This window comes from Neovison vison, chromosome 1 (genome assembly GCF_020171115.1).
Source record: "Neovison vison isolate M4711 chromosome 1, ASM_NN_V1, whole genome shotgun sequence".
NCBI lineage: Eukaryota > Metazoa > Chordata > Mammalia > Carnivora > Mustelidae > Neogale > Neogale vison.
In genome coordinates, this window is record NC_058091.1 from 101,759,946 (window position 1) to 101,832,034 (window position 72,089).

Sequence of the window (72,089 nt, forward strand, 5' to 3'; positions counted from 1 at the left end):
AAATTCTAGCTTCTGCTTTAGGTCATCATGAGTATGATAGACAGCCTCAGAAATAACTTCCTGGTATCCATGCCCTTGAATAAGCACCACCTTCAGTGTGGGTTGGACTTACGGACTTGCTTCTAAGGAATAAAATACAGAAGTAATGGGATCTTTCTTCCAATATTAGGTTTAAAAAGGATTGTAGCTTCCATCTGGGTTACTCTCTCTTTCTCACTGTCTAGCTCTCCTATGAAACACCAACCATCCATTGTGAGGACATTCACACAGCCTGCATGAGTGAACTTGGGCGTAGATCTTCTGAGGCCTATCCACATCACATCAATGATCTTGGAGTAAATCTCTCCCCTCCATTCATCTCTGTCAAACCATTGGATGATACCTCAGGTTCCACCAACAGGTACCACCAACAGCTGCAGCCCCATGATAAACCTTGAGCCATGGGAATCTCCTTATGCTGGGATCACATTCTTGATCCACAGAAAGTATAAAATAATAAATGTTTGTTGTCTTAAGCTTCTAAATTTGGGGGTTATTATGTAGCAATGGATAGTTTCTTCTTTTTTTAATTTTTTATTCCAGTATAATTAATGCATTAGTTTTATATTGTAGTTAATACATTAGTTTAAATACATTAAATTATACATTAGTTACATACAATGAAATCAGTTTCAGGTGTACAACATAGTGATTCAACTTCTTTATATGTTATGCTATGCTTACCGTAAGTGTAGCTATCATCTATCACCATATTACAATACCATTGACTTATGCTGTGTCTTTTATTCTTGTGACATATTCATTCCATACACAAATCTTACACCTCTCATTCCCCTTCCCCCATTTTGCTTATCCTTCGTCTCTCTGGAAATTCTGTTCTATTGATCTATGCATCAGTTTTTTCTCTGCATTTATAGATTTGATTCTGCTTGCTTGTTATTTCATTTGTTTTTGTTGTTTTAGATTCTATGTATGAATGAAAACATAGGCTATTTGTCTTTCTTAGTTTGACTTATTTCACCTAGTATAATACCTGTAAGTCTATCCATGTTGTCATAATGGTATGATCTTATCCTTTTAATGGCTATAGTATACTCCAGTATAGATATGTGTGCATTTATGCGTGCATGTGTGTTTATACACATACATCCATATACACACACAAGCATCACATCTTCCTTATCCATTCATCTATCAAACACTATTATAAGTAATGCTACAGTAACATAGCATCCATATATCTTTTTGAATTAATGTTTTCAAACTCTTTGAGTAAATACCCAATAGTAGAATTACTGGATCACATGATATTTCTATTTTTGATTCTTTGAGGAACCTCCATACCGTTTTCCACAATGGCTATACCAATTTATATTCCCAATAGTGCACAAGGGTTCCTTTTTTTCACATATTCACCAACACTTGCTATTTTTTGTGGTTTTGATTTTATCATTTTGATAGGTGTGAGGTGGTATCTTACTGCGGTTTTCATTTTCATTTCTCTGATGTTAAGTGATGTTGAACACTTTTTATGTGTCTGTTGGCGAATTCTGTATCTTCTTTGGAAAAATGCCTATTTAAGTCCTCTGCCCATTTTTTAATCAGATTATTTATTTGGTGTTGAGTTGTATAAGTGCCTTATATATTCTAAGTATTAACCACTTACTGGATTCATCACTTGCAAATATCTTTTCCCATTCAATTGGTTGCCTTTTTGTTTTGTTGATTGCTTCTTTTGCAGTGTAAAAGCTTTTTATTTTGATATATCCCCAATAGTTTATTTTTGCTTTCGTTTTCCTTATTTTGGCAGACATAGCCAGAAAAATGTTGTGATGACCAATGTCAGAGGAATTCCTGCCTGTGCTCTCTTCTAGGATTTTTATTGTTTCAGGTCTCATATTTAGATCTTTAATTTTGAGTGGTTTTTTTGTGTGTGGTATAAGAAGGTGATCCAATTTCACTCTTTTTCATGTAACCAGCCAGTTTTCTCAAAACCATGTATTGAAGAGATTGTCTTTGCCCCTTTGTGTATTCTTGCCTCCTTTGTCATAAACTGACCATACAAGCATAGGTTTATTGCTGGGCTCTTTATTTTGTTCTATTGATCTATGCACCTATTTTTGTGCCAGTTATCATAATGTTTTGATTACTATGGCTTTGTGGTCTTGAAATCTGAAAGTGTGATACCTCCAGCTTTGGTTTTTTGCTATTGTTTTGTTGTTATTGTTTTTGTTGTTTTCTCAAGGTTACTTTGGCCACCCAGGGTCTTTTGTGGTTCCGTACACATTTTTGTTTTGTTTGTTCTAGTTCTCTGAAAAATGTTCTTGGTATTTTGATACAGATTGCATTTAAATTGATTCTTACATGAGTAATACTTCCTTTAACTTAGGAAAATTATTGGTATCAGTATCTCAACATTTATATTAGAATGTTAAATAACAATACTTGATAATCCAGTTTCTCAAGAATATGGGTCTGCCATCGATCAGCTCTAGAGATATTAACAATTTTTTCAACTGAAGCATCTTATTTGCATGTATTACATTACTAGAAAAAGAATCCCGAGATTTTCCCTCCTGTGTGTTTTTGTTTTGTTTCTTCATGATCCATGATGCCAGTGAGGTTGTCAGGAATGAAAACCAAACTGGCAGGACAGGAGCAGATTATTCTGCCATTTTTCTAAATCTTTGAGTTGTGCATCAAATGAGGGGCTGAACAATTCACACTTGCTTAACCTGTCCATGAGGTTCACAACAATTTTCCCAGCTAGTGATCATTGGCAATCAAATTCACCCATGTAACCAAGATTCAACATCACAGTTAGAAACTGGACTATGGCCTAATAAGAATCTGGCATCTGCCTCTCTTTATGGCATTGTTAATGCTCGGGAGAGCATCCGCCAGCACATTTATGCACACTAGTATGGTGGCGCAGAAAGATGGTGGAAAGAGCTACAGATATCAACATTTTTTACTCATCAAAGAAATTAGTACCAAAATCTGTTTTCTCTATTAAAAAATGGCTAAGAAACAAACTATTTAAAAAAGATAATCTAAGGGACATGCCATCCATATATTCCTTTAGAAAATTTAATCTAGAGTGCTGTGAAATGTGTAAGCCTGACGATTCACAGGCCTCTACCCCTGGGGCAAATAATACATTATATGTTAATAAAAATTTAAAAAGTTAATCTAAAGATATGGTATGAAGTAAGCTTAGAATGTTAGCTTAGAACTTCTATAAAGCTAATGTTGAAAACACTGTTCCATCTAAATATGTCCCTATTTAAAACATCACATAACATTTTTATTATAAAATTTAGTACCAGGGAGGCACCTGGGTGGCTCAGTCAGTTAAGCATCTGACTCTTGTTTTCACTCAGATCATGATCTCATGGGTCATGAGACGGAGCCCCAGGACAGGCTCCACACTCAGCAGGGAGTCTACCTAAGGATTCTCTCCTTTTACCCCTGTCCCTATTCACACACACTCTCTTTCTCTCTCTCTAAAATAAATAAATATTTTTTAAAAAATAAAAACAAAATAAAATAAAATTTAGTACCAGGGAAATATGTTTATTCCATAATTGCATTCATTCATTCATACCATAAATAATTTATTTATTGTCCTACCATAAGGTAAGCTTTTAGGTTGGTACTGAGAATACACTTGTTAGAAAAAAAGTGTCTGCTCTCACAGAAGTAGCTGTCTAAGGAACAAGCAAACATTAAAAACGGATCAAAAGGAAAAAAAAAATACTAAGGTGGAAGTTTTAACCAACACCTTAAGATGGCAGATATCAACAAGAAGTTGATGATCAGACATCAATGAGAAGTGCTAAATATAAAAATTCTCAAAGGAGGTTTATAAAAACAAGTTAAACATCCCATAAGTCCCTTACCTTAGGAATCAACAAGGATCAAAAGTTGAAAAAAAAAAAACAAAAACTGCTGGTGTGTTGTGAATTTCTCCTCCTTTTTTGGGGAGAAAACTGGGGAGGGTGTCTGCCTCTATCATCAAACTTAATTACAAGAATTTCAGGGAGTCCCCTCAGAGAACATAGTCCTGTATGCCTTAAAGCTGAGAGTTACAGTTGCTGGTCTTCTACTGTTGGGTCCCCAGTGTTGGGTCCCCCAATAATGGGTCCATGGTCAAAGGAGCGAGACTGATACAAAGCGAAGTTCAAGCAAAGCTTGAAAATTTTGCGCCAAGCATCAAGAATCAAACCGACTGTCAAACAGACTGGTCAGGGCTGCCTCTTACAGAGAGCGCAACCCCTCCCTGCCTCACAGACTAACTTTTATAGAGCAAAGGCCATGTGGTTGAGCCTGGCCACACACAGGTGGCCAATGAAATTGCAATACACAGAGAAAGCTACAGTCATGCTAGGTCATACACGGGTGGCCAATTGAACTACAATTCACCCCACAGTAGACACTTGAACTAGCCTATCACCTTGGTGAGAATTGGCCCCCAAAAGACGGGGCCCATACTCCTTGGTAGCTAGGGAGACAGTATGTGCACTTTACTGATTGGATGTCTCCACCTGACCCGACTCATCCCTGCATTTGGGCTCTTATCTCTACCTGACCTGACCCACCCTGGTATTTGGGCGTTGTAACCTGGGACTGGTTTTCTGACTTGCTTTTAAATAAGTTCCCCTTGGGGGTGGGGTTCAGGGTCAATTTAAGTTTTACTGCATAAACAACAAAATGGCTGTTCAACCGAGGTGGGGCTGCTCTGGCTAAATAGGCCCTTACACTACTATGATCTAGAAAACATAAAAGCAAGAAACTGCAGGCTAACCCCTCTGAGGATGGGCAAAGAGAGGTGGCTGAGTTGAGATGGGCCTGTATTCCCAGAAGTTGATATAAAGCAAAAGATATTTTGTGGGTTTTCTGTAGACCAGATCTGGGCCACAGAGCAGGGAGAGTCAGGGTGCTGAGCTGTGTTAGAGCCCAGACCACAAAGGCTACCTAAGGAATGACCTGGCTAATGTCAGTAAAACTTAAAAGCCACCCCAGGCTTCTTAGAGCCTACAAAAGAAAGAAACCACAAATGAAAGCACCACCTATATCAAGATAGTAAGTGAGAGGTCCCTGGTGATGGACAGTAGCAGCAGGCCTAAATAATCCACAAATGTGCTTTTCAAAAATAAAGGGTCCATATTGAACATCTATAGGCCCAGAGAATAGGAAGCAAGCACATGGAAACTTGCAACCTATTGCTCTTAGCTTCCTACATTAGTTACCTAAGGCTGCCATAACAGATTACCTCCAACCGGGTGGTTTATAACAATGCACACAACACAGTCCTGCAGGCTAGAGGTCTAAAATCAAGGCTATTATTCTCTTTAAAGTCTGTAGGGGGAGGACCCTTCTTTGCCTCTTCCAGCTTCTCCTGGTTGTCAGTAATCCTCAGCATTCCTTGGTGTGTACATGTATCCCTCCAATATCTCCCGCCCTCCTCATTCAGTTTTCTCCCTTGTGTATCTGTCTCTCTTCTTCCAATAAGGATACTAGTCATATTAGATTTAGCCAGTATGACCTCATTATGATGAAATACTCCTACAAAAACCTTATTTCCAACTAAAGAGGCATTCCGAGGTCCTGAGTGAACATGAATTTTGGAGGACACTACTGAACCCCCTACACTTCCTTCCTTCCCACCATTTAAATTCCCAGAGTGGTCAGAGAAGGTAGCTAGTGGTGCAGGAGGTAAGCAGTCAATGAGAAGAAAACATTCTGGTCACTTCCCCTTCAACCTCTCCCCCGACTCATGGCTCTCCTTTCTGGCTCGGTTCTACATTTTCATCTTAAGCCAGCCTTGGCCTTTCAGTCATGTCCCATGCTTTCAGCTCCTCAAACTGGCCATACTCTCTCTTGCCACAGGACGTTTACTCTGCTGATCCTTCTACTTGGATTCCTTTTCTGGACTATACCTCAGCATTGAAATCATGCCCACTCCTAAGGAATTTGTATGAAATACCACTTTCAAGAAACCCAGGGTTTCTTGGTTATCAGTCTAGAACCAGTCCATAGCAAGGTTTTTATGACAAAATAAAACATTAGCTAAGGAGCTATGGTAATGATGAAACAAAAATATAGATCAATAAATTGATAGATGAAGCACATTATAGTGTTAGCAGATGGCAGGGACTTTTTTATTGTCCTTAATTGTCAAAAATACATAAAAATTTTGAAAGCTGGCAAATTTATATCAGTACAATTAGAAATTTTATTGGCTTATGAAACCAAAAAGGCCAAGGCTGGCTTAAGAATCATGCTCAGCGAAATAAGTCAAGCGGAGAAAGACAACTATCATATGATCTCCCTGATATGAGGAAGTGGTGATGCAACATGGGGGCTTAAGTGGGTAGGAGAAGAATAAATGAAACAAGATGGGATTGGGAGGGAGACAAACCATAAGTAACTCTTAATCTCACAAAACAAACTGAGGGTTGCTGAGGGGAGGGGGGTTGGGAGAAGGGGGGTGGGGTTATGGACATTGGGGAGGGTATGTGCTTTGGTGAGTGCTGTGAAGTGTGTAAACCTGGCGATTCACAGACTTGTACCCCTGGGGATAAAAATGTATGTTTAAAAAATAAAAAAATTTAAACATTTTTCCATTTCTTTGTGTCTTCCTCAATTTCTTTCATGAGTACTTTATAGTTTTCTGAGTATAGATTCTTAGCCTCTTTGGTTAGGTTTATTCCTAGGTATTTTATGGTTTGGGGTGCAATCGTAAATGGGATTGACTCCTTAATTTCTCTTTCTTCTGTCTTGTTGTTGGTGTAGAGAAATGCAACTGATTTCTGTGCATTGATTTTATATCCTGACACTTTACTGAATTCCTGTACAAGTTCTAGCAGTTTTGGAGTGGAGTCTTTTGGGTTTTCCACATATAGTATCATATCATCTGCGAAGAGTGATAGTTTGACTTCTTTGCCGATTTGGATGCCTTTAATTTCCTTTTGTTGTCTGATTGCTGAGGCTAGGACTTCTAGTACTATGTTGAATAGCAGTGGTGATAATGGATATCTCTGCCGTGTTCCTGACAACATCCATGTTGTCGCAAATGGCAAGATTTCATTTCTTTTGATGGCTGCATAGTATTCCATTGTGTATATATACCACATCTTCTTTATCCATTCATCTGTTGATGGGCATCTAGGTTCTTTCCATAGTTTGGCTATTGTGGACATTGCTGCTATAAACATTCGGGTGCACGTGCCCCTTTGGATCACTATGTTTGTATCATTTTTTTTTTTTTTTAAGATTTTATTTATTTATTTGACAGAGAGAGAGAGATCACAAGTAGGCAGAGAGGGGGATGCAGGCTTCCTGCCGAGCAGAGAGCCCGATGCGGGGCTCGATCCCAGGACCCTGGGATCATGACCTGAGCTGAAGGAAGAGGCTTTAATCCACTGAGCCACCCAGGCGCCCCTACGTTTGTATCTTTAGGGTAAATACCCAGTAGTGCAATTGCTGGGTCATAGGGCAGTTCTATTTTCAACATTTTGAGAAACCCCCATGCTGTTTTCCAGAGTGGTTGCACCAGCTTGCATTCCTACCAACAGTGTAGGAGGGTTCCCCTTTCTCCTCATCCTCGCCAGCATCTGTCATTTCCTGACTTGTTGATTTTAGCCATTCTGACTGGTGTGAGGTGATATCTCATTGTGGTTTTGATTTGTATTTCCCTGATGCCGAGTGATATGAAGCCTTTTTCATGTGTCTGTTGGCCATCTGGATGTCTTCTTTGCAGAAATGTCTGTTCATGTACTCTGCCCATTTCTTGATTGGACTATTTGTCCTTTAGGTGTTGAGTTTGCTAAGTTCTTTATAGATTTTGGACACTAGTCCTTTATCTGATATGTCGTTTGCAAATATCTTCTCCCATTCTGTCAATTGTCTTTTGATTTTGTTAACTGTTTCCTTTGCTGTGCAAAAGCTTTTGATCTTGATGAAATCCCAATAGTTCATTTTTGCCCTTGCTTCCCTTGCCTTTGTCAATGTTCCTAGGAAGATGTTGCTGTGGCTGAGGTGGAAGAGGTTGCTGCCTGTGTTCTCCTCAAAGATTTTGATGGATTCCTTTCTCACATTGAGGTCCTTCATCCATTTTGAGTCTATTTTCGTGTGTGGTGTAAGGAAATGGTCCAATTTCATTTTTCTGCATGAGGCCAACATCACCTTGATCCCAAAACCAGACAAGGATCCCATCAAAAAAGAGAGCTATAGACCAATATCCTTGATGAACACAGAAGCGAAAATTCTCACCAAAATACTAGCCAATAGGATTCAACAGTACATTAAAAGGATTATTCACCACGACCAAGTGGGATTTATTCCAGGGCTGCAAGTTTGGTTCAACATCCGCAAATCAGTCAATGTGATACATACAACACATCAATGAAAGAACAAGAACCATATGATACTCTCAATAGATGCTGAAAAAGCATTTGACAAAGTACAGCATCCCTTCCTGATCAAAACTCTTCAAAGTGTAGGGATAGAGGGCACATACCTCAATACCATCAAAGCCATCTATGAAAAACCCACCGCAAATATTCTCAATGGAGAAAAACTGAAAGCTTTTCCGCTAAGGTCAGGAACATGGCAGGGATGTCCATTATCACCACTGCTATTCAACATAGTACTAGAAGTCCTAGCCTCAGCAATCAGACAACAAAAGGAAATTAAAGGCATCCAAATCGGCAAAGAAGAAGTCAAACTATCACTCTTCGCAGATGATATGATACTATATGTGGAAAACCCAAAAGACTCCACTCCAAAACTGCTAGAACTTGTACAGGAATTCAGTAAAGTGTCAGGATATAAAATCAATGCACAGAAATCAGTTGCATTTCTCTACACCAACAACAAGACAGAAGAAAGAGAAATTAAGGAGTCAATCCCATTTACGATTGCACCCCAAACCATAAAATACCTAGGAATAAACCTAACCAAAGAGGCTAAGAATCTATACTCAGAAAACTATAAAGTACTCATGAAAGAAATTGAGGAAGACACAAAGAAATGGAAAAATGTTCCATGCTCCTGGATTGGAAGAATAAATATTGTGAAAATGTCTATGCTACCTAAAGCAATCTACACATTTAATGCAATTCCTATCAAAGTACCATCCATCTTTTTCAAAGAAATGGAACAAATAATCCTAAAATTTATATGGAACCAGAAAAGACCTCGAATAGCCAAAGGAATATTGAAAAAGAAAGCCAATGTTGGTGGCATCACCATTCCGGACTTCAAGCTCTATTACAAAGCTGTCATCATCAAGACAGCATGGTATTGTCACAAAAATAGACACATAGATCAATGGAACAGAATAGAGAGCCCAGAAATAGACCCTCAACTCTATGGTCAACTAATCTTTGACAAAGCAGGAAAGAATGTCCAATGGAAAAAAGACAGCCTCTTCAATAAATGGTGTTGGGAAAATTAATTCCCTTTCTATCTTAAAATGATTCTGTAACCTCATCCATTTTGTCTTTACTCTGTCATGCAAAAAGTTGCCTTGAACCTCTCCCATCTCCTACACTTGGAATGATTCCATACCATATCCTACTTTGCCTAAGATCATCTTCTACCACCAATTCCCTTTTTAATATTTTCCACCATCTGCCTTTGTCAACTGTTGGACAAATAGACATTCCTTCCAAATATACGTTGGTCTGAACATAATACAAACTCTTGTGTTCACCTATAAATCCCTCAAATTATCATTCACTCTCTTTCCTATATAAACTTCCACTTAGTTATCATTATGCATTTTGCCAAGTGCCATATTAAAATTTTGTTCCCACCACCTAGAGCTGAAACTCTTTCTTTACATGTCAACTCTGATATCCTATTTATACTACAAGAGTGGATTTCCTCCACTCTTGGCTTTTCTGATATATCCCAACAGCATTTGACACTGTAATTGCAGCATTTAACATCAACTCATTATTTCACCATGATACTTTTTCATCTGTTCGATTATATGCCACTGATTCTGCTTCCCTTTGTATATTTCTGAAAGCTTCTGATGTGTTTTTTTTTCATCTTCTACTGTACCCCTAAATATATATGTATACATATATGTAATACTTATAATTTCTATAATATATGCATAAGTAATATATAGGTATATATGTCTATATATATTCCTCCAGACTCTTGTGATTTGTCCTCTTTTAGACTCACTTTTCTCAAACAGATAATGTCTATTTTTCGGTTTCAACTAATATCATCCTGAAGATTATTACCCAACTAACAGTTTTAGTTCTGACTTATTTCTCACTTCAAGACCCACATTTCTAATTGATTGTTGAGTATTTAAAACTCAATAAACTCATGGCACCTTGGTCTCAATATATGCAAAATGAAATTTATTTGTTCTCCTTCAAGATCCGAGTTCCCTTTATACCATAAACAGTCACAATCTGTTAAGTGTTCTACATTATAGTCATTATCTGTTAAGTGTTCTCTACTCTGATACTATAGAAAGCCTGGTAATACCAAGATATAAGATACAGCTTCTACCCCTAGCAAATAACATAGTTTCTACCTTTAGGTCTAGTGGAGAAGATAGAAGGACACAATTTTGTGTATTTTGATAGAGCTTAGCTCAGATTGTTGTAGGTGCCTATTTCAGAATTAAGATAATCCTAGAAGAATTTCTGAAAGGATGGCTGTGTTCTAAACAAAATGCAAATGACTAAAAGAGATCCTGTTCATTTTTCTTTGAGATTATTTAACAATAGTACTTGACCTTGTATGTATATCACTATGACCTCTAGAACTGTTTTTTGAAATAAAGTGCCTGGACTCCAACTGAAGATCGTGATTCAGCAGGGCCACAGTGGAGCTCAAACCATTTTATCTTTCTGAATTTCTCTACTTTAAACCTCCATACTCATTTAGAATATTATTGGTAGCTCCTTCATTGGAAAGAACCAGGGTCAACTACAGAAGGGAAAATTTTTTCTAAACATAGGAAAGCAATTCCTGACCATTAAAAATTAGGAGACTCCCGTGGGCTGTTCTCATATGCTCACTTCTTAGGAAAAGCCTTCCCAAACTTTTCCCTCAATTCCAGGGATACCACCTGTGATATATTTCTGTCAGTATCCTTACCATCAATACCCTTACCTCTTGTGCCTGCCTCCTCCAATAGATAAGGAGCTCCTTGAAAGTAGGGATTTTTTGCTTTTTCATTTTGAGGACTTCAGTGCTAGATAATGCTATGTAAACGGTTAGCTGTTTGGTGAATATTAATTAATTAACTAATTAATTAATGAGAATCAAATGGACCTTGGCTGAAAAATGTTCTAGGAAAATGTAAGAGCAAATATAGGGTCCTAGAGGTAAACAAAACAAAACAAACAAACAAAAAAACATGTATATTGAAGGGTAGGATGCAAAGACAATTGTAGCCAAGGATAAAGCTGGAGAGGTAAGTATGACCCAGATCTGAAAAGGTCTTGGATTTCATGCTATAATTTTGAGCCTTTATCCTAAAGGTTACAAGGAACCTCTTGAAAAATATGAAGAAGTATATTGTAATTGAACAAATTTAACTCATAATGTTAAGCCATAAACTCAGGTGGGCAAAACTTTAACATTCATTTTCTACAATTCACTTCAGTCTTGATTTTTGATCGCTAGTATGCCATTTCCAATACCATGGAAACACGGTTATTTCTCATTTAAATGCTTTCTAGTCAAAGTTTTCCTTCTTTGTACTCCCATTTCTGCAGGGGGTACTTAATTCTATGTCATGAAAGGAAGACATCTGGTCTCTGGCCTTTGGTTTCTCTCCATACTATCATTTACTGAAATGCAGAGTCAGGCACAGTTCCCAGGATTCTAATTGGGTTAACTGGGTGGATGATATCACCATTCACAAGAAAAAAGATAGAGGAGTAAGAGCAGGTCTGTGGAAGGATCAGAGTGGAGAACACTATCTTTGAAGAGCCTGGGAGACAATCAAGAGATTAACTCAAGCAGGCAGACAGGCATCTGGGATCTGGAGCTCAGGAGAAAGGGCTGAGCTACAGATGGAGATGTGGATTTGGGATTCATCAACAGAATGCCTGTGAAAGATAGGTGCTCAATAAATTCTCATCTAAAAAGCACTGGAAGTGAGTGAAACCAGGAACATGCAAGTATAGAGTAATAAGACATAAGGTCTGAAAATAGAAGGTTAGAAGCACAAAAGTTTATGAAACAGGTTGAGGAAGCACTGCTCTTTAAATAGCCACATATGTGGGAAAAGAAACAAAGAGATAGTGGTGTCACAGAACCTAAGATACCAGAAGGTTCAAAAGCATGGATTAATTACCATTCTCAAATAGCTCAGTGAGGTCAAGTAAGATAAGGAATAGAAATTGCCTGTTGTATTAAGCCACGGATTGATCTTCAAAGACGTTTACCTACAAAATTTTGGTGGGGTGGCCTTGATGGAAAACAGATTTCAGAGTGTATAGAAAATGAAATAGTGCATGAAGGCAACTATTTTACAAAAAATCTGAAGTGTAAAAGAAGGGGAGAGAGGTTTGCTACTGAAGGAAACGTTAAGATAAAAAAAAGTTGGAGCATTCTGGTTGCATTTAGAATTGCAAAATGTCATTTTTTCCACTAGTCAGCATATTAGTTTCAGATCTCTGGTTATCATCCCTTCATTCTCTGCATTACCTATGTCATTATCATTTGCTAAATTCTGTCAATTTTGTCTGGGAAGCAGTTTTCGCATTGCTTATTTCATTGTCCTATTAACACTCTTCTGAAGTGGAATACCTTCTTAACCTTCCTTAAATCACCCTCCACAACAAGTTTACATTATCTTACTAACGGACCACTTTGATCACCTCACGCAACTTCACTTTTTTTTTTTTCCAGTACTTTCCTATTGCCTATCACATAAAACAAACACAACACTTACTTATGGAGGAAAAAAAAAAAAAAAACCTCCAAATTATTGCTCAGCTCATACAGTGAAACCTCATTTTTTACAAGATTCTGCCATTTGTCATGCCGTTCCCTCTGCCTAGAGATAATATCCTCCCCACTTTTCCAAATCCCACTCACCATCTAAGACCCAGTCCAGACATCATCTCAACAATGATATTTGCTTTTGATCTCCTCAAGTGGAAGAGATCCCTCTTTCCCAATCTGACAGTCTTGAATTCTGACAGTTCCTTTCACGCTTTTCACACACCGTGTGTGCTAAAGTTATTGGTGTGTTTAACTCCCTTGTGAGAGAGTAAACAGTTTAAAGATAGAGAACATAGCTAGGGTATCTCGCAGCCCTAACTGAGCTTTCCTTATACAGTACACGTTCAAAAACACCAGTAAATACGTGAGTCCATTTGTTAGCAGTATGAGTGCAAGAAGAGTCAAGAAAAAAGCAGGTGCAAAAAACAAAAAAAAAAAAGTTTACTATCTATTCAGTCACTGAGACATTCAAATGCCATGATGACGATGACGATGAAATTTCATAGATTTCATAAATGGAATTTCATAGATCATTTACACAAAGCCTTCTTAATTAGAACCATAAAAATCAGTTTAAAAACATGAATTCAACATACACGAATAATAATGATATTAACAGGAGGCTCTGTGACATACATTAAGAACACCATGGACCTGCGCACTGTGAAGGGATTCTGTGTCCTCTGGGATATGCAGACCTAAAGAAAGCGTCCTTCCTTATCATCCTGAGACGCATAGTAGCGAATGAAAAGACTAAGAATAGCGGCCCTATGGAAAGTTTTGAACTAAGAAATAATTTGACTTTGATTCAGAAAATAAGTTTGGAGTGTATTTTATGTCTGAAACGTTTTGTGTTTACACAGTGTGCAACAGACAGATGGTAAGGCAGAAGACCTCTTCAAGAATCGTAGAGTTTAATGAGAGAGACAGGAAGTTATTAATAGCAGGACACTTATCATTCCAGCCTCAAAGGCCTGGCACCAAACGTAAGAGGTTCATGGCAGTCACCAAAGGTGACAGTCGTGGCCACACTACAGTCTCCAGCTGGCTGCAATCTGAGGCAGCCAAGGTGGCACCAAATCAGCAACCCAGGTGGGAACCAGAAATCTCCCATTGGACAACTCCTGCGTCCCCAGCTCTGTCTTCTCTTTGTAGAGCTGGGGGCCTCCCAGGTGTGATGGGTGCTGCCATCACAGGGAGAGCAGGGCTGTTCCTCCATCCTGCCAGCATTTCTCCAATCTCCACCCCTGCATCATTCAGTTTGGATTTATTCTAGGCCAGAGCTGTCCACTAGCAATATAATGCAACTCTGTGACCTGCACACATTAATTTCAGATTTCCTAGTAGCTACAATTTTAAAAGGCACAATGAAAGGAGTAAAATTAATTTTAATGATATATCCAATATGTTAGCATTTCATGTCATTAAAAAATTCCTAGTAAGACATTTTGCATTTTTTACACTCTTTGAAATATAGTGTTTTATTTTATACTTACAGTACATGTCTGTGCATACTAACCACATTTTAAGTGCTGAACAGCCACACGTGCATGAAAGCTGCCACAGTGCACAGCACAGTGCTAGACATCGGATACCCATGGGGAAACTGAGGTAGGAAAAGATACTCAATACAGCGCAGTCGGGCTTGTCTGGTTTTGCACCCTAGAACACCTCAGTTACCAGATCCTGGCAGGGACATGTGGTCCTATAAGTGGGAATTATCATGTATAATTAGATTTACAACCTAGAGATTTTAAACAATGTTGAATATAAACAGTGACACTGGGCATTCCTTAGTCCTGATTCAAAAACAAATGTGTCTAACATTTTTCCAATAAATACAGTATTTGCTCTAGACTGTCAGGTATATACTATCTTCTACTCCCAATTTGCTAAGGTCTTTTTTTTTAGTCATCAATTGGATTTTGATTCTTATCAAATAATTTATGTACTTCTATTGATAAATGCATCTAGATTTTTCCCTTCCTTAATCTGGTAAGCACCAAGTTCATTAATAGACTTTCTAATATCAAGGCAAATTGAATTTCTGGAATAAAGTATTTCAGTTTATACTTTTTTGCATATCATCTGAATTCAGTTTGCCAACATTTTGCTAAGGACTTTTTTGTATATATGTTCAGGAGTAGATTTGTCCATAATTAACTCTTCTTTGTTGCCTACATCTAATCTTGATATCAAGGTTATTTATACAATGAGTAGAGGAGTATTCCCTGGTTTTCCTTTGTCTGAAAATGTTATACAACTGAAACGATCCATTCCTTTGAAAGTTTAGAGAATTCATTCATAAAATTGCCTGTATCTGATATTTTGTTTGTGGAGAGAATAACTAATAATTTAATTTCTTTCAAGGTGATAAGCTACTCAGATTTTCTATTTTTAAAATATCATAAGGGGGCTCAGTCAGTTAAGCGTCTGCCTCCGGCTCAGGTCATGATCCCAAGCCAGGGTCCTGGGACCAAGTCCGACATCAGGCTCTTTGTTCAGCAGAGAGACATCTTCCCCCTCTGCCCTTTCACTTACTTGTGCTCTCTTCTATGTCTCTCTGACAAATAAATAAAGAAAATCTTTAAAAAAAAATAAAAAATCGTAAGAAAAGAGAGACTCAAGTAAATGCTATGCTAGAGATGCTGACAAAACTACTGTGGAAACATGAAGATCAGGGTTGCTGAGGAGAAATGAAAAAGCAGAGGTTGCAACCCTGACTTAAGATTTGAAGGGTGAGTGGACTGTTGATAAAGGACAACTGGGGTGGGGAGGAGGATAGTAAGAGAGAAGGTGACAATCTTAACCCAATGCCTCACATAAGCAAAGTTTCAAAAGCATCAACTTTTATAGTATGTTCCTGGAGGAGCGAGAGGCCCCACACCTGGGTGTGCTGTGTGGAAAAACAAAAAACAAAAAACAAAAAACAAAAACACAAAAAGAAAGCAGGCTGGAAATTTGAACTCAGTGCTAAGAATTTAGATCTAATCTTAATAATTACGTGTATGTCTAAAATAATAGAACTGCTTCCTTATCGTTGTTCCTTGACAGATTGGGGCTTCCTAATATCAATATAAATCAGAATATATTGTACTCTCTTAGGCTACTTTTCTCAAAATTTTCTAAGCTTATAATGCCCTTCTTCTGTTGTGTTCTAAAAATATCAGCACTCTGAGGGACTAGCCAGGAGCTCTGCTACATCTTGAATGCCTCTGCCTTTTAAATTTTACTGGAAAGGAGAGAATCAGATCCATGATTAACCACTTACTTCATCAGATAAAATAATGATTTTATCTGAAAAATAAAAAATGAAATGGAAAAGTATAAACATTTGGACATTGCTTTAAGACTGATTGAATATATATATAAAAATTATTTTTTTTTTATCATTTTATTATAACTTTCCTTTTTTTTTCTATCCCAGGCAGTTTAATGCTAGACATTTTGATAAAATACTGTGATGTACAAAGAATGAGAGTCTGGCAGTTTCCTGACCTCAGGAATTTAGCAGTTTGAGAACTGCCGGGGTAGGGGGAGGTAACTATAGTTTATGGACTACTGCTGTGTGCCAAGCACTAAGCTACATGTTTTGCATGTATAATCTTACTCACTCTCCATAATATCTCTATGAATTAGGTATTATCATTTCTTTGGATTAATGATATAGCTTAAGTTCTGAAACTTATACATTCAACAAGCAACTTTAAATTTTAAGTTAAGTTATAGAACATCTGGGTGGCTCAGTCGGTTAAGCATCTGCCTTCGACTCAGGTCATGATTCCAGGGGACAGTCCAGTTCCTTACACCTTGCTCAGTGGGGAGCCTGCTTCTCCCCTCCCTCCCTCTGCCTGCCACTCTCCCTACTTGTGCTTTCTCACTCTCTGACATTAAATCTTTTTTAAAAAAATGTTTAAGGTAATTTAAAAATAAATAATGGCATGTATATTTTCAAAAATATTTGTTGGATCAAACTGTTAAATAGTTTATGCAAGGTCACACACCTACTCCTTGGCAGACAAAGAACTGAGCCCAGGTCTCTGATCTGAGGACCCCTATCCTAAACATGTTTTATTGACTGTCTGCAGCAGGATTCATAACACACAGTATTGTCTAAATGAAGAAGGGATTATTATTTGGTAAATCTAGATTTCTTATAAAACACTCTGTAAACCACTTAGCTCAGCACAGGCACATTAAAAAAAAAAAGGGATCAGTTGATAGTGATCATTGTTACTAACGTAATTAACAGTATTGATCCATAAGATAAGCCCAGCCGACTTTTGAAGCAGTCAAATTTCTATGTAACAATTGAATTACTATGTTGGAATTCATCAGATGACTATAAATTCTTCACTTCACTTTGGAATAAAAGAGCTCCGGGGAGAAGAATCTGGGTGAAATGGATATGGAGGCTCTGTGTCAGCTGCAGAGACACAGAAAGGCTAAGAGACCAGGCATTCTTAGGAAAAGGGCAGCGTATTTGTTTTTCTTCTCCCCAGGCTCAGATTTCCAGAGGCCCCAAACATAAGCAGAAAAAGAAGAAAGGGAGGGGGGCACGGAAAAAGAGTTGAAAGGTAAGGTTTAGATAAATGTGACTCATTTGTTCAGAGAAAGAGGTTGAATTCCAAAGAGATAACGGAAAGGAGCCCCCTAAGGAAGAGGCCAGTCAAAGCCCAGGTCTCGGGCTGGGTCAGGGTTTTTAAGAGCCACAGAGACTAGCTAGTGTCTCTTAGATTAGAAAAGCCAAATAGAGATTTTGATGGCAGAGGGAGCTTACAAACCAAGGAATAATTCAGAACTGGTCAGGAAGCCCGTGACAGCAGAGACTGATACAGTCTCATTTCCTAACCAGATATCAGCCAAACTTGAGCATTCAATGTTCTGGCAAAAAAGATCATGACAGGTTTTAAAAGTGCACAAATTGAAATAAACAGTATATAAGATAAAAAATCCTGTCATCTCATGAGGTGATTTTTTTTTTTTTTTCCTCCCAAGAGAAACACCAAAGGACACAAGCAAATCTCTGTCTGGGCCCTATTCTCTAAGTGTCTGTCTGCAGAAATGAGAGGTACAAAAAAATCGTGTAAGTAATGAGTAAGGGATGATCCCAACATCTTTGATGTCAGGAAAAACTTACTTTAATGCCTAATTCAAAAAGAACTGTGGTAAATACAAACAGTGAAAACATGTTATCCAGAAGAACATTATTACAGTTAAAAGCACTGAGGAGTAAGAAACTATTATGTTACAAAGTATCTGAAAAGAATTAAGTTTTAGAAGCAATTTATGAAGGTACCCAAGGAAAAGCATCTCTTTTTTAATTCATCTTGCTCCAAATGAAATTTGAAACAGAACATTTCCCACAGATTTAGAAATAGTCTATTTAAAATTAAGCATCTTACAAATGTAAAGTATTTATTTTTTTCCCCCACTTAGAAAACTCCCAGGCAGTGGGTTCAATTAGCATTAGTCTCCACAGACTAATGAAGGGCAATGACCCTAAGTGCAACCCAAGACTTCAAGGTCATGGCCAATATGAGGAAGGGATACATTTAAACTTTTCTCAAGACACTCAAATTTTTCCATTTTTTTTTTTTTTTGAGAAGGGCGTGGGGGTTGAACTTGGAAAGAAACACTTTCTGAGTAGCATTTTATGCATGTGTTAACTTACTAAAGCCAATACCACAGTAATAACTGTTGGAGTATAAATGTATCATTAATAATTTTTCCTAGTCTCAGAATGCCAGAGAATAAAAAGAGAGGTAGGTGTTATTTCCTGGGTCCTTACTTAAAAATCTTTGTCTCTGCCTCCTCCCAGAACTCAAAAGTCTTTTTTTTTTTCACTAGTTACACTTTAAAAATGATTTCATTCATTTGAATTGTTACTAAAACGCACAGAAGGATTCTTCTCCAGATCGATGAGTAGGAATGGAATTTGTGACCAGTACAATCGAATAATGTTACCTGTCCACCACAGGTGTCCACATGACTGGGAGGAAAATACATGGCTAAGAACATAAATATGCATGCAGCCACGGGATGAAAAAGAGAACTTGTGACAATTTCAGTGATGTTTGATCTGAGTCCTCAAGAAAGACTATTCTTTATTACAAAACAGTCTTCCTTTAGCTGAAAAGGCCAGTCATTTCAACCTTGTGCTTCAGCACGAGATTCAGGAGGAGAATCAGGAAACCTACTTACCTGTTAGAGAAAAGAATTACCATTAGATAAATGAAAAAGTACAACAGACTTTAGAGATTAGTTTTCCTACCTATCAATAAGAATTTGAGAAGGCTAAGAGGGTATGAGGAAGAAATTTCCAGCACTTGCACAGTATGCAGAAGGCAAGAGAATTCACTTGTAGGGCATGTTTTGAAACATATAAAGAAATGAAATCAGGAAGATGGGATGGGGTCGAAATGTAGATGATCTTGCTTTCCAGGCAAGACTTTAGTCTTTCAGGAATTGGGGCGGTGAAGATTTTTTTAACCAAGACTTTACATAACCAGCTGCTTAAAGTGGCAATGTGAAAGTCTGAAATAAGAAGATACTGAGAGGAGGAAGACCAGGTGAGGCAATAATTCAGGGGAAAAAAGTTAGTGCTTGAATTAGTGTTTCAGGATTTCTTTTCCTTTAGTGCCCATGTTTCTTGGTCATGCCACTCGGCAGAATGAAGAGGTAGACCAGAGGAAGAATGACAGGCAGCAAACCAAAGTTTATTGGATGATAGTACAAAGCTTCAGAAGAGGGAGGGGACCCCAGAGGGTTGCGCTCAGAGTTTCTAAGTCTAGGGATTTTTTGAGATTGTTGGTTGGCTGTTTTAATTTGATGAAACCTCCATGCACCTGTCACCCAATCAGGTTTTGGTCCATGTGCTTACCTACCTATCAGGGAGCTGTTCATGTGGGGGAAAGGTGGTGGGCTCCTTTCAGGGTGGTGTAGAATAACAGGAGGGGGTCTTTTTCCTTTTAATAGCAGTTTCTTCTTAGGTCAGGACCCCTTCCTCACCTGCTTTTCTTCCATTACTAGTAGGAGAATGGAGAAGATTGGGTGCATTTTAACTACATTGCAGAGATAAACTCTTAACAGTTTCAGAAATATTTATTTATTTATTTAAATGGTAGAGAGGGAGAGAGAGAACCATAAGCATGGTCCATCCTCAGCAAGGATCCCAAACAGGGCTTCATCTCAGGACCCTGAGATCATGAGCTGTGCCAAAATCAAGAGTTGGACACTTAATTGATTGAGCCACCCAAGCACTCCTAGAAATACACATTTATTTTTTTATTTCACTTTTGATTGGTTTAGATTTGTGAACAATATCCTACCTATGAAATTGAAACACCACAGTTAATAGGATTTGTTAAATTCTTATAGGATCCATAAATACATTAGATAAATTCCCATATTATTATGATAAATAAGACCTTTGTCTTAAAAAAAAATTGGTGTCGGGAGTTTTAAAAAAATCTAAACTTCAAATTGGCAAAGTAAAGATCAAAGAATTTGTTATTCAAAGTTTGCCTTGAAAAGTGATATATTAGGGAAACGTTAGTGACAGGATTTTTATTGAACTGTAGAATTAAAACACCCCCTGAAGTGCCTTATTTATAGATAGTGACCAATAGAATCATTACTTAATTACACAATATATATTTTCAAAATGCATAGCCCACCCAATCTATATGGGATTTCTAATATCTGATAAATATAATAATACCAGTAGTATGAGGGCTTGGGGAAGAGTATGTTTAACGCCACAAAGGAAAGAGGCTGATAATTACTGCCAAAATAGATGCTTATACCATTCTTTTAACTAAGCATTTAAAATTTAGTACAGGGACGCCTGGGTGGCTCAATTGGTAAAACCTTTTTGACTCAGGTCACAATCTGAGTCCTGAGATAGAGTCCCCCATGGCGCTCCCTGCTCAGTGGGGAGCCTGCTTCTCCCTCTGCCTGCCATTCCCCCTGCCTGTGCTCGCATGTGCACTTTCTCTCTCTCTCTGGCAAATAAATAAATAAAATCTTTAAGCAAAAATAAACAAATAAATAATAAAATTTAGTACAAAAGTTCCTGGAAACACATTGGAAAAAGTTCTGACATCAGCCACTTCATCTTAAATGCTTTACCGTCAGACTCTTTCTAACTGAGATTCAGATATATCCAATTGTATTTTCAAACAAGTCCCGCACAGCATCTAAGTTCATCAGATTCCCCACTAAACCAGTAGCCGATACTGGCTTCTTTGAAGTACCTATTAACTGCTTTATCACTTTTCAAAACATGATGATCCATATGCATTCTCAAAATACAAGGCAATAGAAAAAAATATGCTGATATAAGCATTGTTATATTACCTATTTTTTCAAATATATTCTATATATGCATATTATTATTTTTAATGGTATAATATTTTCCAATATTATTCTGCAACCTACTTTATTACTTAGACTATAATTTACATCTTCATTTTTGGTGCTTCCCTTTGATTTTACAGAATAAATACATAGATTTTTTTCTAATTTGCTACCTCAGAAACAAAGATACAGTGAAAACTTTTGTTCATACACTTTCACAGGCTTGTGTCCATAGTTCCTTAGTTATTACTAAAGGTGGAATTGTTGGAGAAAGGCATACTGTTGCACTTTTGTTTTCATAGTTTCTGGTATATATTATCATATTCTCTACCTAGAGAATTGGCTGATTTATATTGCCATCAATAATGAATGAAAGTTCCTCTTTACAAAGATGCGGGTTTTGACCCAGTGGTATTTTTTATTATTTTAATTTCTACTTAAACTGATGTTTTCTGTAACTGCGTATTGTCTGTGAGTCATTGTATCCTTTCTTACCACCACTATTATTTTACCTGTCTATTCTACCCCTCATCTGTATGATTGCAATAACATCCTAACATCCCCAGCTTCCAACTATTCATCCCCAACCTCAAACTATCTACCCAAATTGTTCTGTCTCTGTCTCTTTTTAATATCAAAAATCTAACTATGTTATTCTCACATTTAAACTCCTCAGTGTCTCCTATTGTTTAGCAAGTTGAGTACAAATTCCAGTCTATCACACCAGTTATAAGAAATGAATTTAATGTAGCCTAAATTGTTAAACTGAGGATTCACAGACCTATACCCTTGAAGCAAATAATACATTATATGTTAATAAAATTTAAAAAAAAAAAACCATAGGCACACGGCAGGGGAAAAATTCAGTTCTCAGTAGCAAAGGACAACCTCAACCAGGATTTCATCCCCCTCTTGCCTCTACCCAACTCCTCCCAAACACAAGTATGTGAAGAAACCACAGGAGAGAATTTGCAAAAGGGAAAAAAATAAAATAAAATTAGATTTGATTTCAGGAAATTTCAAATATTGATGTCCTGAATACAAAACTTTAACATTTTCCAATGCTTGAATAAATTTAAAAATATAAAGAAATTAAGTCTACCAAAAATAGGTTAAGTATATTTGGAAAGAACTGATCATTTTGTCTAGAAATACAAAAACACATAGTTATTGAAATTACAAATTCAGTACATGAGAGAAAATATTTGCAACTGGGTTCCTGAGTGGCTCAGTTTTAAGCGTCTGCCTTCATCTTGGGTCAGGATCCCAGGGTTCTGGGATTGAGCCCCATGTCAGGTTCCCTGGTCAGCAGGGCATCTTCTTCTTCCTCTCCCGCTGCTCCCCTGCTCATGTTCTCTGTCTCTGTCTCTCTGTTTCTCTCTCTCAAATAAATAAATAAAATATATAAAGAAATATTTGCAACTTATATTACTTACAAAGATCATCTATATGAAAACTATGAATATCTCCACAAATCAATAGGAGACAGGCCAACAACCAAATAGAAAGATGATCGAGAGAGCTCAACAAACACTTGGCCAAAGGTGACATTCAAATGGCTAGTAAATACATGAAAGTCATGTGGAATGAAAATCATATCTTGAAGGCTATTTCGCTACCCACCTAACTATAATGACTATTGCTGATGATGGAAACTCTCATTCCACCAATTGTGGAAGTAGAGTTGATATAATACTTTGGAAAAGAGTTTGGCATTATCTACTACAATTGAAGAGGCTTATAATCTGTGGATTCTACAACTAGGTGTGAGTTAAAAAGAAATGCCTACACACACACTGAGAGACACAATAGAAATGGTGATAGTGGCATTATTTGTAAGATTTTTAAACTAAAAATAACTCAAATTTACATCAATGGAAGAATGTGGTTTGTTCACATGATGTCATGCTATAGAGAAAATTAACAAATAATAGCCATATGCAATAATATAGGTGAATCTCACCAAAATATAGTCCAGTGAGAGAAGCCAAAAACAAAAACAAAAAATATTTGCTGTACAATTCCATTTAAATAAAGTCAAGACAAATTCAGAATAATGGTTAGCTTTAGGGAGGATATAACTTTGAAGAGGGTAGAGATTGGACAGAGGTGGATTTACAGTAAAGCTGCAGAAGAGTACATTTTGGGCTCCTTGCTTGCATAAGCCCATTTCAAGGTCCCAAGGAAATCTGAGCCATGAGGTCCCATGATCATGTGTTGTGGTAAAATGTTTAAAAGAAAAACAATGAACTGCAATTGTTTAAGACTGATGGCTTGTTCTTGTCCAAATTCCCTTTTGTCACACTTCCCCTTTTATTGGCTGCCTTAAGAGAGGTAATAGGCATTCAAGGGATCAATCTAAAATGAAATTGAGTTAGTTATTCATTTAGTTTGACTCCAGTGGGATATATTTATTTGGTTAACAATCACTCTTGTGTATAGTTAAGCTCTTGCTACCATTCCAGAGTAGGACTGGCTTCTAGGAATAATTCTACCACTTGCTGTGTTGATTCTTTAGCTTCCTAACATAAAGGAATAGAGCCAGAGGACACATGGCAATGTAAGTGTATCCTATAGTGGTAGGCACTGGAAATATTTGGTCATGGAAAAGAAACAAGGTAAAACGAACAGAAACAGAACCTACCCATGGAAATTCTTCCAATCATGATGTATAAAACTTTAAGTAGAGAATTTATTTCTCAGTGATATATAGTCAATATAGGAGACATCTTACGACAGGACTACACTAGATAATGTAACATTAACTATAAATGCACCAAAAATATGCTTTGGTTTCTCTTTTGGGAATTAAGAAATACAATTTATCAAAATTCTCAGAGTTGGGAGACTGAATAAATCTCAAACAAAATTAAAAAAAAATTCACCATGGGGAACATTGTGGAAAAAATAAGAAGAAATTCATAACAGTTAGAAAGAAATGAAAGATTACTTACAAAAGAACACTAAATAAGCTCAGCCGAAATGCTCAAGAGCAGCACAGGAAATAAGATAGTGAAAGTCTTCAAATTCAAAGAGAAATGTCTCTCAGTATCTTAGTGAAAACAATGTTTCTCAACAAAACTATCTTTTTCAAGAACAACAACAAAAAAATAAAGCCTTGATTATAGAAACAGTTTCATGAAAAAAATTCTTAAGCATGATTTAAAAGGCAAATTTTAAATTCCAAGAGGAAGGCTTGAGATACAGAAAGGAATGAGCAGAGAAACTGGTATCTGAATGAGCTTTGCCTATAACGATTAAAAAAAATAGTAAGATCGCACTAGCACTAGATAAGAAATGCCTGTGAGCCAAAAATATGCTCAAGGCAGTTAAAGCAGTCTCAGAAAAGATGTTGATTCACTTTAGAATTCTTCAAGTTTATGTTGCATGTTATAATTTCTAGGATATTAATTAAAAGAATACAGAGCAAATAAATAAATCCTTCAACGGAAAGAGAAAAGGGTAAAGTGAGGGGAAATTTTTTAATCTAGAAAAACAGAAAAAAGAAAGACAGAAAAGATATCAGAAAGTAAAAATAAATTCAAGTATATCAGTAATTACAATACTTTTAAATGGATTGATTTCATTAAAAAAACTAAAAATACCATATTGGTTTAGATTAAAAATCATACAAAATAGTATTTATAGGAGATACTCTGAAATATAATGAACTGAAAGGAGTGAAGGTAAAAGAATAAAATAAGCATGCAAATACTTGATGGATGAAAGCTGCTGATGTTCTATTATTCACAAAGTTTAGAGCTAAAACTGTGATAAGTAGATTTCCTATATAATAAATGTTTTAATTAACAAGGGAGTTAAAATAGTTCTAAAATTCTATGCACTTAATAAAGTCACAAAGTAGATTAAAAAAAAAAAAAGGAGAGCATGAGAAAGAGAACTGGAAAAGTAACCAAAGTAGGGGGAGCTTTTAACATATACGTCTGAGTAACAGATAGATCAAGCAAACCAAAAAAAAAAAAAAAAAAAAATCTGAACAGCACAATTAACAAGATTGAACTAATGAGATTTTTTTTGGAACTTTAAAACAGAAATTAAGGAATATACAGTCTACTAAATTAAACACAGAAAATGGATCATGTAGGAAATCAATTACATGATCAATTTTCAGTAAATCTCGAAGAATTGGGTTAATGCAGAATCCATCCTCTGATCAGAATGTAATTAAGTTAGAAATCATTGTTGATAAAATAAAATGTTTTATGCTTTTAAGAATTTTTTAAAACACATCCTAACCCATGAGCCATGAAGAAATTATAATGAAAATAATTATATAACTTAAAACTGACATATAATGCAAATATAACATATAAAACTTGTTAAACACAAATGAAGAGAATTCAGAGAAAAATGTAGAGCCAAATGTTTATGTTATAAAAGAAGAAAGGCTAGGGGCGCCTGGGTGGTTCAGTGGGTTAAAGCCTCTGCCTTCGGCTCAGGTCATGATCCCAGGATCCTGGGATAGAGCCCAACATCAGGCTCTCTGCTCAGCAGGGAGCCTGCCCCTACCCCTACCTCCACCCCCGCCTGCCTCTCTGCCTACTTATGATCTCTGTCTGTAAAATAAGTAAATAAAAATCTTTATAAAAAAAGAAAAAGAAGAAAGGCTGATAACTAATGCATTAATTATACAACTTAAGGAATTAGATAAAAGAACAACTAAAGAAAACAACAACAAAAAGGAAATGACAATAGGATAAGAAATAACCAAAGTCTAAACCTAAGATAAGAGAGCTGTTACCAAGCCATTACGAAAGTTAAAATAGATATGCCCCTTGATGGAGACAGAGGGTGGAAAGAAAAGGGGAGGGGAGGGGAGTTGAGTTGTTCAAGGACAGGGGAAGGATATAAGTCACATAGGAAATCTGCTGGTTTTCAGAAATCCCTTCAGATTGGAAGTTAGAGACAAAAATATTTCAGCTGGCAGATAACAAGCATTAACTTCACAATAAGGCAAAAGCTACCTGAGAGAAGGATGTCACAATAAAATCGGTCAGGCAAAAAAAAAAAATGCTGTTTATAAAAATTCTTTTTTCTCTACTTTTCTCATGATTTTTATTGTTTCTCTTATCGTAAAAATATTTATAAAAAAAGTTTTTTGAGTCTTCTCTGCTGCCAGTTGACATACTAGTCTCCTGATTACTGACAGTGCTCTCCAGGACTGACCTTGGAGTCATCCTAGGGTCACGGTTTTTGGAACATTCTTGGAAGATTCTCGTAGTCCCCTCATGGTCACCCACCGATGATACTTGCTCTCCAACAAAATCTCAGATCTTACATTAAACCTATCCAGCACCACAGTAACTCTAGAGACCTCAGTTTCCACTGATCCAAATCTTTGCATCACACGGGATTTGATGTCAAAATAGAAAGATTATTTTGAAAAATGGGAGGCAATTTCTTGAAATAGTTTAAGGGAAAAACATACCTTTATAAAGATCCAAATTAGAGAAGTAAACAAAGCTGGAAAGTGTTATTTTCTTATCTTCATTTCTCATCTTCTGTATTAAAAGAGAAACAGACAAAAAGTTGATATATTTTATTTGAGATTTGAGGTCAAATTTCTGAGCTTTTGAGAGAATACATTGGCAAAATACATCAGAGACAAATAATCAAATATCATACTAAGGGATATATATATATATTCATATATATATATGAATATACATGCACACCTCGAAGAAAAATATATAAATGATAAAAGAAATTTACAATAGAAACCCATATGGGCACTAAACATGAAAAATCCTATTTTTAATAGTAACTGAAGAAGTGCAATCTAAAATGGAATATCATTCTTGAGGATCACATTTGATTAATAGAAACATCCAATATTATCCAGATCCTATTTCTGATAGTTGCAGTTTTGCCATATAGAGTATTTTTTTTTACACTCAATTTAATTAACATATACTGTATTATTAGTTGCAGAGGTAGAATTCAAAATTCCATCGGTGGCATACATAGAGTATTTTTTAAAGTTTCTGTGATAAAAATAAATAGTACAATTGAATAGTACAATTGATTTAACTCTTAAACACTTTGAAACGAGGCTCATATCCAACTGCTTACTCAACACCTGAAATTCAACATATCCAAAACTAAATTCATCTTTCCACCAAAACTCCTCTACCCACCACTTTGCCTATCTCAGTGATAGATACACTATCCTCCCAGTTGCTCAGGTCAAAAACCTTGGCATCACTTTTTATTTCACTCCCATATCTAGTAAGAAAATACATTTTGCTGGCTCTACTTTCAAATCTATCTGGAGGCTGACAATCATCGCCACTGCAGGTGGAGGGTTCCAAGCCATCGCTGTTTTTTTGTTAGAGTTATTGCTTCAGCCTCTTACCTCATCTCTCTGTTTCTACTCTGGCACCTTTACAGGATACTACCAACAGAGCAGCCAGAGAGAAACTCTTAAAATGTAAGGTCAAATCACTCCTCTACTCAAAACACTGTCTCCCCATTTCACTCAAATGAAAAGGCAAAGTTCTTGTAATTGCTCCAGCATCAGTCAGTATAAGTAACAATAGTTTCCTACTTAAGCAAAATAACAAGAACAAAAAAGAAACCTTGATGGCTCAACAGAATGTCACAGTATGAAGAAGGATGAGTGGCATCTCCCCTCCCAAGGGAGAGTCAGGAGTTGAAACTCCCTAGATTCCTTTCAGCTATGGCTCTGCTGTTCCCTAAGGCCATGTTGGAGTGCTCTGCCCACATCTCCTCCATCAAAAGGACCAACAATGAGAGAGAAAGATATAGAGCAAAAACAGAGAGAAGATAGCCAGAGAAAGAGGAGACAAAGGGAAAAACAAAATAAGAGTGAGCTAGCCAGATACTGGAATGCAGGTTTTAGGGGCCGCTTCTACAAGAGGCATCAATCACTTCTGCCCACATTCTACTGGCAAGAGTTCAGTTCACATCCTCTCCCAGACTGTAGGGAAAAATAACCTAACTGTGTATCCAGGAGGAAATTACGTGGCACTAGCTCCTTCTCCTGCCAGGATCTCCCTTCCTTGAAATATCAATGATGGCATTTTTCATCTTCTTTTTCTTTTTTTTTAAGATTTTATTTATTTAACAGACAGAGATCACAAGTAGGCAGATAGGCAGGCAGAGAGAGAGGAGGAAGCAGGCTCCCTGCTGAGCAGAGAGCCCAATGTGGGGCTCGATCCCTGGACCCTGGGATCATGACCCGAGCTGAAGGCAGAGGCTTTAACCCACTGAGCCACCCAGGCGCCCCGGCATTTTTCATCTTCTTTAAGTGTTTGTCCAAATACCACTTTGCTACTGAGAGCTTTCAGACCAAACTACCCAACTGATAGTTGCATTCCATAACTCCAATCACCTTTTCACATACTTTTAATATTTTTCTGAATATATTATCATTTCCTAATATAATTTGTTTATTACGGTTATAGCTTCTTATCTCTTCCCCCTATTGCCAGATGTAGAACATTGATCTATCTTTTATTTCTAAAACAGTGCTTGGCACAAAATATGTACTCATTAACTAGTTTGCAATAAAAATTATAAAATTGTCGTGATCCTATGGCTATTATCTTTTATTTTAATTTTAAGCTCCAGATGTCAGTTCTTAGAGGTATAATCTTTTCAACTTGATTAAGATTTTATATATTTTTATATGGTAAATAATTTTCTTTACCTATAATTTTCTCACTTTTATGATTTCTGGTTATTCATAACTGATTTTGTGCTTATTAAAATTGACATATTTTCTCATTTTTAATTTTTTTCTAAATTTTGAACTCAATATTTAGTCATTTATTTTCATGACTGTAAAATTCCTTCATATATTATTTCTTCCAAATCCATGTTATGCTATCAGTAATATCATCTGACAGTTTTGATGCAGTTAATTGTTATTTTTCAGTGTATTTCATATTTTTTAGTACCCTCATGACATTGACATTTTGTACATTTTTATAAGCATTTATACTTCATTTTACTTTTTTGTTTCAATTTTCACTAACATTTTTATAAAAAGATATATTTATTCATGCAAATGAATACCAATTTAGCTGATAAGGAAATTCTAGACCACAAATTTTCCTTTAAAAATACAAATGTTTCCCTGTTATCTCCATGTATTTAATGCATTGTTTGGAGATTCTGCTGGTTTCACTTTCTTTAAAGCTGACAGTTTATCCTCTGAGCAAATCTTATAGGATTATTTCTCTGATTTCCAAATTCAAATTTTTAGCTAGATTTTGTCTTGATGTTAGTCTATTTTTATTAATGTTTCCCTTGTTCCAGGGGAGACCTAGCAATGTGTAGTTTCAAGTTTATCTTTAGCCAAGAAAGTGTTTTTCCTTTATTTCTTTAACTATTGTTTATTGTCTTTTTTTAAATTTTTTAATGAGAGCAACGATCTGTTTTCAAGTTCTGCTCTTAGTTCTTCAACTTTTTTAATCCCCAGCTACAAGACCATCCATGGAAATTCAAATTGCCTTCATTAGATTGACTTCAGACTATAATCTTTGTAGTTTATAATGCAAATTTTAATTATGTTCTTGCATACTTAACTTTCTTAGCTCACCCAGCTAATTTAATTTCCTTTTTGTTTCTAGGCTGGTTCTCTTTTCTTCTCCATTTGTTTTATTAGCGTATTGCTATGCATTACTTTTCAAATTATCTTATTAGCATAAAGCTGTCAAATAAATCTCCCATCTGACTTCTGGGTCTGTAGTTAGCTCCGTCTCACGGGTCCTTGGATGCAGGTCCTTTTAAGTGCCTTACATTTCAGAGGTACAAGTGAGTCCAAGTGGAATGTTTCTTCCTCCCCCGAGTGCTCTCAAAATTGTCCAGAAGTTCTCAGTGCTAACCCGCTTCACCAAAAGGGAAAGTTTCAAATTTGGCTTTTAGAGATCCCATCAATCTACACCATATCGAGCACAAATTCCTGAAATTTTATGACAAATTTAAAGTATTTTTTTCCTAGATGCCAGCATTAATTCTGGGTTTCTTGATTATTGTGTCATTGCCACTGGAATGTAAGAGGCAAAGCAAGAAGTTAGTGTTCAGGTAATCATTTTATCTGAAACGCCTTCGAATAGATTTTGAATTAAATGTTTTAAGAAGAAAGGAAGAGTAAAGTTAACTTTACAGGGAAATTCGTGTCACTGACATATTTTTTTAGTATTGTAACTCTAGTTTCCAAAAAGGCCAATGTCACCAAGGATTTGTTATTTTTAGGAGTATCAGATCTCTCTTGGCAAAAGTTCTCACTCAGAAAATTTGGGAAATCAGCCCATCTAAACAAGCTCAATGTCTCCTGTTTGTCATGATGATAACAATAAATATTTGCTTGGCTCATTCTTAGTTGACAAGCAAGTCTCCCTGCTTTTACTGGTAACAAGCAACCACCTCCAAGTCAAGCACAGTTGTTGCCTGCGGAATCTTCTCTCATAGCCTCACTTACTTCTGTTACACGCTTTTCAGAGGTGCTTACCCTGCTGTTTTGGAGGCTGATCCTACAAAAGACATCCATAGCTCTCTCCTGGAGACTTAAGATCATCTTAAGCCTTTATTTGATTAATTAGCTGTTTTTCCTTCTATCCAAACATTTCCCGACATAATCCATAGAAGCCGCTCCTGCCTGAGGGAAGCTCAAATTCCAGTTGTGTCAATCATCTTCAGAGCCAAAGGATACAAAAGGGCAACTGTAAACTCCTCACACTTAGGTGGCTTTTTCTTCTATGTCGCTCCAGAATCTAGTATAATGAATGTCAGACTCCTTCCAAGCACTCAGTAAATGTCCAGTGTCCACACAATCACACTGGCTTTCTTGTCACTAATTCTATGTAAGGCATCGTTAATTCCATTCTTCTTTAAAGTTCTAGCCTCTTAGGGGCCTTAAATACTGTTAAAGAGAGGTCAGAAAGTCTTCCCCTATGAGAACTAACAATTCTATGAAAACCAAGCCTTTTTTATTTTTCTTCAGTTTATACCCATATGGCATATTGAAATATAATAGGAAAAATAAAGGTTAACTTTGGCTTGAATCAGAACAAATCTAAGTATCATTAACTATAAAAAGAAAGGTCAAGAGCTTATTAAAATCCTTTCTACCAACGTACATACAATTGTTTAAAAAGGCTAATATTAGAATAATTTTCATTGTGATATAAACTGAAAATATTTATATTCATGCAAATAAACTGCCTCAGTTGCTAAAGATTTTTTTTTGCCTCTAAAGATATTTTTAATTCCAATAGAACATGGTAATATTTAAGACGTGTGGATGGTAGAAAAAAGTCTGTATCATATTATAACTACACAGTATCCTTATTATTAGAGAGCTTTTTTTTTAAAAGATTTTATTTATTTATTTGACAGACAGAAATCACAAGTAGGCAGAGAAGCAGGCAGAGAGAGAGGGGGAAGCAGGCTCCTTGCCAAGCAGAGAGCCTGATGCAGGGCTTAATCCCAGGACTCTAGAATCATGATCTGAAGTGAAGGCAGAGGCTTTAACCCACTGAGCCACCCAGGCTTTAAATGTAAAATTGGGTCAGAACAGAGACAATAGATTATTAATAAATGTGGCATTCTTGAATAGGAACATACAAATAGGTTTACTGATATAAGTAGACTCATAGTACCAGCTGTTACTTTAATTTTTCACATTTTTTCCTTAATATATCATGCAAGGATGAGGTTACTGTGTTTTCATTTTTTAGGAATCTTTACCAAAAAATAACAAAAGGAATACCTTTGTATCTGTCAGCATCAAATCTCTCATGAACATTTTAATCTTCTAATCTTCAAAAATTCATATCTTATTTTATACTTTTATTTATACATTACCTATCCTGTGCCAGATAGGAAGGATACTGTAGATTAAGTCAATGTTTCAGTGATGCGCTAGTAAACGTTTTAAAAACCCGAGTTCTGGAGAAGGTGGGAAGGGAAGCTCTCCTGTGTACTGTTTGCCAATGTTTGTGATGGAACGCTGTTGTGATCTTTCAGCTAGGGTTCTGGATGCAGATTAGATGTCACCAAATAGAAATACTTGCACAAATTTTAGAATGAGAAAAGTGAGCCAGAGGCAATTTCCTCTGCCAGAAAGCCAAGCTGTAAGAACATGAGATGTTCCTGCAAATCAGTGTGCTTATCCCCTGTCCAGGTTGCTCAGTGCCCAGAGTCGACTAGGGCAGCAGCAAAGGCAGCTCTCTCTTCCCTGGATACCAGCTCCTTGGGGATGCCATTAATTATAATAGTGCCCAGAGTGATCTTAGAGGAAGATGGGAAGATTCTGATGAGTCAATCTTGTGATGTTCTGGGAGTTCTTCCTGCACTTAGGGACAGTTTAAGGCCCACTCCATCAGTCCTGCCGTACATTGCATGAGTCTTTAATTCCCTAAGCTAAGTCCTTGATGCTTAAAATTTATCTCACCAACTGCATTTTTTTTTTCTTCATTCTCATTTACAACTTGCAGTTTCATAACTCTGCGTATCTGGCCATACCCTCTCCTCAACTCTTCAGATATCAGCTAAAATATTAATTTACGAAATGTTTTTAGACAAAGCCTTTCTTTCTTTTCCCAGGAGTCCTATAACTCCTTGTCCCTTCATTCTTTTGGCACAGGATCCTGGCTAGAATTGTGCCAGTTTTAGGATTTAGGCAAGTTCAAGACAGATGAGGTGGGCACAAATCATCTATCTGCATGGAGACAATTAACATAGGAAAGACTTAAAGGGAATTAAGGGTAGACACATGAGACTGAGCTGGTAATGCCCTTCTTCTTAGGGGAGGACTTCTTTCTCAATCCCAGGGACAGTGGGGGCTATCAGCAAGCAAAAGAAAAAAAAAACAAAGAAACAAACAACTAAAACTCTGAATATTATTGGTATACACACCATAAAGGTAGAAAGAAAGACTATTCCATAGTTTATGTCACACACCATGATTACAGAGCCGAAAGACTACCAGCTCTCCTAGGACATGAAGGGTGCCCATACAGTTCACAGAGCAGCTTTAGCTATGACATTCAGAGGGCACTAAATTTTCAGTAGTAGTTAAACAGTATATTTGGCAAACCCAGGAAAACCGTGGTAACAATGGCATTGCCACTTTGGGAGGCAGAGGACAAAGTAAAGTCATGTCCGGGTAGAAAATTAGGCTGGTATCTTTGATTATGAGAAAAGGTAATGAGGTACACACATGCGCGCGCACACACACGAAGTTTTTGATGGCATTTCGTAACTGAGGTAAGTTTTCTACCAGCTGTTCTTTGAGCACGTATAACCAAATCAGAAGAAAAAGAATAAATGGAAAAAGAAAAAATGGGAGGTAGCTATGAAAGCTAGAATACCCCAGTCTAAAAACGTCTAAGCACCATGTGAGAAACCTTAGAAACATCCAGGGAAAATAGTTTTAATGATGGAGAATATAGTTAAAAGAATAATGTTGGTTATTAAAGATATGATTTTATTTATTTCCAGGCTTATATGGCCTGGCATTAAGATTGGATGACTCAGAGCTCCTGGGTGGCTCAGTCGGTTGAGCGCCTGACTCTTGATTTCAACTCAGGTTGTCAGATCGAGCCCCACCTTGGGCCCTATGCTGGGCATGAAGCCTGCTTGAGATCCACCACCCCACCACACACACACACACACACACACACACACTCTCTCTCTCTCTCTCTCTCTCTTAAAAAAAAAAAAAAAAAGATTGTACAAGTAATGGGTGGCATGCAGTTATATGTATTTATGTTATCTTTGCATCTGATCCAGCCTATAAATTTCCTAAGCATCAGTTATGAATTCCTCACAATCCATAGCACAGTGCCTGATACACAACAGGTGAGCAAGGTAGGTGTTAAATGAACATACATCTTTTCTTACACATGTTTTCTTCTCTACCAAACACTCCACACATGTGCAAACTCTGTCAATACTATAAACCCTGTTAATTCACATTCTGCTAATGTAGAAATTGCAGTAATAGGCTTTCATAAAACTTTGTCCTGAAAAAAATAAAGCACTTTCAAATTTATATTCTTATTTCTAATCACAATACTTTTCTCAGGCAACATAAGTAGCAATAGTTAATTTTATATTACAAATGACAATATGATATCAATAATTTAAATTACTTCTGTCAATGTATAGTTATTTCATTATTTCCCTACTGAAATAGAAGTAGAGAAAAAATTAAACAACTTGATAGTAAGTTTATGCCAATTTCTCTAAAATATGCTGTATTTTTGAATGTCCACAATAACTCCGATTGTATTTTTTTAAGACTTTTTTTATTTTGGGGGTACCTGAGTGGCTCAGTTGGTTGAACATCTGACTCTTGGTTTTAGGTCATGATCTGTTTGTAAGTTCAAGCCCCGAGTTGGGCTCTGTGCTCAGCAGGGAGTCTGTTTGGGATTCTCTCTCTCCTTTTCTCTCTACCCCTCCCCCATTCACTTTTTCTTTTGCAAATAAATACATCTTTTAGTGTTTGTTTGTTTTAATTTTTAAGTAATCTCTACACCCAACGTGGGGCTCAAACTCAAAACCCTGAGATTAAGATTCACTTGCTCAGACTGAGCCAACCAAGCACCCTGATTATACTTTCTTTTGAAAATTATTTAGATGGGTCAAAATGATTTTAAAATACACATGTATGGATGTAGTAGAAGGCCTTTTTTTTCCTTTGTAGGGTAATTAGAGTTCCCTTTTGGAAAATAAAAAGCAAGTAAATACACTGGCAATTCCAATGAGTATCTTTAAGTATTAGCTCTGCTGATTTCAAAAGAAGCCAATTGCTGCCATATTATGCCTTTATTCTCTCAAGAGAGAGAAATCTTGTATAAGACATGTCTACCTTGAAGACCACCTAATGTTTTACAAGTACAATTTCTAAAGAAAAACATGACAAAAATATGGGCTAAGGCAGTACCACCAAATGAACAAATGTTTTAAGCCACAAAGAAAATCCTATACCTGACCAAATTTGCATGTTTTTTATTTTTGCCCTTAACAGTAACTACTTAATACTCTGGGAAAATGTATATGCATATATCAACAAATTTCCCCATAAAATCGTATCCTGAGATGTTCTAAAAAATAATATTCTCCAAAGAGGGAGTTCTGATGTGGGTTGAGTCAGAGTGACAGAAAAATCTGCTAATCTCCTATCAGGCAGAGAGCTAAATAACAGTGCTATTAGAGACTTTGATGATTTTGGAGGCAAATTTAATAATGATATAAATCAAATGTTAAAATAATCCTCTAAGGAAACTTACTTCATTTGGGAGAAAAATAAAGTTTCACCAGTAACCATAGTGAGTTGATATTATTGTAGTTGTTTTCATAAGTTGTTGCCATGACTTTTTTGACTTTGGGGCTAGATTTTACTTCAAATACAACAGATGGCAACGATTACACTTCTGTAACTTTTTTTTTTTCTTGAATAACTAAACAGAGCACAATAAAATAAACAGGCTTATACACTAGAGAGTTTTGTCTTGTTTCATTTTTTATTAAAACTAAAAGTGAACAAAGTAACTCAAACCAAATATAAAATGAGACCTCCATGTGTCCCAAACTTTACCCACAAATTCTAAAATATTAAATATTCAATTTTTACCTTATTCATGGTTTCAAGGGGACCGAAATAAAATGGAACAAAAATAATGTAAGGAAGAAAGTTGCCATGCTGACAGCTCAAATCCCAAGCAAATGTTAAAAGCCTAGGAGAAAGTTCCTCTGTATCTGTCTCATTTGTTACAAAATTTGAGAAACCAGACTTAAATAGAATTAACATTATCTGGGGGAAAAAACATAACAGGATTTTTAGTCAAACATTTTCAAATTTATTTCTTAGTATTATATGGTATAGCCCCTTAATCTGACTTTCTTTTCTCCTGACCTCTCCAAAAAAGGATTTGGGTAATTTTCAAAATTCAAAGTAAAATATACAAATAAAGCCAAATTGTGATTACTGTTCAGAGAGCACATTTTAAGAAGTTGAGTTAACCTCATAAGGATTATTTAAATGAAAATGGCACAGTTGGTGGGAGATAGGCTCTAATGAATAGAAGACTTAATTAGATGTCAGGGACTAGAGTTCCATTTCCAGATATATAAAACGATGATGTATGTCCTTGGGTATATCACTTAACTTTATTTTTCCCATTCTGGTAAATGAAGGCGATAAATTCTCTGACAAGGTAGATTTGGTAAATCATGCTCAAATGTTGACATATTATTTAGTTAGGAACTTTAAAGCATCAAAATGATATCAATTTTAGAACGATTAGTCATCATGATTTCATTGGCATAGATAAGAGTCTTTCCTAAATAGTGTGTGGAATGACTTCTAAAGTGCCAAATTGCCTTTTTAATGATCTCATCATGATTTCATTCTTTGGTTAACAGCTTGAGAATTTGGTGGAATAAAGTGTTCTGATTGAGCAATACCCAAAGTATTTGCCTATAAAAATTTTATTTTAAAAACAAACTCTGCAAAACTTCAGCAGAATGACTAGTTAAAGAAGACCAGCCAAACAAATCTTAGTAGTGGTTGAAGATGTAATCCTAATCATTACCGATACTACAAAATCAATTAATTCCTAGGCATTGCTCAGACTGGAGGCCACCAATCTTAGTACAAATATATATTATTCACAATATGTTTCCTGACTGTAAGAATAGTACTTATTCTTTAAATTCAGATAAACAGAAAGAGTAAAACAAAGAAAACAGTAAGTATATAGAATGCTCAGAAACAAAGTTACATTTTTACTATACAACCTTTCAGGCTTGTTTTGTCTGTTTATTTCTTCCCCCCCATGCATATTCAGAAAGTCCTCCATTTATTTATGTTTTCTTTCCTGGAAATGCATCTAAACGTTAGCAGCCTAAAACAATCAGACTTCATATTCCACATGCAAATGGACCAGGTTATATTCGCAAAGAATTTAATTCACAGAAAAACACGTGCACACCACACAATTATGATGTCAAGTTATTACGGTTCACATGGGCCCAGGCTTATCCACAAGGGAGGTGAGAACAACACAGGCACACAGAAACCTCTGACAAGAAGACCCTGCTGGCCATGCCTTCTTGCCCAGAGCTGGTTTCATCCTCCTCTCAATTTTTGTGCACAGAAGCAGCATTGCCTCAGCCCCTCCCAGCCTGGATAAGCTGCACATCTGCATGATGCTGGGGAGAAGGGCTGTTCTTCCCTTGTACACACTCTGACCTAATGGTCTCAGCCATCCCTGCTGAGTATAACCCATCTGAGGGGCCCAAAGTGACTGGTAATATACACATCCACAAAAACACCACCACCGGCCACTCAGCTTACCCCCACCTTGCCCTGTATCTGCCACACTGGAGGCGAGTACAATAGAAGCAAAGCTTGAGTTACATTTTCTGTGGATAGTCGTGGGGCCTAGGAGTCATGGGCTTTATGGAGGTCCCTCCGCAAACTGGACAGGAGTGTCAGAAGAGCAGGGCAATCTGGTAGTCTGCGTAGGGGCTTTGCCTAAAAGGCATGGGGCCAGCAAAACTACAGACCAGCTGAAACACTGCCAAGATGTGGCCACCTGCCCTTTTCTGCTGCTCTACCTTGTGAGGCCACAAGAACATTCTGCCAAAGACTGACTTTATATGAAATGTTCATTAATCATAGAAACATGTAAGCTGCAGAAAATTCCCCACAATGGGTTTATATGTTGATATAGTTTATGCACACACATCTGTATACATATGTGTATATATCTATGTATATGTTTGTTTGTAACTTTGGGGGATGTGAGCTTATCTATTGATACTTGTTACCCATGCTGCCATTTTTTTAAAAGTTACTCTCACTTATACTGAGAATTTTATCTTTGAAGCATCATGGTATCCAGAGTAAATTTTATTTCTTCAGGAATAAATAGCACATTAAAAGAGAGAGTGAGTTACTGGGGAATGATGAAAGTACCCACTTAAATATCCCTCATATTACATCCTCATACATTGTGGGGTGGAATGGTTCCAAAACCATTTTCAAAAGGCTTGCAGAGGAATAGTTAGGTGGGATTTGGAGTGAGGACCTCTAGGGTGAGTTCAGGATCTTTCTAGCTCTTATTCAACAGGAGATCCTGGAAATGACACTTAGCTTCTCCTTTCTAGGATTTGTTTATGCATTAAATCAATCTCTAACTCATTCCTTCCACAATACATTTAAGTAGAAGTCACAGATGAAGACAAAATAGGCCAGAGAAAAAACGAGAGAGAACAGGGTAGAGAAAAATAGAAGAGGAGAAACCCACAAATGACCTCTGAGGTGGGGAAGCATCTCTGACACGGAGGAAGAAAAGGGGGTTTCAGGAAGAAAGAGGTGGTCAATTGTCAGATGTCCCAGAGAAGTCAAGAGAGGGAAGTACACAGAAAGTTGTTATCATTTTAGTTCAGTGAAGAGAGTAGAAGCCTGACCTCAGGGAATGGGATCCTGCAGTATTCTCCTCAGAGTCAACAGTGAAGGAAAGGGGTGTGACATCGACCAGCCAACTGACATCCATACTTCTCTCATGAAGACTGGAAGAAGATCTGGGATCTTTACTTAATTCATTAGTAATTTCCTTCTCATTTAGTGTCCCCAACAGAACCTGCCCTACCTCTGTGAAGCTCCACTGTAAGCAACAGTGTCAATCCCACACAGAGCTCTAAGTACATAAAAGGATGATAACAAACTTCTCAAAGGTATGTGACTTATGTGTCTCTGTAACTCCGTAAACTGTTGTAGCGCCAGACTCTGGGTGTTTAATAAATATTTAGAACTCAACATGATCATAGATGCTCTATGTCAGTAACTGTGCTAAGAAAAGCTCAAGGACAGACGGGTTTTTCCGTGGCGGGCGGGACTGGGGCCAGGGGGGATGTTTGCTTGGTTTTTATTTTAGGCAGATAGAAATGACAGAAATTTCATTTGCTTACATACAGAGCCAAATAAAGCAACAGAAATAAACATACAGAAGAAAATGAGGGATTAGTGATGGCCTAAAGACCAGCAAGGAGGTGACAGGGGCAGGGAGCTGAGATACAGATGGAAGGAGAGTACTTTCCACTGACTTGAAGGGGGTGTGATGGAGATAAAGATATGTGCAGATGCAGATAAATGCCTATGTGCCTGGGAATGGAAAGAGTGGAGGACTGCCATAGGATGGGGTTGGAAAATGTTTAGGTCTACAGAGCAAGCTAGGTTATCTGCTGAGTGTGAGGAGAGGAAATGGTGGACTCTGGCTTGAGTTGAGCTGTGATGGTTTGGAGTAGCTGTTGGGGGCGACAGGCTGTCAGAGATAAGGATATGAGAGTATTTGCTCCCTTATGAAGACCAGCACAAAACTGAGGTTCCTAATGCGGCACACATTACTGTGCTCATACAACGTCTTGTAAATACAAGTGCAGTGACAAAGCAAGCTTACTAACTTAAATATATGAAGACTTCTAAATTCCCTAAGTAAGATAAAAGCTAAAATAATAAGTTGGTAAAAATCCGTGAGCAGAGAAAGCACAAAAGGGAAAAAAAAATGAAACATACTGGAGGAAATTCTTCAACACATCAGCAATCAAGTCAGTTAACAATGTCACCAGCTCTGGCTTTCAAAACAGCAAGTTGTGTTCTTCTATAAAAATTACTGCATGATAGGGCTCCTTGCTCAGTGGGGAGCCTGCTTCTCTTTCTGCCTCTGTCTGCCACTCTGCCTGTTTGTGCATGCTCTTGCTCTCTGACAAATAAATAAAATATTTTTTAAAAAATTACTGCATGCATAATACATGTTCATCAAATAAAAGAAAGATTAAAAATAATAATGCCCCACAGAAAAAAAAAGTGATGTAAACTCCCTTGAAATTCAAACATGCAGAGATATTCACTATTTACATGTTGCCTTATCGGCTTTCAGACTTTTTCCTAGGCACATGTATGCATAAAAGTGAGAATTACATAAAATTTAGAAATCCATGGAAGTATCACCTGCTTCTTTCACTGAGTATGCCATGACTATCTTTTCATGCTGATAAATATCCACACAATTATTGTTTGTGGCTATTTGCCATCCCAGTGTAACAACAAAATGAATTTAAGGAAACCTCTTTTGGATATTTTCACTGACTATAATTGTTGCAGTTTGTTCCCATCGCAAAGAATTCTTCAAGGGACGGTTTTTTAACATTTTGGTACATCTGTCTAATTATTTTCCTAAAGGAAAAAAAATTTTAAGTGAAATTTCTGAGTCAAAGTCAACCGATTCAATTGAAAAGTTAAGCCAATTTTTACTTTTAAAAGCAGTGTGGTGGAGTTTTTTATCCTGAACCCGTGCCAACATTTGGTATCACGCATTAATCTTTGCCAAGATAATACACAAAATATGCTACCACTTATCTGCATTTTTTAAAATACAAGTGAGAAGGTAATTTTTCAAAAACTATCTTTAATGGTCATGTATATTTCTTGTTTTCTAAATTCCTTATGAATATGATTTGCCTACACATGGTAAATACTTCTTTAAAGATTTTATTTGTTTGTCAGGGAGATAGAGTGCACACGCAGGAGTGGCAGGCAGGAGAAGCAGGATCCTGGTTGAGCAAGGAGCCCAGTGCAGGACTTGATTCCAATATTTAATGTTAGCGTCATCTACTATTGGTAAAGTTCCAAGTTCATTGATTCTTTTCTTAGCTGTGTCTTGTATGTTATTTAGCCCATTCATCAAATTTTTTATTTCTAAACGTTCTCTGATTCTTTCTAATTTCTGCTCGTTATTTTACAATATTTTTTAATTTTCTATCAAAGCTTTTGTTTCTTCAACTATTTCATATATAGTCATTTTAGATTATTGGCCCTTGAGAATCTAATTGATATTTTTGCTTACTTTCAGTGTTGGTAGTTTGTTTTATTTTTTATTTGGTGACATTTGAATGTGAGTCTCTCTTGATTAGAGAAGCTACAGAGCCTTTGCAAAGAACTTGGATTCAGGAAAGAGAGGGAGATAAATGACCATTTTGTAATATTCCCTAAGAATAATGTCACTATATTTTGTTAGGAATTTTCTTGGGCCTGAGAAACCTATTTGAGAAAACACTCACAGCTCTACCTGTATTTCAACTGAAGAATCACCTTCAGCAGATACGTGAACTATTGATGCTTGTGCGCCAAGGGACTTGAGATTTTGTACTGCTGCCACATGTTTCTCAAGATGTTGCATTCCCTCTACTTTCAAATTCTATAATTTTGTCTCTTCTGGATATAAATTTCTTTAAAAACTTCTATAAATTCCTCCAGCAGGTTTCCTCCGCAGGAAGACAATGCCTCCATGTTGAGTAGTAATTTCATTAGTATATTTCTTGAGTGTTGTGAGCAAGCCATATGAATTCAGATTTCATGCCTCCAAATTGTTCCCTATGACCCTGAATTGAGCCTGAAAAGGTTAGAAAATCATCTGTTTTGGGACTTCAAATAGCAAGAGGTAAGACTGAAAGAAGCTTTGAGAAAAAAAAAGTCTTTACCAATGAATCTTTAAGTCTGTGCTAACAATCATATTACAATCATATTGTGACTTCCCTACAAATACAATGTTTGAGACCGTCTCAAGCAACCACCTGAAACAGAGAGATAAATCGGCTTGAAAATCACATATAGAGAAGAACTTCAAGTAGGAGGATTGCCAAATGGAAATGTCTGGAAACAAAGAGTTCAGAAACCCACTTAAGTCTTTAGAAAAATGTATTATCTAAATGACCAAGAGTCCAAATGAAATAAAATAATAATAACAAGTTGATTGATCCAGACTTAAGAGTTCCCATGGTCCCCTATACATTCCCTTGTAAGAGGTGGATTTTTTTTTTTAAAGATTTTTTATTCATTCATTTGACAGAGAGAGATTACAAGCAGGCAGAGAGGCAGGCAGAGAGAGACAGGAGGAAGCAGGCTCCCTGCTGAGCAGAGAGCCCGATGCCGGACTCGATCCCAGGACCCTGAGATCATGACCTGAGCCGAAGGCAGCGGCTTAACCCACTGAGCCACCCAAGGGGTGAGCCACCAACAGCCATTTCAGATATGGCCAAGGAGAAAATGGATAAGAAAATCCTCTCAGAGGGCAAAGTAAAGAGGCTCAAATGATACCAGATAAGACATTCCTTCCTAGAGAACAAAACAGAAGGCCAACCAAGAGCTTTCCTCACCACCCCAAACAGACTTTACAGTGCTCTGTTGCATAGATCCCAGTATGGTCATGGACCCGTGACTTCTAAGGGTCTTCTTCCTTCCCTTTTCCCAATAAGAATGCTACTGAGTTTATCCTATCCTGCTCAATACTGTATATAAGAGATGAGGGTTGAGGGAAGGGAGGGGTGACTCGTTATTTGAGTTTGTTGATGAAAGGACCAAGAAGGGGGGCACCTGGGTGGCTCAGTCGGTTAGCCATCAGACTCGTGATTTCTGTTAAGGTCACAATCTCATGGGTCATGGGATGGAGTCTGAAGACAGATTCCATGCTTAGTGGAAAATCTGCTTGAGATTCTCTCCCTCTGCCCATCCTCCCAGTCTCTCTAGAATAGATAAATAAATCTTCAAAAAAATAAAAAGAAAAAGAAAATTGGGGAGGGTATGTGCTATGGTGAGTGCTGTGAAGTATGTAAACCTGGTGATTCACAGACCTGTACCCTTGAGGCTAATAATACATTATATGTTGATAAAAAATTTAAAAAGAAAAAAAAAATAAAGAATGAATGAATGAATTAAAGGAAAAAAAAAGAAAAAAGGAAAGAAAGGAAAAGGAAAGGAAAGAAGAAGAAAAAAAGAAAGAAAATAAAATAAAAAAGTAAATGACCAAAGAAGGTATATTTGGGCTTGATGGAGAGGACAACAGAACCCTGAGGTCCAGAGCTTTGAGGAGGTTGCAGTGACTGCTTGAGTTTCCTGTTGTCTCCCTTGACAGGTGAAAGCACAGAGACAGAAGCCACCTGATCTTCTATGTCCAGAAGACAGACAATAACAGGCAAGTGTACACCCACCCACACGTTGTTATATATTTCTCAGCCCCTCTTCAGACATGCACTTTATTTAAAGAGTTCTATCACTTTTTGTGAGAGAAAGTAAGTCTGTACACATGTGGATGGAATTGATGTATGCTGCTTCTAAATATTTTTTTAATATTTTATTTACTTATTTGAGAGAGAGTGAGCAGGAGGAAGAGGGAGAGAGAATCTGAAGTGGACTCCATACCGAGCACAGAGCTCAATGTGGGGCCAGATCCCACAATTGCAAATCACCACCTGAGCCAAAACCAAGACCCAGATGTTCAACTGACTGAGCCCCCCAGGCAACCCTGAAGCACACTGCTTCTAGACCTAACCCCCAAAATATCTCTTAAGTACTCCTTCCTTCATCTACGAGTGGGACCAAAGAAGTCTGAGATGGTTGTCACACTGACAGAAAGAGATGGAATTCTGAAGTGATTGCTTTCCAGGGAGTCATTAAACTAGCTTCAGACTCCAATATAAAATAAACCACAAAGATTTTCTCCAGCTATACAATCTGCTTTGTATGATTCAGAGTAAATACCATTAGCTTTGAGAGGGAAGCTAGGTCCATGGATGATATACTAATACTATATACCATAGCTGGGACAGGTTCAAGATATGTAGGAGGCCACCTCAAGATCCTGGACTGCTGAGCAGGGCAGACACTAGAGAAGCAAGGCAACCAAGAAGATGCTACTAAATTCTAGAAACTAAAGGATTTACAAAGATGCATTAGGGGTGCCCTGGGAGGAATTCCAACCAGAAATTGACCATACAATGATGGAAGTAGAAATTTCCAAAGACATAAAAATAAAGAAGAGTTGTTGAAGTTTCTTAAGTGTCCTCTATTCAGGATTATTTGTGGTTTAGAAGCTACAAATTCATCATTTTGGGCTCATGGCAGCTTGTATGCCTTACGATAAGTCTTTTACTGTGTAGTATGCCAAATATACTAATGCGGCAAGAGTTGAAATTTGCACACTATAACTCAAATGTACAAAAAATGTTCTTTTAAAATCCAAAGATGATGTCATCTGTCTCAAGTTTCCATTTCTACTCAGTAGATAAAAAAAAAAAAATCTTTTAATACTTTCAAGGGAGCCTGGTCCTTTCAGGTTCAATAGTTTCTTTTGGGTATTAGTAACTCAAATTTGTCATATATAAACTGACTGAATTTTTTATTTTTCCCTTCTTCGTTCTTCCTGCTTTCTTCCCAAAGGAACCTACAGTCTCAGGGAGTTAAGCTACCTTCCCCTACAATCAAGTTTAACTGAATTAGTTACTGAGAATTCTCTGCCAAGATCAGCTGAAATGTGCTTGACCTCACCTGGTTCATTGTTCTCTGTGCTAGCATCAGCTGCTGAAGTCCACTGCCCCTCCTGCTCTGAGGCACACTCCACCTCCTTATACAATCTGGTTCTTTTAAGCACTTCTAGGTCAGCCAGCAGGGCACAGGAAACTTCTGGTTGCCTAGACTCATACTCAGACAACTATCTCAATCCTACTTACCTAGACATTTGCCTCAACCAATTTTAATTTATTATCCTGCCTTATCATCCTCAAACCACACTGAGTACAATGCTTGGAATTTCCCAAGCTATATCCAGAGATGAAGAGCAAACTTATTTTTTCAAGCTTCTCCTGTACCATGTCTCCTTCTCCCAGGGAAACCTCAATTCTTAACCCTCATTCCTCCTTTCTTTCTCTCCAACAAGGAAAGGGATTTCCATTTTCCATGCCAGTAAAATAGGAATTTCCCTGATAATAAACTCTTGGATGAAAGTGAGCTTCAGTCTCAGATTAACTTCAGGGGTTACAGAAGAAATTAGGTTATGAACAACGAGGGCTCACTCTCTCTGTATGAAGTTGCCATCGTGAATTCTCATGGTTCCACGGTGACTTTGGAAACAATCTGAATACTAGCAGTATCTTCCTAAAGAAAACAAACACAAACTTTCTAAGGAAAATAGATACCTCCCACCCTCCACTAGGTAGAGTGAACAATTTGAAAAGTCCCAGTGCTGAGATGCTACTCTGAGCAAATAAGCAAAGATTTAGTAATAGGGGTCAAACAAAGGCCTATCATAGAATGAAGACAAATTAAAGTAGAAATAAAGAAGAAAAAGTTAACAAAACTGTCAAAGAAATTGTTTTCTTATACATCATATCTAAGGATAGTAAATCCTTTCTAGGGAAAAAGAAACCCACTAGACACCATTTTATAACTTGGAAGGACTTAGCATTATTTATATAAATCTGTTTATAGGGTATAAGTTAGGTCACTGTCAAAATATCTAGAAGTCCTTGGAGGGTCTAAGTTAAATTTCCCCTAAATATAGGCGAGATTTAATTTATATAATATATATATATATATATATTGAATATATATATATATATATATATATATTCAATATATATATTTGAATTGGGTGGATAGTTCTGAAAATTAGAGTCAAACTTCTGGTGACCAGCAACAGCAATATGAGATAAACAGTCCCCTTTAACAATGTTGTCTTAACCTGTAGTCCTTTTGAACCATTTCAGACTTACTAGTTTTTCATGGAGATCCCTGTCTCGGGGCTTTTCCCCATCCTGCTCCCACTGCCAAAAATGCCCCACACCCTGCATGTCATAAAATTTATACTCTCCATTCACTAAGGTTTCTTCTCAAATATTAGCCCATCAGAAAATTATTTCTTGACCACATTTTATAAAATTGAACCTCCCTTCACTCTGTACCTTCTGATCTCCTTTATTTTTCTTAAAGCACCAATCATTACTTAATAAATATTACATATTAACTTAATATTAGCAAAATAAATATATCTGCATACTATTTTATCTACCAGAACATAAGTTCCACAAAGGCAGAAACATGGTTTTTCTCCTTCTGCATTCCTAGAAGACAAGATATACTTACTGAATACATGAACTACACTATATCTTCCTGCATGTACTGTATATTACAAACACATCTGATTAAAAACTTGGAAAGCATAAAATACATGGGAATAGTTGTAATGTAGTGGTATTATAGATGGGTTCTTTTTTTATTAAAGTTGCAAATTATTAATGATAATTCCATGCATATCATAATTAGTCATACAGGACTAATAATTTTTCCCCAGGCTTCAAAAGTGTCTTTGTGAGCATCAAATAAGGTAAGAAACATAAAACTGTGAAAATAAGAAGAAGATTTTGATTAATAGAGGATATTGCATTAATGTGATGTTATACCTGAAGACATATGGTAAAAAATGGGTTATAAAGATAATTAACAGCTAACAAATGATATAGAATATCTTTATAACTCATTTTTAGTTATTAAATTAACTATAACTCATTGGTCCATATTATCTTTCTGAATTTACCAGATTATCTATTTTTAAATTTATTGGGATATAACCTTCACTAATATCTTCCAGTTCCTTCTGTTTCTCAATATGTCAGATTTTTATATTGCTTCCCAGATTATATATTCTCCAAACTACTTCCATAAAAACATGCCTCATATATAAAGGCAAACCAGAATATATTTTACTATATATCATAACGTCTAAGTTTAATTGAATCCTATTGGAGCAAGAGGAAATCCTTTTAAAGAACATATTTAAGGGAAGAAAACTCTACTTTTATAACTAATGACAAAATATTGCTACAAATATTAACAATTATTTTTTCAAGCTTCTCCTGTACCATGTCTCCTTCTCCCAGGGAAACCTCAATTCTTAACCCCAATTCTTAAATGATATTGACCTATAGTGCATTGAAAAAAAGAAAAGACTAAAATATCAGTTATGACAATATATTAGAGTGACAGAACACTTTACCTCATATATGATTACCCAGGATATAAGAAACCCCTAAAGACCGAGTTACTTTTCTAAAATCTTCTGCAGCTTCACATCACCTTAACACTTCTTATTTTACATTTAGGTAAATATTTTTCCTTCTCCAGTTTCCCCTATCTTTTGAACACACTGGCCTCTTCCCAGAATACTTAACTAACACCTGTAGAATTCATTATAGTATCATTTATGGCTTTGAATTCAAGCCTGCAAAGCCCAAAACCTAAAAGTAGACTCTTATTTATCAGAAATAGAAGCTTACTCATACCAAAAGCTAGCATGAGTAGCACAGTCTTGTAGGCAGATAATATACGCCAATGGTCTAAAGAAACCACAGCGACAATTTTGCGCCAGTCTTATTTTTATGACAAGTACCTGGTATTCTAGTTAAGGACTATTGGACCAATCAGGAAGGTGTTAAATGGGCTTAGTGAAGTGCCAATTAAGTGATAAAGTGCACCTGGTGGAAAAGCATGCTCCAGGCCCTCCTTCCTCCAAGGCTGACAAACCTTGATCTCAGATATTTGGATACATTATTTACTGAATGACTGAATTACCTTTTGTTTATTTATCTCCTTATGAATTTAACTCACACTTATTGTAGAAAATACAAACACAAAAAGTACTGAGTATCAATACAACAGAAAAAGATGAGTGTCTTCATCTCTAAAATAAGGGCTGTCATGGCTCATTCTTTGGATGGTAGCCCAGAAAATTCAGTGAGTTGAAACATGTACCTAGTTTTTAGTAAAAGTTCAGTAAATGCTGGGTGCCTGGGTGGCTCAATCATTAAGCGTCTGCCTTGGGGTCAGGTCATGATTCTGGGTCCTGGGATTGAGCCCCTACATCGGGCTCCCTGCTTTGGCAGGAAGCCTGCTTTTCCTTCTTCCACTCCCCTGCTTGTGTCTTGCATTCCCTCTCTTGCTATCTCTCTCTCTGTCAAATAAATAAACAAAATCTAAAAAAAAAAAAAAAAGAAAAAAAAGTTCAATAAATGCTAACTGTAATAAATATTGTCAATAGTGCTGGGATTAATAGAGTACACAGGACAGTTCCTGAATCATATAGGCATTTAAATGTCCAGTGAATTCACGGCTGGATGATGAGATGGGTTGGTCATCATTCGGCTTTTTGTCAATAAGAAAAATTCCTGACAGTGTCAGGATGGCTGTCAGCTTCGTCCAGAATTTCAAAACTTTAGCGGTCAAGTCGTAGCGACCCAGTTTCTGGTTTTTTACACTTGTGTTCCAGGATGCTTTGAGTGGTTCTCAGGTGGAAACTCAGGTGGAACTTGAATCCTGTTTGCCCACAATGCAATTGAGAATGAACAAGACTTTGTAAAGGACATACTCTGCCTGTCATTCCTGCTCTGTGACTTCATAGCCACATAGCTTCTGTGACTCCTAACTCACTTATATCTGATAAATTGTTTCTTTATCAAATATTTGAGGTAAGATAAGTATTCAAAGTGCTGAGAATATATATAGTGGATATCCATCCTTTTTAAATGCACCATATAAATTAAAAACTCATCCTTAAATGGACAGGGGGGAGGAGCAGAGAGAGACAGAATGGGCCTGTTCAGAATCACACTCTACTAAGCTCCTCAACCACGAATCAAGGGAAAATATCTAGCTTAGCCCAATCACAAGAACATTTGATTGAACCAAGCCTCTAATGCCAGGAGGGAAGTCTGCAGTACCAAGACATCAAGGTCCGCACTGCTAATGTCACAACCCATTCAACTCCACCTCAGCCTGGACATGCCCAGGAGCACCTTCATGTCGGACTTCTACTTACAGCCTAGGTTACCATCAAATGAGCACCTCTCCACCATCTCTCTTCTTCCCATACACTGCTATGTTGTGTTTCCAAAATCTGTTTGTCCGCTTCTTTTAACATTCAACTATTTCTGTTTGCTGGAGAGCATCATTCTCTTTAAATTAAACTCATCTTCATCATCAGACTTTCCCAGCATGCTGCAAGTAGAACTTGGCTCTTCTCAGATAGTTCCTGCCATAGCCTTCTTGGGTGGTGACTTCTCTCTCACACCCTAGTCCTTTGTCTCTCCACGTTCATGTACAAACTTTCTGCTCCTTGAGGTTTATAGCTGCTATTCCCTTGGATTTTTTTTTAAGATTTTACTTATTTATTTGACAGACAGAGGTTGTCTGAGTAGGCTGAGAGGCAGGCAGAGACAGGAGGAAGCAGGCTCAATGCTGAGCAGAGAGTCCAATGCGGGGCTTGATCCCAGGACCCTGGGATCACTACCCGAGCCTAAGGCAGAGGCCTCAACCCACTGAGCCACCTATAGCAATCCCATAGTGTCTACCCCACCTGCCAAGTGCAAGTTCATCACAGGGTAAATGTTGCTGCTTCTAAATCTGTTGTCTGTAGTTTACCATCACCTTGCTCCACACCTCTGTCCTGCATGCTACCATGTAACACCAGGTCTCCATGATTAATCTATATTATATAACCTATCTAATCTATATTATGGCTCCTAAATCTCCTATTACATGCTTTTTTGAGCTCCACACCCTAAAGATATTTCCATTTAAACATTCTACAGTCAGCCCACACTCAGAGATTGAGAAGTGAATGCAGGCACCCCAACCTGGTACCTTTTGTTACTTATCTCAGTGACTGGTTTCATTGCCACACAGTTGATGTAATGGAGCCAGTGAAAGTCATTCTCAAGCATCCCCTCTTTCCCCATCTTCCAAATCTGAGCAGCCACAGAGTTCTGAGAACTATATTCCTGATCCTATCCATTTCATTCAACTCTCTGATACTGCCCTAGCTCGGACTCTAGCTTCTTGTGTCCTTACATCCACCCTTGTTACTCTCAATTATAGAACTTTCAAATCTGTTCTATATAGATCTATATAGGAAGATGCTACACCACTGCCTTCCAGTCTCCTGCCTAAAATCTCTACTGTCTCTTCAGGGCACCTGGGTGGCTCAGTGGGTTAAGCCTCTGCCTTCAGCTCAGGTCATGATATCAGGGTCCTGGGATCGAGCCCCACATCGGGCTCTCTGTTCTGCAGGGAGCCTGCTTCCTCCTCTCTCTCTCTGCCTGCCTCTCTGCCTACTTGTGATCTCTCTGTCAAATAAATAAATAAAATCTGTTTTAAAATCTCTAATGTCTCTTCAAAATTTTTTAGAAAATTCCAATTTTTTTTAGCATGGATGACACAGTCCTTTACAAGATGGCCCCCTCCATTCCTCAGGAGGCTCTGACACCTCACTGATATACTTGCATCTTTGAAATATACCAAACGTTTTTTCACCTCTAGATCCTTCAACATGCTGACATGCCTCTCCCTATAGCATGTCTTCCTTCATCTCTATTGCCTAACCATCTGCGTCTCTTCCACCCAAGCCTGGTTAATTCTATTCATTGTTCAGGACCCAGGCTAAATCAGATTTTACCTCCACAGGAAACATTCCCCAAGCCTCTCTCCTCTCCTCCAGACCACGGTCCTACTTTGGGTTCGATGCCCCTCATAGCAGTTCATCTAGAACTCCGTGCTAAATTCCCACATAGCAATATAGAGTGATACTGAAATTGTCTATTTACTTATCTATGCCCCAAATTCTATTCCCTCTTCAACCTAAACTGTCAGTTCATTGAAATCAGGATTTGGGTTTACTAATCTCTGTAACTTCAGTGTAATCCCTAAAATTTGGTATATAAATAATTGATAATGAAGGGAAGAAGAGAGGAAAAAGTGAAGTACAGAGGTAGGGAGGGAGGCTGGATTTTTGGAACAACTGGGGTCTATAGATACTCCACAAAGGTCTGTGCAAACATATCAGACCTGCACAGGCTCTGATCAAGATCATCAAGAAAGCTCAGGAGCACCATATATATTTAGAACACAAAAAAGTCTGCTAGGATGGTTAATCACAGGTACCTTATATGGCAAACAACACTAGCTATCACTTTAACCAGGCTCACGATAGGATACATATTACTACAAGTTCCTTATGTGTGCTCATCGATTCAATTCTTAGAAGCATTCCAGGCAGCCATACTGTTTTCACACTCAATTTTGCTGAGGAGAAACCCGAGGCAAGGAGAAATGACATCACCTGCTCAAGAGGACACCAGAAGGGCCAGGCTTTGAACCCAGGCAGCCTGACTCAGAGCCTGCGCTCCAATCCACTACGCAGCACAAATTTTAATGACATCTATTTATGTTGACTCACTACCCATTACTGAGCTTCACAACTCTTTGTGGAAGTTCTTCTTTATTCACATGGGTTTTATAAGAGGGACCAAACAAAAATAATCAGACAAAAAAAAATCCCTACAAACTACACACACCCACACACAAACACACACACACACACACACACACACACACACACACTCAGGAAACAGTTTAGAACTGCAGTGGTGGTGAAATGGGTTTTCATACTTAGAGCAGCCAGGAATGAAGGCAAGGAGTGTCTGAGATGCATGGATCAGGTATTCAACCAGGAGCTGGGGTTAGGCCTGTAAGTTTCCTACCAGGCAGCACACTATACTGAGTGTGTTATTATTTAGCGCTACTCAAGAACAGTGCTCAAATGAATGCTCACCCCTTCTCTGCTTACGAGCCAATGTGTAAGAAATCATTCCTCTTTGAAAGCCAATGAGTATGGACAGTCTTTCCAAGCAGCTAGTCCAACCTTTAAGATGTCCACGTTAATCTATCTCTAATTAAGTCTCTTTCTGTGCTGTTACGCATGATGAAGGGGTGCCATTTCAAAGAAATGGCATTTGACCAATTTTTCCACTCCCAATATAAAAAGTCTAATCCAACTTCTTCCAGACCCATATTAAAAGGTGAATCTTGGAAGATTCTTCATTTCTACCACAGATGTGTAAAACCTGCATTGCTTTAATAAGTAGCCTTTAAATAGTCTTTCTATAGTTCGTGGAAAATGCTATATTCCTCAAATGCTTGTTGCTGTGCTACAGTTTTGTAGGCAAAGCCACTAAAAATTTCGGTGATTACAAAGCACTTCTTATAACTTCCCAGGGTCACCTTACACAGCCTAGTGGCTCCCTTAGTATATAAACTCTACCAACCACCTGACCCATTAATGATTTTAGGAGTAAAGTACATGGCGTGTTGCATAGAGTTATTTTTGAGAAAACCCTGGAAAGCCAAAAACAAATCTTGGAAAATAAATACGTAAACATTAGATACACAAACAGATTAACAACAAAACTGATTTCAACTGGAAAACGTCTATCATATGGCAAGTATTAAATGATTTTGTCAGCCTTCTCTTCAGAAAATATTTTTCTTTTTTCTCAATTACCCTTTGGTTTTCCAAAGATTTGTACTTCTCTCTCACTGCATGCACTATTAGGATCCTGCGGAGACTCGTAAAAACATTTTCTTGTATCCCAGATGGCCCTCTTCTTTTGTGTTTCATTTTTTAAAGGCAGCACTACTTAAGAGCTGATGGTTAGCAGTGCCTCTACAGAGTGGGCTGTTTTTGGTGTTTAACAGAGAATACAATTCTCTAAGGACCCATGCTTAAAGAGAAACACAATAGCTACCTACATGCCTACTTTTAAGGGCAAACTCACTCCCTATAAGCTCAAGTCTGAAGGGTACTTCATAATGAACATCCAAGAAATACTTAACTTAGAAAGTGGCATGCACACACGTACACCCTTTAACCCATGACATTAATTAAGTTTGTCAATAATTTCTTACACATGAAGGGATTAAGAAAAATGTTTACACCACGGTCTAAAACAGGGCCAGATCCCAGAAAACCCCTATCCCCAAACAGCTTGTAAGCCAGAGTCCAGGCCTGGGCACCCACAAGTCTACTTGTCTGCCTCTCTTTTTTGCATAGCAGTGTACTGGGTCTGGTTCCCAGGATTTGTATCCCAGGGCACATTATATGACACGTCTCATTAGCCTGATTCCTTTCATCGCCCATGCGCTAATCATCTGTAGATGGCAATATTGTTAAGTGCCAGGTATGAACTGAATCATGTCTCCCATTCATATGTTGAAGTCCTAATCCCCTGTACCTCAGAAAGTAATGGGATTGGAAGACTATTAAAATAAAGTTGGGGGGTGCCTGGGTGGTTCAGTGGGTTAAGCTTCTGCCTTCGGCTTAGGTCATGATCTCAGGGATCTGGTACTGAGTCCCACATCAGGCTCTCTGCCCAACAGGGAGCCTACTTCCCTTCCTCTCTCTCTGCCTGACTCTCTGCCTACTTGTGATCTGTCTCTCTCTGTCAAATAAATAAATAAAATCTTTAAAAATAAATAAATAAATAAAGTGGGATCATATGGGTGAGTCCTAATCCAGTATGACTGGTATCCTTATCAGAAGACAAGATTAGGGTACAGACACCAGACAGGCGCCATGCAAAGACCATGTGAAGACACAGGGAGGAGTTGGCCATCTTTACGTCAGGGAGAAAGAAGAAACCAACAGAAGAAACCTAAGAAGAAACCAACCCTGCCAAAACCTTGATCTCAGACCTCTGGCCTCCAGAGCCATGGGAAAAAAAAAAAAAAGAAAGAAATCTCTGTTGTATAATCTGCCCAGTGGGAATACTTTGTGATGGTAGTCCAAACAGACTACTACAGATAAAGGTCTGCTTCACTGGTACCTAGCCCAAGGCCTATCACCTGACCAGTCTCATTAACCTATTTCTTTTAGTCATCTACCCAGGTAACAGAGGGCAATAAAGTGAAGCAGCTGCAGACAGCAAGAACTGAATAAGAGAAATCAGCGAGATATTTTTGAAAACTAAGAGCTAAACTGTCTCCTCGCTGGTTAAGAGTTTCACACAGAAGGGGAAAATAATTCATCCCATATCCAGTAAGAATATTGCCAAGAGGAAAACAGGCAGCATTTTCATTTTCATCTGTGTGTTCTATTTCTGACAGATTATGTGTCCTTCAGTCCTATGTATATGGAGAACCTCACGTGGGAGAGTCTCTTATCTTACAGTGCCTTCTAGCAGCCTGTGAGTATACTGCAGTCCCATCTCTAACCAGGAAGACAATTGCTCTGATGATAATTCCGTGTTTGAAACCGAAACGTCAACACTTGAATTACTAAGAAAATATTTTCAGATTTGGAGGGAATTGTAAAAGCTGCTTTAGCACTATAAAGTCAAATCCTTCTCATTTGCTCATATATAAATGCTTAGTATAACCGACTTCCAAGATCATGAAAGGAAAGGGTGTAAGTCTGTTAACACTTGGTGTTTTGATAAGTCATGTGAAGACCCGTTCAGTGAATCATGAGAGACCCCTATTGACCTTTCTAGGTATTATGAGAAATCCATCACTAGTTAAGACAGTAGCGCATTCCCCTGTGCTGCTGAGCATTTGTGTAAATCAGGGGTGCTTGAGATCAGTGTCCAGGTCTCATTTCTCTTCGTTTCCCAGCACCTACTGGGACCCAGTAACTATTGGCAGTCCAATAATATCCATTTGGTAATACTGAATTGTATTGGCTAGATGTCAATTGCTTACAAATAAGAGGTTCCCCACTGAGAGTAGATTAAATGCAAGGGAATTTATGGAAAGGATCCTAGAACCTTACACCATTCTAAAGCAGGTCTAGACTTGGGTCTCAGATGTATCTGAGACTTGGAACCTGAATGCAGTTGGGCTCTTTGTCCATTTTTTTTTTCTTAGTCAAATCTCTTTAACTACTTCTTCTCTGTCCATTTCTCTAGTTCATACAAAAGTACACAGGGATACCAGCAGGAACAAAATTCAAAATGTTGCAGTTTTTCGCTAGATGTAGCAAGCCTGCTTTAGTTGTTTCCTAGTCCAGACTGGCTGGTAGAGTTTGGGCAAGGAAGGCAGCAACTTTTAGAAAAAAACAATGAGCAGACATTCCCATTGGAGTCTGGTCTGTAGAAGAATGAATGAACAAATAAAGAGCTAGTTGTTCTATTGTCTGGAACCAGAATACAGGAGCATATAAAAGGTTGAATTTCTATACTATTGTACTGATTCTCTATGTCAGATGGCTGTAAAAAGTTAATATATTCAATTAGTTTGGCAAATGATATAGCATCAGGGTAGTGGGAAATGTTGTTAGTAATGGGAAAAGCCAAAAATATTAAATCAATTAAAATCCCTAAAATTCATAAATACCAATTATGATGAAGCTGAATTAATTTTATAAAAATTCTTCAGGTGTGAACATTAACTTTTCCTTTTAAAAAAAGGCTGACATATTTATTTAAAATGTGGACTGGTTAGACTACAATATTGGAATACTACAAAACAGAGGAAAGACTTCTTTTTGTTGGACTTCTGGTAAGTTACACTAATTTCAGAGACATTGTCACTCCTGCTCCTACAAAACAGAGTTAGCCAGATTAGGTGTGGGCTTAATGATTTTTGCACAAGATTCATCCCTCTGTCACAAATCTCTGAGGCATTGCTAGAGGTTTTATGAAGAATTAAAACATTCCAGCACCATCCTGTCAAAATCAGGGAACTTCACGATAAAATTCTAAATGGTTATGTGGTAGATGTCTGATCTGCACTTTAGTTCAAATACGGTGTTCAGGGAAGTGTTGACTTCACAGAACTGAGGCCACCTAGGCTTGAACGCTCTAAAGCAGCTGAACGATTCCCCAGTGTCCCCGCACATCACCTAGAACTAGCAAGTGTTCAAGCCACAGAATTGTGTTAGCAGGAAATAAATCAGAGAGCAGCAAAAAATTAAATAAATACGTTCAGTTCTTCGGGGCACCTGGGTGGCTCAGTTGGTTGAGCATCCCACTTCTGGTTTTGGCTGGGGTCATGATCTCAGGGTGATGGAATCAAGCCCCATATAGGGCTCTGTGCTCAGTGGGGGTCTGCTTGGATTCTCCTGCTCTCCCTCTCCCCCTGCCCCCATCTCCATTTGCATGTGCGTGAGAGTGTTCTCTAAAATAAATAAATAATGATCCCAGAGTCCCACATCGGACTCCCTGCACAGTGGCAAGCCTGCTTCTCCCTCTGCCTCTCCCTGCCACTCTGCCTGCCTGTGTACTCTCTGACAAATAAACAAAAATAAAATCTTAAAATAAATAAATAAATAATAAAATAAAATAAAATGAATAAATAAATCTTTTTTTAAAAATAGCTCAGTTCTTTAAAATCTCCAATAACCTTATGATTTCCAAGAATTTCTAGAAAATTTAGATAGATAGATGACAGATAGATACTCTATAAGGTAATGAAAAAACCCCTGGAAAGCATCCTAAGACGAACATGCTAATTCTTTGTCATCCTAATGAAAGGAGGTGAGATGTCCACAGGGTTGACAAGAAAAATACCATTGCTGGGTCTGTGTTCCTCACTTTCCCCCTGTATTTCTATTATTAAATGTTACAAGGTGAAAATGATCTCTTCCTACTCTCTTGGAATTCTTGTTCAGCATTTCCATTTCTCCTCCTCATCTTAAATGATCCGTTTAACCAAATAATCTCTTTTTTAGCCAAATAAAATTCTGGATTATGATTTGCATTTTCTTTTGATTTTACTGAGTAATAGGATTGAGGTATTATAAATCCTACTAGTTGGTCCTGTATAGCCAAAGCATTATTAATAAGGGGCATGATTATTTATGTAAAGATAGATTTCACTCTATTTCCTTTCTCTATTTCATCTGGAAACTGGGAGTTAAATCACCCTTTGGACTAAAATTTACATGGTTCTACCAACACAATTCAAAACAAGAATTAGGTTTAAAGATCCTATATAATAAATTTTAGTTCTCAGTTTCCAAATCCCATGAACCATCCAAATAAACTTTAGATGATTTGGTAAATGTTCCCTTTTACTGTATTTATTTAAAATACACAAGAGCTAATGTGCTATGTTATACTTGATTAATGCCCAATTAAATGTTGTAAATTGCAAACCTGGCATATTTACCCAGGAGTTAATTCTCCTTATAAAGTACAGTATTTGTTCTTTATTTAACACTTTTCATGGCTTTTATATTTGAATATTATCAAATTGCACATTACTGAGAATGCCACTAAGCTGTTAAATTTCCATCATCAAATTAAAGATGAAATCACTGTTAACACTCCACCTAAACTCTGACCTTCAGTAGAAATTACTAATTACTCACTATAATTTTGCATTCTCCCAGTATGTTTCTGATTCATTCTTTTTTGAAGGGGATTTTAAACTATTTTCATTCCATTCACCATATTCATGAAATACCCACAATATTTAACTGATAATTTAACAGGTCAAGTCTTTACTTGCTTTGTTTTCCTATGTAAACATAAGAATTCAGTACAGTTAATTTATTTGATAATATATATTTAGTACCTTAATAATTTTAGCTTCTGATTTTTCACTTCATTTAGAGCTACTCTCAGATAAATTAGGTTAACATTCATGTCACATATTGGGACTCAGAAAAGGTGTTATTTAAAGAAACCAAAACTATCTTTTATCATGATAACAACAATAAAAAAGGTAAATAATATTCACAAAGGATGCAATTAAATCTTTTGAATTTAGGTTTAAATTAAAATTTTCGACAATGGGGCACTGAGATGGCTTAGCTTGTTAAGCATCTGACCATTGATCTCAGCTCAGGTCTTGATCTCAGAGTCCTGAGATCAAGCCCTCCCTTGGACTCCACGCTGGGTATGGAGCTTGCTTTAAAAAATTAATAAATAACATTTAAAAATAAAAAATAATGTTCCTATAATGCCTTGGGTTATGTATTATTGGTTTTAGATTTCTTCTAACTATTAAAATTAAAGCTAAACTCACTAGTTTATAAAGCTCACAAATTTATAAAGTCATGCAATTTAATTACTCAATTAGGAACTTTAATAATTATAATTTCTTACAAAAGTGTCTAAAATTTTATTAATGTAGATTCTTTAAAAACTATTTCTTACTGTTAAAAAAAAAAAAAAAAAAAACCTTTTACCCTTCTAATAAACACGTGCTGTCAGTTGGCTTCTGAGGTAGTTTTGTTATTTAAATCTAGCCCATTTTAGTTTTCCACAGTCCACTTACATGTTTTAATAGAACAATCTTCCCATGGGGGACTATGAGAAAAAGGCCATGGACAAAGTCCATTTATTTGGATGCAGCTGAAAACAGGAAAGAAAATGGGACCAACTGTCTTATTCTCTAATATTTCACTTCTAGACACAAGAGAAGAAATTCTCCAAATATTTGTATTGCTTTTCAGATTATAAGTGGTTGGCCTACTTTGGAATATGGAGGACTTTTCTAATACACTGAGAATTTATGGGAGTCACAGGATAATCACTATACATTTGATAGTATGAGGTTTGGGGACTTGCATTAATTTTATTTATATTTCCAAGCACAGATCTTTCCATATGAAAACTGGAAAAAGAAAGAAAGAAATGAAATAACTTCTAATAAGTGACACATGGGTAAAATAATATGGAAAAGGACACTACATCTCGGTCTAGGGGACACATGTAAAGCAGTGATCAGAGGAAAATGTATAGCCTGAACACTTTTATCAATAAAAATGAAGTAATAAAAAATAGATGAATTTATGTCACATTTTTAAAAACTAGAAAAAGAACAGAACAAAGTAAGCCAAAAGAAAATACAAAAGGAAAGACTTTTCAAAAGCTAAAACTGAGGTACACTATAGAAAACAGTATATGTGCTTTGTAAGTTAAAATCCTGTTTCTGTGAAAAAAATTTTAAACGTAGCTATCATTAGCTGAGGTGATCAATAACAAAAAAGTATAAACACAAAAGATAATATCATGAGAAAAACACTGAAACAGAAGAAAAAACATTACATCATCAGATAATATTATTCAGATATCTATGCAAATACATTTAAAAACTTAGGTAAAATGAATCAATCTCCTAGGGAAACACAGACTACCAGATTTGATCCCATTAGCATTAGAATGCTTTAAAAGACCATCTCCATAAAAGAAGTGAAATTATTAAGGAACTTATATTTGCTTTTCTGGTCTGCTGTAACAAATGATCACAAATTTGGTTTGAAACAAGAGAAATTAATTCTCACACAGTTCTGAAGGCCACAAATCTGAAATCAAAGCATCATCAGGGCCATATTCCCTCTGAAGTTTCTAGGATAGAACCTATTGTTGCCTTTTGCAGCCTCCAGTGGCTCCTGGCATTCCTTAGCTTATGGCAGTTACACCATTCTCTACTTCTGTCTTCACATGGCCTTCTCTGTGTCTGTGTGTCTTCTCCTTTTCCCTTTCTTGAAAGGGCACCCACCATTGGATTTAGAGTCCATTCTAATCTGGGGAGGATTCTCATCTTGAGATCTTTAATTTTATCTGCGAAGACCCAAAGATTCTTTTTCCAAACAAGGTCACCACCACAGGTTCTGAGGATCAGGACTAGAACACAGCATTTGACGGGCCACTATTCCACTCACTACAGCAACTAGTCTGAGAAAAGTACAAACCTCAGATGTTTTCACAGGAGAATTCTACCAAACTTCAAAGACCAGATAGACCCAATGCTCTCTAAATTATTCCAGAAAAAAGGAAGGAAATGTTCAAATCCTTTTATGACACAAATATTACACTGATTTCTGAACCTGATAAAGACAGTAAAAATACAGAAAATTAAAGACCATTATCACTAGTGTATATACATACAAAAACATTAAATTAAATCCTACCAAACAGAACCCAACACCAGATTAAGAAGATAATAATCAACAGCTGGCTTTATTTTAAAAATGCAAGTTGGTTCAATCTTAGGAAATCCATTAATAATATATACTACTTTAATAAGTTGAAGGGGAAAAAAATCATAGAATTGTTGCCATTGATAAGAAGAGAGCCTTTGACAAAACTGAAATCTATCCATGATTAAAAAAAAAAACCTCAAAAATAAGAACTGTGGAATACTTTCTTAATATTAGAAATATTATACCTTAAATATTATACCTTAGTCTAATTTAGTGGAGAAACAATGGAGACGTTTCTCTAAAAACAGGAACAACAAAAGTATCCCATTATCCCATAACTATTCTACATTGTACTAGAGGTATTAGCTGATAAAGACAAAATAAATTAAAGGCATAAGAATGGGTTGAAAAACAAGTGAAATGATTTCTACTTATAGATGACAATAACATATCCAGGAAATCTGAGAATCAATCATAAAACTACCTCAAAAATAATTCAGTAAGGTAACAGGATATGAAATTGACATAAAAAAATTAATGGCCTTAAAAAAATTAATGGCCTTTAAATATACAAACAATAACCAAGTGAAGATACATGTTAGATAAACCATCTATAATAGCAGAAGAGAAGATTAAATACTTGGGAATAAACTTAAAAAAGAAATGTGCCCAACCTATTCGATTTTATGACAAAAATCTTTAAAAGTCCTTAGAAGACACAAAAGTAAAATTTTAACAAATGGGAAAACATCATTTGTTCTTAAATAGAATAATGCAGCATAATAAAGATGTCAGTGTTCCCTAATTTATGAATGTAATACAATCCCAATAAAAACACTAACAAGTGTTTTTGTCTCAATTAAATTAGAAAATTGATGGTATAATTTATATTTAAATGTAAAAATATTCAGGGCAACACTGAAGAAGAAAAATTATGAGGTGGAATTAACCCAACCAGATATTTAAAGAGAGGAGAGTGTCTATAATTAAAATAGTTTAGTACTGGCTCATGAAGACCCATATACCAGTGAAATAAATAAAAAGCCCAAAAGTAGAATAGATCCAAATATATGGAGATACACATACATATACACACACACAGAAATTTAGCATATGATAAAGATGTCTTCTTGAATCATCAGGGAAAAGATAGTTAATAAGTTTTGCTAGAACAACATGATAGTCATTTGGGAAATGAGAAAATCACGTGCATTTTTTGTGCCATATACTGGAATAAATCGTAAATAGTTTAGAGATCTACATGTAAAATTTGAAACCATGAAAGTAGTATAGGTAAGCATGGAAGAATCCTCTTGAACTACAATCTAAGAAGTTTTTAATGTCAACTCCAAATCCAGGGACAATTTTAAAAAAGAAAAAAAAGGATAGATTTGACTACATAACAATTTAAAAAGAAAAAATATATTTTATCATAAAGAATACCATGGTTAAAGTCCAAAAGCAACTGAAAATATTTTCAACATACATTACAAAGGGCTAAAATTCCCAATATATAAACAATTCTTTAAAATGGAAGAACAGATCCAATCAGGCAGAAAAATGAGAAAATAACATATAAATAGACAATTCATAAGAAATAAATAGGACTAATCCTGAAGTTATGAAAAAAATGTCCAAACTCATTCATAAGTAAGGATATGTAAATTAAAACAACACTGAGATATTTCAGAATGTCAAAACTTTGAAAGTGTCCAAACACAACCTGTTAGCAAGACTGGGTAAACAGGCATACTCATACATTGCTGTTGGTAATACACTGCTATATTATTTTGAAAATTTTTGTAAATCTAAAAAATATTTTAAATCAAATTTGAAAGCAAGAAAATAACCAAAAAAAAAAAAACAACAACAACAAAACAAAACAAAACAAAAAGTCTAAGAACTACAGGATGCTCTAAGCTCACGTGTAAGATAGAAATAATTATTTGTGTTGTAAAGCTCAGAAAGAGGTAATGTATGTGAAACTACAATGAAAAATCATGAGGTGTTACATAAATTTCAAGTATTTGTGCAGAAAATCTGAATCAGGTCCTTAAAGCAGAGAGAGATTTTTTCAATTGTATTTCAGGACTACAAATTCAACTTTGGGAAGGATAGGAAATCTTTAACACATCCCACTTTGGAGCTACTTATTGTCTTTCAGAAACCAGTCCAACCTTCTGTGTACTATTCTGAGATGGTGGAGATGAAATTCTCCAAAGTACAGTTCCTAAGCTTCCTTGCCAGTTGGCTTCCTGTTAAGATCTGTCAATGCAGGAAAATTGCATTAGAAGAAAAATGTAGGTAATTCTTCAGTGCAGAACTGTAAGCAAGAGGAAGAAAGAAAGACCGCCTTCCTGTCTCCACCTCCTCTGGGCATTAGCTGTAGACTGTTGACCCATCCTTCCTTCCTTCAACACTCCTAGGCCCAGCTTCTCCAAGTACCCTCAAGGTACCAACAACAGCCAGCAATCCTATCTTAGTAGTTGGAGAGCCAAGCCATGTGCTTACCCACTGGGCCATGGTCTGAGACAATTCAACACCTACCTGTCTTTCCACATCAGCAATCTGAGTGCCGACTAGGCAACACTGTCTTCAGAGGTCTGACTCTCACTAGACCACACCCCCTGTTCAGAGATCCCGGTACAAATTGTAGTGTCCCTTCAGTTCCAAAGCACCAGGCCCATTGAGTCCTTCCATCAAACTCCTAGGTACCATAATCCTGTCTCTCCTGGTATTGCTCTAACATCTTACAATCATCTGACTTAGATATATACCACCTTTTTACTCATTGAGCCTTCCTACACCTGTATAACCAACTACCTAATCCACTCAGTTTGAAGTACCCTGTGAGGTTTCTATTTTCTACCCTTGAAAGCAGGAATTTAGGGGTGTGCCTACAGGGGAAGTGATTTTATTTTCACTTCATTTATTCATTAATTTAATATTATTAAGCAAATACTTGGTCACAGTCATAGATAATGATGCATGAAGATAAAAAACGACATAGCTCTTGCCTTTAGGTGTTTACAATAAATGGATGAGGTAAATATTTGAACTAGCTATCACCAGGTAAATAAGTTGTATAACACAAGAACACTCAAAGTGCTATAAGAGCCTGTGAAAAGGCACAGGAGCACAGGCAAGGGCTTTCTGGATGTGTGAGAAGAACATCCTGTCAGAGGAAAGAATATCTGTGAGGACATAACAGCTTCAAAGAAATGAACAAATCCTATGACCAGAGATAGGAGAGGTCCACAAAGTAAAGCCAAACAGGGAGAACATTCGTGGTCATGAAAGGTCTTGAATGATAAAATTAATTTCAAATTCACCGAAAAGCAATGGAGAACCACTGAAAGATTTTAGAGGTATTTCCTTTTTAATGGTACTTGTGTGGTATGTTTAAAAAAAAAAAAAGACATCCCTTAGCCTCTACACCATCTTCCAAAATTGTTTCTTACACACCCTTCTGGTAAAAAGTTGACTAATGCATTATTAATCCACGGTGAACACTAAATGGAGATCTTACAATGTATCAGATGGCATGCAAAGTAAGTTATATTATTAACCCATTCAATCCTCACAATAGGGCTATTAGGTACGCTACTTTCCTTTCCATTTTACAAAGAGGAAATTGAGGCTCAGAAAGACTCATTCACTCACTCAGAGTCATAGAACGAGTAGGTGGCAAAGTTAGGCTTTGAACCCAGAGGGAATGCTCCATGATCTATGCTATTTGCCACTACGCTCTGGGGCTTCACTCACATATGTGGGCTTGTAGGATACATGGAAAAAACATGAAGTAAATATTCTACCACAAATGACTCATCCTCTTCATTATACTCTGCACTTTGCTCTTTCAAGTAGTCATTCACCTTGAAAATGGTTCCCTATCAACACATTTTGATCCACTTTATCCTGACTACACAGTATTCCATTATGTAAACATTCCAGCCTAAAACATTTCTGTATTATTGGTAAGGTTCTTCATAGGCTTGGGTCTTAGAAATAATGTCGCAAGAGCATTAATAGCAGAGTAATTGTTCAAAGAAAATACTTATTTTTAATATTAAAAATATTGGGGCACCTGGGTGGCTCAGTGGATTAAAGCCTCTTTCTTTGGCTGGGGTCATGATCCCGGGGTCCTGGGATTGAGCCCCACATCGGGCTCTCTGCTCAGCAGGGCGCCTGCTTCCCCCTCGTTCTCTGCCTGCTTCTCTGACTACTTGTGATCTATCAAATAAATAAATAAAATCTTTAAAAATAGATAGATAGATAGATAGATAGATAGATAGTACAGCGGCCTGTCACAAACAGAGATGCTGGGTAGCCCTCTCATCAGTGTAGGGAGAATGTCTAGTATCCATATGGCTGGATTTGGATACTATGCCAATGGGAGTTATTATCAAATTTTGTTGTTTGTTTGTTTTTTTAAAGATTTTATTTATTTATTTATTTGACAGAGATCACCAGTAGGCAGAGAGGCAGGCAGAGAGAGAGGAGGAAGCAGGCTCCCTGCTGAGTAGAGAGCCCGATGCAGAGCTCGAATCCAGGTCCCTGGGATCATGACCTGAGCCGAAGGCAGAGGTTTTAACCCACTGAGCCATCTAGGCGCCCCTCAAATTTTGTTTTTTAAAATTTTCTGCCTATCTGATAGGTAAAAAGTGATTCCTACAGTATTTTATTTTTTTATATTATTTTATTTCTTTTCAGTGTTCCAGTATCAATTGTTTATGCACCACACCCAGTGCTCCAGTATTATGGAGGGCAAGTATTTTATTTTTTTAAGGATTTATTTATTTATTCGAGAGAAAGCGAGAGGGGAGGGGCAGACGGAGAGAGAGAGAATCTCAAGCAGACTCCTGCTGAGTGTGGGGCCCAACGGGGACTTAATCTCACAACCCTCTGAGATCGTGACCTGAGCTAAAAATCAAGACTCAGATGCTTATCCAACTGGCCACCCAGGCACTCCAGGCCACAGTTTTTTAAAAATAGCCTGATGCCATGAAATTTGTGTTTTAGAAAGATCATGCTGAGCTAGTATCACACCAGGACTCAAAGCAGAGAAGACAGGTAGAAAACAGGTAATAGCAGCCTGTGTGAAAAAGAATGGCTTACTCAGAGCAGTGCCTTGAATGTATTAGGAGCAAAAACTAAGTGTGTGGGGGGGGGTTGGGAGGTGGGACATATCACAAACACCAGCTGTTGACCTTTGTTCATGTTATTTAATATTGTTAAAGGTGGGCAAGAAAGAGAAAGGATGCAAGAATATTTCCCAGATTTATGAGTTAGGAAGCCAGGAGAATTATAATGAAAACAACGGTCTTAGGAAACACCAAAGAAGGCACAGGTCTAGGGGCATGCCAGAGGAAACAAGGATGATAAAAAGTTCCCCACAAATCTAAGATTCTATTATTTATTTATGGAAACCACCTTCATCTGTGGCAGGAGATATTTCAGAGTATTCATATATATTTAATGTCACCAAAGAATGAGTCATTGAATTTTGCAGCGACACGGAGGCCCTTAAATCAAATTACCCAACACATTTATGAAACCAAACACACTGTGCCAGAGTTTTCCATTAGTATTCTGCCATCTAGTGAATAACAATTATTTGTGCAACTTGACCTTTAGAAAAAAGAAACATAAATTTTTGGCCTTCTCATCATGTAGGTTTTCAGTTTCCAACTCATAGAAAAATAACCTGAAAATACCTCACGTTTTTGGCAAAATCCAATCTCCTAGTTATGAAATTTTTAAACATGGGGAAAGAATGAAAGCATAGATCCTACCAGATAAATCCCAAAATTTGACCTTGGGCTCATCCTGAAAATTGATAAAACCAAAGTCACAGGAGGGAAAGTTCTTGAGAGTTTCCTTTATGCCAGGCCACCCCCTTCCATCATTAAAAACCACAAGAACAAAAAACACACACACAAAAATCTACTCATTTCTTTGTTGTAATAAAATATCTTGAAGTAAACAGTCTTTGTCCATTCAATAAGCTGTGCTTAATATTATCAAAACTTTATCATCTGAAAAATTATCTTGCATGACACACTAGAGATTGTATTCAAAAGTTATGAAAGTATATCATGAAAAATGTGCTTTCTTTATATTTCTGTGAACCCTTCATTGATCTTCCCTGAGCTGATTACTTGTTTCATGCAGTTAATGAACTAGTGTACCTCTGCATTGCTAATGCATGGTATTACTTCTCATACCTTATAAATATACAGATTTTAATTATTAATTTGCAAGCCTGTCTCCTAAAAGACCTATGAATTTCCTGATTAAAGACACACAATGTCATATTCAGTTTTATATCTCTTGTAACTTAAGAGGTACCACACCTCTATTTTTAATAAATGTAAATGAATAAATTATTTAAAGTGATTGAATTGAATTAATGGCAAATATTTGCAATTTCATTAAAGCTAATTCAAGTTAAATTAACATATAACTTAAAATAAGCAATCACTGCACTCATCTTTCTTTATTAAGCCTAGAAGAAACAAGACTAAACATATTGCCCGAGCACCCACAGGGCCCTAAAATATAGATGTATGCTCATTAAAATTATTGAAGATAGGTAGACAAAATTCCTCCTTTGAAATTTGTCCTTATAGGTAATGGCAATATTCCCAGCCTTGTCAACTTCTTTCCCTTGGCAGATCTCTGCAGTCCATCTGTTGAACTTGAATGCTGAAATGGTCTCAAAGTGAGCAGGCCGTATGGACATCTTTATCCTGCATGATTATATGCCAGCAGAAAGCATAAACTCAAGCTCTTTCAGATTGTCAAGTGCAATTGGTCCCAAGAGAGTATTTCATTGCCTTATGGATGATTATGAACAAAAACTCAAAATCATAAAGTTTACCCTAAGAGTTCAATTGATTAGCACTATACAATAGTTGCAAAGCCTCTTAATCTACGTACAAGTCTAACCTCTTTAATTGTACTGTATCCAAGCTCATTCTAAGGAGTTCAAAGAACCTCACTGATTTTGAGGGGGTTTGCAAGTATCCTTACCAAATTATGTTCCCTTGTGCAGCTGTTTTTATTTTTGATTTAGCCTCTCTGCTTTTTTTTTTCTTTAAGATTTATTTATTGAGAGAGAAAGCGAGAGCACCCAAGCACACGAGTTGGGGGAGGGGCTGAGGGAGAGGAGAGAGAAAATCTGCACTGAGCAGAGTCTGACACAGGGCTCCATCCCATGACCTGAGCCAAAATCAAGAGGCAGACTCTTAACCAACTAAGCTGCCCCAGCACCTCTGCTTTTAAAAAACAATCCTGAGTACTTTTTTGGATCCTTAATCACATTCGTATGTTGCACAGAGCATTATCCCCATCTATCTTGTGATACTGAAAATGCAAGAAGAGGAAAAAAAAGCATTATTTATCTTAAGAAATTTAATTTTATGATTTATGTCTGGCCTCTATGATATACATTTGCTATACCTACCATCTCTTAGACATCTGTGTATCTCAGAAAACTTAGATAGAAGTAATCTTCCTGTTCAGATAGAATCCCATCAGTTTACCTTAACTAGGGAACTCAGGAGAAGGAATTAAGCATACTGTACTTTACCCCTTCCAGGGACTTCTTTCTAATTTTCTTTCATTATGGCTTTTCCTCAAGAAATACGTTTTCTCCTCCATCAAACTGTGAGTTTATAAGGGCATGCTCTGTCACCAAAGCTGAAATGGGTGGGAAATGGAACTATGGTCATCCAATTTTGGCTATGGATAGTAATTTAAATTTAGAATGAAATTAGAATAATCCATTTGGTCCCAGCTCCCAACCATAGTTCCTATTAAATCTTGTCTATAACAAGCTGATATACTGATAATACTCATAGGCATTTGCCAATGCTTCTTTGTTCTCAATAAATTCGGAATTTGGAGGTAAAGAAAATAGGGTGACTTAATATTAGCCTCCTCAGATGTCATCATATATTATTAACAATGATTTCTTTTTTTCTAACTATTGACACTGACCTGGCTTTATTTCATAATTAGCATAAGATACATGATCTGTGGAATACAGTGCTTCTGTTAATGATATTCAGTAGAAAAAGTTTGAAAAGTTGCCAAAAGAACCAATCAGCATGTAACAGAAAAAGAAGAAAACTCACAGTCTTAAAAATAGCTTAAAAATTATATTAAAAGAGTTAAAATAAATTTTAAGAATATTTGTACTCAATACTTAGGTAAAGAGTTATAATAAGGTGAAAGGAAAGGAAGGAAGAAAAAGGGGAATAAAGGAAGAAAGAAATGGAGGCAAAGGAAAGGAAGGAGAGGAAGGGAGGAAGGAAGGAGGAAGAAAGGAAACCTAGAATAAAAGAACTCTCCTAGGGGATTCCAAGAACATGGGAGAATTCACAGATTTAAGGAATCAACTAGTGCTAAGGACACGAACGTCTACCTGGCAATCCAGACTCCCAGAAGCTCGGGCACAGGGAAGACGCTGCCTCCAGGCCTTCTGGATGAGACCAGGGAGCAGTACAGCCATTTCCTGTGGAATCCAGGTTTCTCCAAAGAGAAGACCTCTGCGTGCCGTGGAGTCACACTTCATAACTGATTCAGTAAGTGAGCCCACACAAGACCCTTTCCTCTTTCAAGCCTCATATCGTGGAGTAAATAGAGAAAATGCTAGATGCCAGAGTGGCTGGGAATCCGAACCTGGGAGTATAAGGAGCTCATCTCTAAGTCTGCTGAAGAGGCCCCACTCTGGGATGTTGTTGAAGCCTTAAGCCCCGCCTGGTTTTTCAATTACCATACTTTTTCCGTGGAAGGAGGTATCTCATTGGCCACAGCTGAGCCTGTGAGAGAAAGCTGTGTGACACTCAGTTAAGACTATAAAGCCAACACAAAGGATGTCAGGACATCAGACCTGTACCATAGAGAAGGGCAAAACAGTTTTCCACTAGGCCAACAGGTTAAACACAAAAGTAAACTTCTGAATGGAAAATGCTTGAAGAGGATAATGTCAAGGTTAAAGATGCCGGTCCTTTAACTTCAGATCAGAGACATCAGTGCCAAGTCATCTAAGTCACCCAGGAACTAAGTATTGCGAAAGGTTTGGCCCTAAACAAAGATACCCCTACAGACGCTGAGCTGGAGTTCCAGACAAACAGGACCCAAGCCCAGAGCCTCTGATTGTGCCTTTTTTTTTTTTTTTAAGATTTTATTTATTTGAGAGAGAGAGAGAGAGATCATAAGTAGGCAGAGAGGCAGGCAGAGAGAGAGGGGGGAGGAAGCAGGCTCCCTGCAGAGCAGAGAGCCGGATGCGGGGCTCGATCCCAGGATGCTGGGATCATGACCGGAGCCGAAGGCAGAGGCTTTAACCCACTGAGCCGCCCAGGCGCCCCCTGATTGTGCCTTTTTTCCAGAAGTCGTCAGCTGCCCATAGAGATCAACACCAGCTGATCAGATTTTCGTGAAGAATCCTGAGAGTCAAAAACATCTGCTCTGGGAAAAGGAATTGGAATATTCAAGGAAGGTCAGGAACCTCTCTTATTTATCTCTGCGTTGTAATGAGCTTTTAGATACAGCTTTACATAGACAACATCAGATTTTAAAACTTAGGAAATGGAGAGCATTGATAAAAATTTAAAATTAAGTGAAAAATACTTTTTTAATTTTTTCTTTTTAACAGAATCCTTACATTAGCACAGATCCATGGAAAGCAGTGTCAGTAACACCTGGGAAAAGTCAGAAATGCAGAATCTTCTGCTCCATCCCAGATCTAGTGGATAAGTCTCTCTAGGGTGGGGCCCAGCAGTCTTGGGCACAACAAGCTCTCCAGGTGATTCTGATAAATGCTGAAGATTGAAAACCACTGGTGAAGACTATAAAGAAATGAAATAAAAATTGGAAATTTAAAGTAAAAGAAAAAACTCTTGCATGGTCACATGGTAATGCTGATACCTTTGATATTAATTAAAGATGTGAGTTGAAAGGTGAAAAACCAACAAGGGATTTTTATGACACTGGAATTTTTTTAAAAAATTTTTAATGTGTTCTAACTAGGAAATAATAGAACCTATTATATTGTGCTACATTATAATGCATTATTTTTCCTTTCTTTTTATCTACTCTTATAAGAAAGTTCATAAAATTTTCAAAAGTAGCAAGTTCCCCTTACGAAACTAAACTATATGAGACAATTAAATACAAAACTCTTGTTTGATAAGAAAATATCAGGCTTAGGAAGCATATAGAACAGGAAGCAGACAGCTGGACTGAGCAACACACTGAGTTCAGTGAACCAACCAAATTAAATCAGAAATCTCAGACATCTTACCTCTAGCTTAGAAAATGAATGAAATTAAAGTGTGAATAATTGCACGTTACTGATGACAGGGCTTGCTACTGCCTTGAATCTAAGGTCATATCTAATAAGAAAGGAGATGACTGGAGATGGAATAAATTCAGCCAACTAGCAGACCACTGGTGTGAGAAAATTGAAAATGATGGCTGTCTCACAGATACCAACTGTAGTAACCAGAGTGGAAGACAGAGGCTGTTGACAACCCAGGCTGAATCACGAGCTGTCATTTAGAGAGGACCTGAAAAACAGAAAAATCTATTGGCAAATGATAATTTTCTCCTTTTGGTGAAAAAAGAAAAGCAAAACCTTGCTACAAGAAGTGGGGGTTCTTAAGGAAATCCATGAGCAAACAGGCATGACTCTGAAATAACCTGAATCGAGAAGGGCATACATAGGGCCAGGAGGTGGGGAAGCGCTAAGACATTGAGTCAAGCAGAGGTAATGGCAGAGAATTTGAGAAACAGAGAATGAATTTCAGAAGACAAAGAGATTCTACTGAAACCCTGTGGCTCATCCTCTGCGGACAATCTGTGCCAATGGCTCACTGCTTTTCATATCTCTAGAACTATATAGCACAGAAGACTGGACTCTTTTCATTCCAGCTCATATAACTTGATTAATTGACACATGATATAAAGGCAAGTGCTTATGAAAATACAATGCTTTTTAATACATTTTAAACAAAATGAAAAGAATTATCCCCATACATTTTTTCACCTACATGCTATTAGCCTATTACTAAGGACACCAATTTAGGGGGTGAGCCTGTGGATAAATTTGATATATTTTAAAATCAATATTTGATGATAATGATAAAAAAAGGGGGGACCTAAAGAAAGGAAAGGAGTAAGTAAACGGCAGAGAAAGAGAGAGGCAAATATATTTAGATATAGTGAAAGGAAGAAAACATCTGTACCAAGGAACAACAGGAGACCTGGAAGTAGCTCTTCCTTTTATCACCAAATCTAAAGGACCCGGACCAGGACAGGACAACCAGACCTTCCCTTCCCACCAAGGGGGACCGCCGTAAAACACAGACTACTATTTGGACCGAGACTTCAAAAATTTCATACAAAGGTTGAAAAAACCTAAAGATAAATAAGGAACTATAAAAAAATTTTAAATCACATATAGCCTTATTTGGCAAGGTACTACTTTTGTGCATTTTGCTATCTTTTATCCCAGTATTTTTCTAAGCATAACCACACAGTGGAACAACGCTATACTTCCATGTGTGGAGTAGCAGTGACATACCTGGAAAATTCTCCCAGATGGTGGTTGTTTCTTCTTGAGGCCATCTTACTGGCCAGCTCTTTTTCGGCTGACCTGGAACCAGATTGTTTTGCTGCAATGAGGATGGTAAGTAGTCAAGTGATGATGGAAGCTGTTTTGATTCTTTTAATTAACTCACCTCATCTGAAAACAGATAGCATGAGTAATTTGTGAGCTCTTTGTTCATTTCCCTTTATCCATCTTATTTTCAGATTCTAGTAAAATAGTTTTAGCGTCTGCCAAATTATAAAATATTTTAATACCTAAAAATATTAATACCTAATAAAATATTTTAATACCTAATTTTAATAAAATATTTTAATACTCATGTACTTTTATTATCCATTCTTTTAGAAATGGCCCTGTGTATTTTTGCATGCTAATTTATTTTCAGATAAATTTTAGTATCACTTTATCTCCAAATAAAAGTGATCTCTTTTCATGTTATTTGTTATTGCATTATGGAGATTAAGAGAGCTATAAAGACTGAATATTCTTTTCTAGGAACAAGGCATGTTTTTGTCTTT

At 37.0% G+C, this 72,089-nt stretch overlaps 1 pseudogene; it reads right to left on the reverse strand.

The window, feature by feature from the left end:
- Positions 1-2,547: 2,547 nt before the first annotated feature.
- Positions 2,548-27,697, reverse strand: LOC122902706 (annotated as a pseudogene).
- Between the last annotated feature and the right edge of the window lie 44,392 nt (positions 27,698-72,089).